The sequence below is a fragment of the Pteronotus mesoamericanus genome, unplaced genomic scaffold (assembly GCF_021234165.1).
Source record: "Pteronotus mesoamericanus isolate MK-2021 breed Mesoamerican mustached bat unplaced genomic scaffold, CSHL_Meso_final scaffold_85, whole genome shotgun sequence".
Classification (NCBI taxonomy): Eukaryota; Metazoa; Chordata; class Mammalia; order Chiroptera; family Mormoopidae; genus Pteronotus; species Pteronotus mesoamericanus.
In genome coordinates this window covers 79,338,022-79,407,655 of record NW_026555329.1, presented here as the reverse complement: position 1 = coordinate 79,407,655, position 69,634 = coordinate 79,338,022, and the positions used below count along the sequence as shown (strand labels likewise).

At 49.2% G+C, this 69,634-nt stretch overlaps 3 protein-coding genes and 3 non-coding genes across 7 annotated transcripts in view; 4 read left to right on the top strand and 2 right to left on the bottom strand.

The window, feature by feature from the left end:
* ZNF212 (zinc finger protein 212) overlaps window positions 1-3,589 on the top strand; it is a 12,451-nt gene extending 8,862 nt beyond the window's left edge. The window contains exons 4-5 of the mRNA XM_054564513.1: window positions 567-656; window positions 1,419-3,589. Of these exons, the coding sequence (XP_054420488.1) occupies window positions 567-656; window positions 1,419-2,287 (959 nt within the window). The 3' untranslated portion in view covers window positions 2,288-3,589. The remainder of the gene's footprint in view (window positions 1-566; window positions 657-1,418) is intronic.
* A 5,437-nt stretch (window positions 3,590-9,026) lies between these two features.
* ZNF783 (zinc finger protein 783) lies at window positions 9,027-21,304 on the top strand. Its single transcript, XM_054563963.1, has 8 exons — window positions 9,027-9,050; window positions 11,621-12,019; window positions 12,116-12,242; window positions 12,407-12,535; window positions 17,457-17,567; window positions 18,534-18,644; window positions 20,448-21,209; window positions 21,255-21,304. Exons 1-8 carry the CDS (start codon window positions 9,027-9,029, stop codon window positions 21,302-21,304), a joined length of 1,713 nt encoding a protein of 570 aa, XP_054419938.1.
* Window positions 21,305-26,579: 5,275 nt separating this feature from the next.
* On the top strand, window positions 26,580-26,651 carry TRNAC-GCA (transfer RNA cysteine (anticodon GCA)). Its single transcript has one exon. It is a non-coding gene; the product is annotated as a tRNA-Cys (tRNA).
* A 7,048-nt stretch (window positions 26,652-33,699) lies between these two features.
* On the bottom strand, window positions 33,700-33,771 carry TRNAC-GCA (transfer RNA cysteine (anticodon GCA)). Its single transcript has one exon. It is a non-coding gene; the product is annotated as a tRNA-Cys (tRNA).
* A 1,856-nt stretch (window positions 33,772-35,627) lies between these two features.
* On the bottom strand, window positions 35,628-35,699 carry TRNAC-GCA (transfer RNA cysteine (anticodon GCA)). The gene has a single exon. It is a non-coding gene; the product is annotated as a tRNA-Cys (tRNA).
* Window positions 35,700-39,429: 3,730 nt separating this feature from the next.
* Window positions 39,430-51,977, top strand: ZNF786 (zinc finger protein 786). Of its 2 annotated transcripts, none has more exons than XM_054564065.1 (4): window positions 39,430-39,471; window positions 44,846-44,972; window positions 48,277-48,429; window positions 49,683-51,977. In XM_054564065.1, exons 1-4 carry the CDS (start codon window positions 39,454-39,456, stop codon window positions 51,764-51,766), a joined length of 2,382 nt encoding a protein of 793 aa, XP_054420040.1. In that variant the 5' UTR covers window positions 39,430-39,453; the 3' UTR covers window positions 51,767-51,977. The 2 variants fall into 2 exon arrangements, with proteins under 2 accessions (XP_054420040.1, XP_054420041.1); XM_054564066.1 differs by having other exon boundaries at window positions 39,431-39,471; window positions 44,689-44,972.
* Window positions 51,978-69,634: the final 17,657 nt, after the last annotated feature.

Here is a 69,634-nt window from a genome sequence, read left to right as displayed (position 1 = left end):
TTTACATGCCCTTTGCTTCGTCAGTGAAGCCTTTTACCGCCGAGATCTGTGGGGGCGTGTCCGGAAGGCCAGTGGGGCAGAGTGGAGGCGGGAGGAGAGTGGCAGGCGGGTCCGAGAGGTCACCGCCACCCCGGCTGGGTCGCGTGCTCGGCCCGTGGCTGTTGCCTTGTCCGCCGCGGGCAGGAGCCAGGGCCTGCCGGGCTTGCAGGGCTTCGGCCCAGATGAAACCAGGCCCCGAAAAGGCGGTGGCGCGTGAGACCCCGTGCGTGTGAGGGCGCGACGGTGTTGGCGAGGTGAGTGGGGGGCTCCCCCACCCGGCGACCGGAGCCACAAGCAGCTGCCGCAGGAGGAGCACCGAGGGGGCCGTTAGCCGGGTGCGGCCGTCCGGCGGCCGTCGTTCTCTGATTGTCCCAAATGGCACGGGCAAAGGGACAAGAGTAGCACTTTGAACTTTACAGAGTTCTGATAGGGACTCCTTGACATTGGTCGCCTGGTTCGTCAGCAAATGACCTGTGCGCAATGAGATTTTACTCTCCTGGGCTCACATTGTGCCGTTTCCAACCCAGAGGTCCTTGGCCAGCCAGAAGGAGAAGCGGAGTTGGGTACAGAGATGCTGGGTGACCTGGAGGAGGAAGCCCTTGGCGGTGTGCACCCAGGTGAGTGGCTCCAGAATATTCTGCGCCCCTTCCCACTCCTTGCAGCCCATCAGGAGCTTTCCCTGAACTGCCAAACTGCCAAACACTGATTATCAGTAACCTCATGTGGCATTGGTTTACTCCAGGCTCTTTTCCAAATATCATTTGTTCGCCTATCATACGTGTCTTAACTCCTTACCACTATGTAGGACCCTTGGGATTCATGACCACATCTGAGTCCCTCGGGCCCCACAGAGGAGAGGACATCATGGGCCGGTCAGAACCCCTGGAGCGTTCCGAGGGGGGTCGGTCGGCCTCAGGGGCGAGGCTGGTGGGGGAAGAGGCAGGACAAGCATTTGTAAGCTGGATCACTTGGCGGGAATGTACAGGAAAAGCGGGGCTGGACATGTGAATTTTTAAGCTGTAGGTTTAGTTGGTTTTTTTTAATCATTATTACTTTAACACTTTTCTAAATTAGTATAATCTTTTGGTATATTTAGTCATTTTTCAGAGATTAGATACAAATTGTGGACAAGCTTGGACAACTCTCCTCTATAACGTTGTTTATAAGAATAATATATTCAGATTTCCGATCGACATGCCTCTACCTGAGTAGAGGTTTCATTTTTCGGGTTTTGGAAGCCAGCCATTCTCCAGATTGTTCTAATTCCCTCGATCCTTTGATTTGAGCCCTTCTGGAATTCACAGATGTTTATTTAGCTCTGAAGAAACCAAAGGCATTAGAATGTGATCTTTTTTTGTTGGCTCTCTCTGTTTTGACAGCCGAAGGGGTCATGATCAAGCAGGAGATGGAGTCCCCCCAGGGACAGGAGCGCCCGGAGGACCTCCCCGGCGAGTTCCCGGGCGTCGCGGAAGAGCAGGCCTTCCTGGGCCCGGTGCAGACCGAGCTCTGGAACGGCCAGGGCGCCTCTGTCCTCTTGGAATCAGATCCCCGGGACACTAACCTAGAGGAGCCCATGGACAGCGGCAGAGACCCCGGCAGTGACAGAAGCCTGGGCCTCCCCTCGAAGCAGAAATCTAATAGGCCGGTGGTGCTGGGTCAGGAATGCGGGCAGGGCCTGAAGCTGCAGAGGGACCCCCCCGGCCCCTTCGAATGTCCCGAGTGCGAGCTCAGCTTCCGCTGCGAGCAGCAGCTGGCCACCTACCTGCGGACCCACTCGGGGTGGGAGCCTCCCGCCGCCCCGGAGCCCGAGGAGAGCCTCAGGCCCAGGCCGCGGCTGAAGCCCCAGTCCAAGAAGACAAAGCAGCATCAGTGTGACATTTGCATGAGGAGCTTCAGCTGCAGGGTGAGCCTGGTGACCCACCAGCGCTGCCACCTGCAGGAGGGGCCCAGTGGTGGCCAGCGTGTCCAGGAGAGGTTCTCGCCCAACAGCCTGGTCGCCCTGCCAGGCCACATCCCCTGGAGGAAGAGCCGGAGCTCGCTCATCTGTGGTTACTGTGGCAAGAGCTTCAGCCACCCGTCGGATCTAGTGCGGCACCAGCGCATCCACACGGGCGAGCGGCCCTACACCTGCCCCGAGTGCGAGCGGAGCTTCGTGCAGAAGCAGCACCTGCTGCAGCACCAGAAGATCCACCAGCGCGAGCGCGGCGGGCTGGCCCTGGAGCCGGGGAGGCCCAACGGCCTGCTTTAAGGGTGCCAGCCCCTCGCCTGTCCGGGGGGGGCCGAGGGGGCTGGCATTGGTCTCCCGAAGAGACACTGTGCGGAGTCAGGGACTGACTTCTTCCTGAGGGGAGTCGCTTTGATTTGCCTAACCTTGGCCGAGCGGCAGGCCGAGCCCGGCCCCCAGAACTGCGCGGAGCGGGCCGGGCCAGGCCACCCTGCTGTCTACCCTGCTGCTGAGCTCGCCGTGTCTTCGGCACCTTCCCGTCCTGGGTTTTCGCATCCACGCCAATGCTCGTGGTCCAGGGCTGGTTCGAGGGCCTGGCCCAGCGTTTAAGGTCTTCCCCCGGGGTGGTGGGGGGGCCAGTCAGGCCAAAGGAGTAGCAGGTGTGCAGAAGAGCTCTGGGGAGCGTAACCCTCCGTTCCCTCTCCTTTCGTAGTCTCCTTAATAACATGTAGAAAAGTAATTTAAACGAACTCACCCTGCTCTGAAGAACCTTTTTGGAATTAGATTTTAGTTGACTTTAAAAAAAAATACAGCCCAACACTTGTTTTTTTAATTTCCAGCGCTGTAGAAGTTCCTAACGCAGGGCCTGGCCTGCCGTCTGGGAGGGAGGTGTGTCTGGGCTCGTTCGGCCCACCCACACTCAGGCCACGGTCAGGGTGCATCAGGGTGCAATGTGCGGGCCCCTCGTTGTGGGGAGTCTTAGCGCACTTGGGTGGGACTCACTGAATCAAAAGGACTGAGAGGGAGAGAGCAGTAGGGGTGGACCCCGAAGCTCCCCGCGGAGAGTGAAGCGTCTGGCAAGGGAGCCCGACGGAAGGAGCCGCAGCCTCCCAGGCGTTCGGAGTGCCTCTTTCGTCCGCACCCTGCTGGGATCTGCGGCCTCACAGGGTACACGGCTCCTTTGTTACTTAAGGTTGTTCAGCTTGTATCAGTGGTTATCTGAGTTTGTTCCTGTTAGACCGGTTGTTCCTTAGGGTTGTTCAGGTGACACACTTTCCAGTAATTGTCCTGGGACTGACAGTCCCGGACGTGGCGGAGGAGAGGCGCACAGCCGCGCGCCTGCCGGGAGTGCGCGGTGCCTGCCGCCGCGCTGTTGTTCGGGAGTGGGCTCCTGGCTCCTGTGTGAGTGCCCCCTTCGATGACTTGGCAGTTGCTTAGAATAAAACTTGCTACTGGCAAAGAAAAAGTGCTCATGTTGGATGTTTTTCTCCCATTGTCAAGAAGACACGTCTGGGATCAAGGAAGATGAGGCCTCTGACCTGGAGCAGCAACAGAGGCCTGGCTTAAACCTAGCGCAGAGGAGAAGAGGGCGTGTTTCGGGCCCTGTGCGTGGGGGTGGAGGGCTGCAGACCGGCCGGTGTCGGCCGTGGGCAGGTCGTAGGCACCGGGGAGTGCTGGTTAGCAGTTGGGAATATTGTATGTGTATGTGTAGGCACACGGGTTGATCTTAAACATACAGTGCTGGGTGGAAAATGTAAAAAATCTGCCTTGGCTGGTGTGGCTCAGTGGATTGAGTGCTGGCCTGCAAACTAAAGTGTCATGGGTTCAACCCCCAGTCAGGGCACACGCCTGGGTTGAGGACCAGGTCAGGTCCCCAGCAGGGAATTCAAACGACAACCACACATTGATGTTTCTCTTCCTCTCTTTCTCCCTTCTCTCTAAAAGTAAATAAATCTTTAAAAAAAATTGAGTGAAATCTATAATGATACCAATTATGTACACAAAACAACGGAGATGAAAAGTTACACATTAAAGACATTACAGTCACCCATGGAAGGAGTGGGATACGGGGATAAAAAGGAACAAATAAGATAAATAGATAAGCTTCGACTGGTGTGGCTCATCTGAGTGTTATCCTACGAAGAGAGAAGTCGCCAGTTCAATTCCCAGTTGGGGCATGTGCCCAGGTTTTGGTGCCCAGTCGGGGGTGCCAAAAGAGGCAACCAATGGATGTTTCTCACATCAATGTCTCCCTCTCTCCCCCGCCCTTCCCCTCTCTCTAAAAATAAAATCTTTTTTGAAGTTATTTATATTAAGAGAGGGAAAGAAACATCCATCAGCTGCCTCACACAGGCCCCCAACTGGGCACCTGGCCCACAACCCAGGCATCTGACCGGGAACTGTCCCAGCGACTTTTTGGTCTGTCACCTGGTGTTGCCCACAATGAAGTACCTGGTGTCCGGGTTGGATTCAAAGCCCTTGTTACCCACAGTGTGTGTGGTGTCTGACGCAGCAGCAACCCCTGGGAGCCTGGCAGAAATGCAGGCTCAGAGCCACTGAGTGGGAATCTGCATTCTAGCAACAGACCCGGGTGATTGCACACAAGGGCACTGTCCTGAATGATCCAAAAGGTCAGCCTCTGGCCTCTCCGCCATCCTCCCGGGAAGTCTGCTCAGCGAGGCGCCGAGAGGAAAACTGGAACCGGAACTGTCCGAGGGCCAAGGCTGATCGAGGTAGCAGAATCAAGTCAACACACGGAAGAATTAAATGCCGAACATTAGGGGCTCATCTGTCCTACCTTCTTCCTCCTGTTGGAACAGGTTAGGTCCTAATTGTCGCCCCCTGAACCACTCGGCCTCACTGGCCTCCTCCGTCGAGCCACACCCGTCTGGCTGCCACCAGAGCTTTGGCCCCGGAACCCCAGCCGGATGTGGGCTTTCCTGCGAGCCTCACGGTGCCTTCGACTGGCCCTGCTGGAGAGCAAGCTTTTTAGTGTGGAACTCGCGACTTTGACAACCTAACCTCTGAGTTCCTTCCCTCTCTGCTCTTGTCTCAACCTTGGTCTTGCGGTCGGTCGGGAGGCCGTGCTTCCCTGCCTCCACATTCAGCCCCTCCCAGAAACGTCGCCTCTGAGAACCAGGTCCTGTCTCTCTTTCACGGTTGAGTTTGTAACCTCCTGGGAAAGCTTTCCTCCTTTATTTTATTTTATTTTTGTAATTCAACAACTCTATATTGAGCCCCTATTCTCCAGGCACTGTTGTAAATGCTTAGTCAGCATGCAAAGCCCCGTGCCCTAGGGAGAAAACCCGTTTGTTCCCGCGCTGCACACTCACACAGCCCTTGCCTAGCCGGCCCCGTTTTCCACTCTGCCTTCCAGCTTGTTTGCTCAGAAATACGCGCCGCCTCTATGTGCAAAGCCTGCGGAGGGGCGCAAGGGGAAATCGGGGGCCGCTGTTGGGTTCACGGGCTTAGGGGACTCTAATGCAAGGGAGAACGTTGTATGTCCCAAGTGAGGCTAAAGGTCTAAGAAGTCAGAGAATAATGACGTGGTTGTGGGACATTGGGGAAGGCTTTACGGGAGCTGATTTCTGAGCTGGATCCCTAAGGATGGGAAGAGGATATTCTGAGTGGAGCAACATGGACAAGATGGGAGACATTATGGGCGTGAACAAATAAATGCCAATTCACTTCATTCGGCCAGAGGGTGGGGTGTGAGAGGGGGCATATTGGGGGTTGTGGCTGGAAAGAGAGGGTGAGATCAGGCGAAGGGGTTTGGATTTTACTGAGTTAATGACAGGGATCTGAGAGTTTTGAGCAAAAGGGTGGCCTGCTTCTAACTGTGATTTGGGAATGTTAACCTAATAAGAGTTATATCATACTTTTTTGTTGTTTTGAGAATGGAGGGACGGTAGAAGGTTTTTGAGTGAGACCAGCAAGAGCCAATAAAAACCCTGCCCCGTGCGGCCCCGTGGGTTGGGCGGCACCCTGTAGAGCGGAAAGGTCACCAGTTTGACTCCCGGTCTGGGGAGAGGCCCGGGTTGTGGGCTTGGTCCCTCGGTGGGGCGCATATGAGAGGCAACCGATGGATGTTTCTCTCACACATCGCTGTATCCCTCCCTCTCTTTCTCTCTCCCTATCCCTCCTCTAAAATAAATATTAAAAAGTAAAAACAAAACCCCCAAAACCCTGAGTGGGTACAGCTGCAGGAAGAAGAGCAGAAAAGAAAACAGCAGACGGGAGAGATGGACGAGATTGACAAGGCAGAGTCAACAGGGTGTGATGTTTTTGAAGGCAGGGAGCGTGTCTTCATTGCATCCAGACTCCCAACGCCAAGCACAGGGGCTTTGCATGTAAGTGCTCACCACACGGTTATCGAATAAACAGGTATGAGGGGAATTCACAGAACAGGGGTAGGTGTTGTCTGAACTGGGGCCGGCTTCTCGGAGGAAGGGAGCCCTGGCTGCCTTCGGGGCTCCCTCTGCTAATGCTTGCCCTCCTCAGCTTTACACACCTGGGCATGTCCGGCTGAAAAACGGATACTTTCTCTAACTGCACCCCTGCAATTTGGGGCAAGGTTAGGAAGTGTTACTTCAAGGTAGTAAGGAATGGACTCAGTATACAGCACTGTTTGTTGATAAATTCCCTGCTGAGGTAACGCATCCCAACAGACAATTTGCAAGTGAGCACTGGAGGCGCTGAGAGGTCCCTAGTGTGCGCTCTGAGAAGACAGATTCACCTGATGTGAACCGGAGAAGGAATTCATCGGCTGAGATGGCCCCCTGGTCCACCGAAGGCCCAACTTTTGTAACGAATAAGAGCCTAGTGGCCGTCTGCTGACAGGCTACTCGCAAATGCCACGTACCAGGGAGAGCCTCAGGCTGGACACTCAGTGTCCCGCACTGTCCCCTGCTTGTTTGCACTGGGTCAACCTCTGCAGGGAAACCTTGGCTTCATCTACTAATAGGCTGAGACCTGCTCTGTCCTATCGGAACTTCACAATTGCGATGTCTCGCACAAAAAGGGCCTAACTGAGAAGCTGGGCAGAATGTTCACTATGAAGAATGGCCTTCCCTTTGTCTTGGGTCGCTGCCCTAGTCTGTGTGTCTGGGGCTGCAGCTCCTTTTTGCACAAATAACCGCCTTTTATTCCTTATTACAGGCCAAAATTAATTTTGGTTTACACTAGGAGCTCATCAGGGGTCGGTCAGACCAATATGTTAAGGATTATAAAATACTGGTAAGTTGTGATCTTAGAAAATAAGAAATAACGCCCAATGCAGACAGGAGAGTTTGTGGACTTGTTGGACCAAGATTCTAAGGTGAATGGGTAATGCAGAAAAGGTGGAAAATAAAACTTACGCTGCATAGAGCACATTTCACGTTATATTCAGTGATTCACTCTGCTTTTCCACAATGAGGCGCTTTCCCAATGAGGAAAAATGGGTCCTAGATTGAGTGGTTGACTCAAAATGCCTCAGGGCCTGAATTAGCGGTGGATTTGCTCCTGCTGCAAGCCCATCATGGGCAGAGCTGCGAGGATCCCAGATGGCGGCTGCTGTGCAAGGGAAGACTGGATGTCGTCGGCGCAGGAAATGTTTAAACCTGTAGAGAATTTTTATGAGTTTATCTGAGCCAAACTGACGACAATTGTTGGGAAGTAAAGTCTCAATGGCTTGAGAAAATACTCCAGGGAATGGCAGTTTTGCACCTTATTTTATACATTATCATCAAAGGAGGAGGTGAAAGGGATTAGTAAAATCTATGAAGTGGGAGAAAGCTAAGTGGGGAAACCCCTGAGATTGGATACAAAGTCAAACAAATAGATGACTCCTTTTACATAGTTGGGTGTAGGGTAGTTGCCACAATAACAAGGACGGGCTGTGTGGTCTCGGCTATAGTGAGGGGTCCAGAAAAAAGGAAATTACCCAGACAGTTCAAAGGTATATCCTAGATGCAAAAAGACAATAGGCAGGCTCAGTTAAGGTCAAGGTTGACCTTCCTCAGGGGAGATAAGGCCTAGTCCATGACTGCCTTCCAGAACTCGCTTTTGGTTACAAAGTTTTCATTTCAGACCATCCTAAGCGGTTGGTTTAGCGTTCTGAGTCTGCTGGGCTCAGCCTGGTAGGGCTCAGCCTCCAGGCCTCCCTTGAGCTTGTCAGGTCTCGTTTGTGGCCCCTTTATTTTTGTCGACAGCGTGGCACAAGGACTTAGGGGACAAAGTGTGGCACAGACGACCTCTGGGGTTCTGTTGGGAGGCAGCCCCGGGGTAAGGGGAAAAGACTCAAGATTCACAAAGCAGTTCAGGGGAGAGAGGATGGGCTCTTTTCTCTCTCTTTTTTTTAATCGATTAAATTTTTCCTGGGGTCTTTCTATTTGTTCTGGAAAACTGAAGAAGGGGTTTTAAATCCTTCATCTGCCCACCGCCCCCCACACACATTATTTCCTGGGCATCAAGCCGTCACTTTGGGTCCAGCAAAGGTGTTAGAACTGTGGCTCTTCATGCCCTTGAGGCTCGCGGCGAGGACTGCGTTCTTCCCCGCCCACGGTGGGCCGAGGGGGACTCCCAAAGTGTGGAAAAGTCTGCGCGTTCCCTGCGTCAGCGCCCTGGCCCGGTTGCCCCGCGGCATGGGGCTCTGGGGCCCCACCGTCCCGCCATCTCGGAGGGCTCAGACGGCCCAGGCCACCGAGCTGCGTCCGCGCGCGGCCCGCGGCCCAGGTGGGGCTGGGCGGCCGGCTGCCCCCTCCGAGCGCCGGGTGGCCCCCGCGGCCGCCTCCGGGACGCAGGGACGCGAGGACGCAGGGCCGCAGGCCGCGCGCATGCGGTCCTTCGGGCTGCAGGGGGCGCTGTGCGCGGCCTTGGGCCGGGCCGCGAGCGCAGCTCTTGTTTAAAGGGCCGGTGGGGCACGTGGCTCGGACGCAGCTCGCGGCCGCGGGGCAGGGGCTCCGAGGCTGGGCGGCTCCGCTCCGCCTCCGCCGCCGCCCGCGCCGCGCCAAGCCTGACAGGCGGCCCGAGCGGAGCAGCCGAGAGAGGGACGCGGGCAGCCATGGCCGAGGCGGCGCCCGACCGGGTAAGCGCCCCGGCGCGCGGGCGCCCAGACGGGCCGGGTCGCCGCCGCGCGGAGCCGCTCGCCCCGCCGGGCCGCCCTCGTCGGCGTCCGCGCCGCTTTCGGCCGAGCGATCGGGCGGCCCAAACGCTAGGCCCGGCGGCCGGGCGCCGCGCGCGGCCCCGACGTCGGGGACCGGCCGGCGTTCCAGCCACGCTTCAGGTGACGGGCCGCGCGCTCTCCCTGGAGGCCCGGCGCCCCGAGGCGGGCGGGGAAGGTGGGAAAGGGGTCGAGGCCATGCCGGGGCTTTGGGATCGCACCCCCTGTACGGTGCCCAGTATTCTGCCTGTACCTAGGACGGTGCTATTGGGTGAATGCTTTTTACGAGAGGGATGGGAGGTGGGTTTTGGGGTGTTTTTTTTTAAGATGACTTTTGCACATTTTAGAACGTTGGCTGATAATGCTCGGTATGTACAAATCAGAGAAAGCGATCCTTTGGCTGTTTGGACACAGGAGGAAAACACTAGTAAATAGCTCTAGAAACGGGACCTCCTGTTCTCAGTGCATGCCAAAGAAGTTTCTGGAACCTTGATTTTTCCAGATGCCCCCAGCCCCTTCCTTGAGGCCTGAGCGCCAGAGGGACACGAGGTGGCAGTCCTGCAGGTTCATGGCCCGCCCGCTGGGGGGCGCCCCAGCACGGCCTTTCTCTAACTGTGCAGGCGGCGCCTTCGGCTCTCACCTGGCCGGGACCTCAGCGGTCTTTCCAGCCGTACCTGTCCACCCACTTCTTTCCCTCTGCCCACATGCATCGCCCGAGATTCCAAGAAAAGCTCCCAAACAGCACCAATTTGCCCTCAACTTTAGTTAGCCCGTGGGTATCGCTCTCGTTTATTATGACTGCTCCTATGCAGAATTTTTCTCCTGGAGAAGGAGGCAAGAACCATGTCCTTTTCTGCGTCCCCGGTGCACCTTAGCGCTGACAGGTGTTCCGTGACTGTCGATGACTCTGTTGTTGAGTCGTTTAGCCACTCATTCATTCGGTAGGTATTGACCGGGCGTCTGCTGTGAGTGAGGCGCCCTCCGAAGCTGAGGACGCAACCATGATGAGCAGCCGCACCTGCACGTGGATCATATGTCCTTGTGGGGACACCCTCCCCCGGGCAGACACAGCGTTGTTGCAGGTTGTTAGTGCTCCGAAGGAAGGGACAGTTTAGATGTGCGGGTTTGTGAAGGCCCTTGGGAGGCGCCGTCTGTGCTGGAGGCTTGTGTGGGAGGGAGCCAGGTGTGGGGACAGGGGCCCACCCATGCAGAGGTGGAGGGGAGCTGGGCGGGTCCGAGGGGCCCGAGGAGGCCAGGGCGGCGTGGAGAGCGGTCAGTGCCCGGAGGGGACTGGGCGGGGAGATGGGCTGCGGCCGCTGAGGGGCTCGGGCTTTATTCTAGGCCCACGGGGCAGCTGCGGGCGGCTTGTTGTAGGGGAGGAGCAGGAAGTGGGGAAGTCACCTGGGCGGAACTGCAGCAGCTCGGGGACAGGTGAGGAAGGGGCTTGGGCCAGGTGATGGCAGTGGAGGAGGAGAGAAGGGGATGGAGGGGCAAGATGTCAATTTGTCATTCCGACGAGGCTTTTAGCAAGATGAGCTGGGACCGAAGCCATTGCACACGCTCGGGGAGGGGGTCGGGGGGTCGCCAGGCGCCGGGGTGCACTGAGGCACTTCAGAAGTCGGCCCAGGCGCAGGGTGGAAGAGGCGAAACAGAGCGCCCTTCGTGCCGCACCCCTGAGCCAGAAGCGTCCCGTCCTCCTCATTCTCATCATGATCCGCTTAGCCGGGTCCCCACAGGGCTCACGTGTAGGGAGCAGCACAGGCTGGCCCAGGGGTGTCCAGCCCGCGGTCCGTGGGCCACATGCGGCCCAAGGTGGCTGTGACCGCGGCCCAACACAAAGTCGTAAATTCACTGGAAACATCATGAGATGTTTCTGTGACGATGTGGCGCAGTGTATTTAATGTGTGGCCCAAGACAACTGTCCTTTGTCCAGAGTGGCCCAGAGACACCAGAAGGGTGGACCCCCCTAACAGACATTGTGCCGAGTGCTTTTTGCCAGATTGTGTCGTGATCTGTCACAGCCACGTCCTTTGGATGCTGTCACCAGCTCCATTTTCTAGATGTGGAAGGGATGGCGAGAGATGTGTCAGAAGCCTCGCCCGCAGTTAGCCAGCCGGTGGGGGCGGAATCGCCAGTGGCAGCCAGGCTGGCTGCTCTCTGTGCCTCTTGCGAAGCCTATCCCTTCATTTTCAGGGGAGACTGAGACCCGAGTGGGGAGCCACCTCTCCGAGACCATATTACTTCTCCCTCTGGCCGTGGTTTTCCTTCTGTTTCCCACTTGCTAATACCTTGGTCCAGCCAGCGTCTCCTGTCCCTGAGGCTGGACTCGTAACTGAGGTCCCTGCACCGCCACCCCCGACACGGCCGCCTGACTGGCCCTCGGGCTCCCAGAAGGGCCTTGACCTGGGCAGGTGCCGTCCTGAGGGTTCCTGTGGAGGCAGACATTTTGCCTGTATGATCCTGATAACGTTTTCCCTTTCTCTTCTTGTGGACAGGCCCCCGAGAGGGACAAGCAGACCGGGGACAGGCCGTTGACACCCACTCCCTCGCCCCAGCCGGCTGCCGAGAAGAACTCGTACCTCTACTCCACGGAGATCACACTGTGGACGGTGGTGGCCGCTGTGCAGGCCGTGGAGAAGAAAGTGGATTCCTGTCTGGCCCGCCTGCTGGCTCTGGAGGGACGGACGGGGACGGCCGAGAAGAAGCTGGCCGACTGCGAGAAGACGACCTTGGAGTTCGGGAACCAGCTGGAGGGCAAGTGGGCCGTGCTGGGGACCCTGCTGCAGGAGTACGGGCTGCTGCAGAGGCGCCTGGAGAACATGGAGAACCTGCTGCGGAACCGGAACTTCTGGATCTTACGTCTGCCCCCGGGCAGCAAGGGGGAGGTCCCCAAGGTAACCCGGGCCCCTGGGGTGGGACGGCCCGGGACGGGGGTGGGGGGGGCCCTGCCTATAAGTGGGGGTGAGCATGCGTGACGCCTGTGGTTCCAGGTGCCCGTGACCTTTGATGACGTGGCCGTGTATTTCTCCGAGCTGGAGTGGGGCAAGCTGGACGAGTGGCAGAAGGAGCTGTACAAGCACGTGATGAGGGGCAACTACGAGATGCTGGTCTCCCTGGGTGAGGCCCCGCAGTGGCGCCCGGGCCTCTGTCTGCAGATTGGCCTCCGGCAGCCTGTGCCTTTGCCTCGGCCTCTGCTCCTCCGGAGCCTCGGTGTCCCTGTGGTGAACCGGGCGGCAGGAGTCCCACCCTGACGCAGCCCTCTCCCTCCCTTCTGCACACAGATTATGCCGTCTCCAAACCGGACATCCTCGCCCGCATGGAGAGGGGCGAGGAGCCTTGTCCTGAAGGCCTGTGGGGCCAGGACCAGGGGCAGGAGACAGCGGCAGCTCGCCCGGGGAGGCCGGGCACTGGTGAGTGGGAGCCAGACGGGCAGGGTGACCGGAGCCGCGCCCCTGTTCTCCTGGGCTTCCCAGGCGTGCTGTGAGGCCAGGGGGGTGCGCAGGCCCAGGACCCAAGGTGGGGCACGCCCTAGCCCAGGCCGGCTGGGCGTGGGTTGGGGGGTGCAGGCAGGGCTTTTGCCCTAGGAGCCCCCAGGTCTCTGCCTCTGTGCAGGGGGACAGTGGCACGTCCCTCGCCTGGTGGCTGCAAGGACCAAGTATGATGGCGGCCTTTGTAAAGCGGAGCGTTTTATAGCAGGTGGGGACTTCTCACTAACAGTACCACTAGTAGCAGCCGCCCTGTTGCCACGGCGCCCTGGTTCCCCTCCGCCCCCGCCCCGGTAACACGGGCTGCAAGGCCTGGAACGTGCCGACTGCCCTCTGAGGAAGGGCCTCCCGCAGGAGCCGGGCGGCTTCCTTCCCACAGTGGGTGTGTAGGGCTCTGGCTCCAAAGTTGGCTGCATGTCAGGAGCTTTTTTGAAAAATAAAATTTTAAAAAATAAATGAAAGTAGAACAGCACAGTGACCCTCCGGATGATCATCACCCAGACTCGACAGTGATCAGTTGGCCGCGTTCGCCCTGACTACTGCGGCTCAGTGGGTGGGGTGTCGTCCTGCAAACCAAAAGGTCACCGGGCTCTGTTCCCAGTCAGGGCACGAGCCTGGGTTGTAGGCCAGGTTCTTGACTGGGGGCGACCAATCGATGTTTCTCTCCCTCTCTTTCCCCCTCCCTTCCCCTTTCTCTCTCTAAAGAAAGAGCTGGCCACATTGGCTTTATCCATCCCTTTGTCTTCCCTAAACTTCTAACTAGCAAAATACTTCTGTCTCTGGCTTCTTTCACTTAGCAGCACGTCTTCAGGGTTCATCCATGTTGTCCTGTGTATCAGTACTTTCTTTTTTTCTTACCGGGGTCAAATACACATAAAATTGACCATCTTACACGATTTTAAGTACACAGTTCAGAGGCTCTAAGCACATTCGTACTGTCTGCAAGTATCGCCAACCATCCGTCTCCAGAACTCTCTTCATCTGGTGGAAATGAAGCTCTCTACCAGCAATTGCCAACCTTTGTCGTTGCATGACACACATAAACTAATTACTAAAAATCTGTGGCACACCAAAAAATATGTTTTTTTCCAATCTGACAGAAAAAAGGTATAATTTTGACTCAGTCACATCAAACAGCTATTGTTGTGTTGGCTGTTGTCTTTTTTTAATTTGACAATCTCAAGGAAAAGAGATGAGTGCCCCTGACTAAATAGTCAGGTGTTGCATGTTGTAAAAATAAAAACTCTTAGGACACACTTGTTGAAAATTGTTGCCCTACACCATTAAATAATAACCCCTCATTCTGCTCCTTGCCAAGCCCTGGCACCACCCACAGTTCTGTGATTTGGATTATGTGAGTACCTCGTATAAGTAGAATCATAGAGTATTTGTCTATTCGTGACTGGCTTGTTTTACTTAGCATGAAGTCCTCCAGGCTCATCCGTGTAATAGCCTGTGTCAGAATTTCCTTTCTTTTTAAGGTGCAGTAGCATCCTATTGCATGGATAGACCACACTTGGTTTATCCCTTCGTCTGTCAATGTGCACTTGGGTTACTACCTTGTCTCAGCCCTCGTAGACAGTGCTGCTGTGGGACGGGTGTACAAATACCTGTTCGATACTCAGCCTTCCATTCTTCTAGGTCTGTGCTCAGGAGTGGAGTTGCTGGATGATAAGGTGGTTCTAGTTTTTAATTTTTTGAGGAGCCACCAAACTGTTCTCCACAATGGCCATACCGTTTTATATTCCCACCAACAGTACACGAGTTTTCGCTACACTCCTGTCAATACTTGTTATTTTCTGTTGTTTAATAGTCGTCATCATAATGAGGGTGACGTAGTGTCTCCCTAGAGTTTTGATTTTGCATTTGCCTGATGGTTAGCGATGCTGAGAATCTTTTCATGTCTTTTTTTAAAGATCTCATTTACTCACTTTTTAGAAAGAGGGGTAGGGAGGGAGAAAAACATCAGTGGCTTGCCTCTTGCATGCTCCCACTGGGGAATCTGGCCCACAACCCAGGCATGTGCCCCGACCAGGAATCGAACTGGTGACTTTTTGGTTCGCAGGCCGGCACTCAGTCCACTGAGTTACACCAGCCAGGGCCTTTTCATGTCTTTATTGATCATTGTCATTGACTTAGTGAAATACTTTCTTTGGGGAAATGTCCATTCAAGTCCTTTGTCCATTTTTGAGTCAGCTCGTTTCTTTTGTTGTTCATTTTTAGGAATTCTCTATGTATTCTGTATTATTCCCTTATCAGATAGGTGATTTGCAAACATTTTCTCTTATTCTGTGGATTGTTTAACTATGTTGATAGTGTCTTTTGATGCACAAATTTTAACTTTCATGAAGTCCAGCTTGTCTATTGTTTCTTTCGTTGCCTGTACCTTTGCTGTCCTATCCAGGAAACCATTGCTAAGTCCAGTGTCATGGAGCTCTTGTTCTACATTTTCTTCTAAGAGTTTTATCTTTTAGGTTTTACATTTAGGCTTTGGTCTAGTGTGAGCTAATTTTTACAGGTGGTGTTAGATAAGGGTCCGACTCCACTCTTTTGCATGTGGATATCTAGTTTTCCAGCCATACCTGTTGAAAGACTGTCCTTTCCCCACTGACTGGTCCTGGCACGCTTCTCAAATATCATGTGACCAGATACGTGAGGGTTTATTTCTCAGTTCTCTATGCTACTTATTCTATTTATGCCAGTACCGCACTGTTTTGATTATTGTAGCTTTGTCGTAAGCCTTGACATTAGGAAGTCATCCAACTTTGTTCTTCTTTTTCAAGATTGTTTTGGATATGTGGGGTCCCTTGAGATTCAGTATGAATTTTAGGATGGATTTTTCTATTTCTGCAAAAAAAAAAAAAAAAAAAAAAAAAACCACTGGGATTTTGATAAGGAAATCTATAGAGATTACTGTGGGTTTTAGCAATATTAAGTCTTCCAACCCATGGTCATGGGATGTGTTTCCGCTTATTTATGTATTCACAGCAACACCCCCTGTACCCGCTGGTTTGATTTCCATGGTTTTAGCTACCTACAGTCAACCATGGCCTGAAAATATTAAATGGAAAATTTCAGAAGTAAACAATGCATAAGTTTTAAATTACGTGCCTTTCGGAGGAGGAGGAGGAAATCGCGCTCTGCCCTGCATCCCGCCCAGGATGGAAATCACCCCTTTGTCCAGTGTCTCCACACCGTCTTCTCTTTCCCACCCATGAGTCACTCAGTAGCCATCTTGGTTATCACAGCGGCTGTCGAGGTATCACAGCGCTGTGTTTAAAGAATCTTTATTTTAATAATGGCCCCAAAGCTGTTGACATAACTTTTATGTCAGTAAATTATTATAACTCTTCTATTTTATTGTTAGTTATTGTTGTTAATCCTTACCATGCCTAATTTATATGTTAAACTTTATCATAGGTATGCATACATAGGAAAAAACATAGAATATAGAGGACTTGGTACCATGTGTGGTTTCCAGCATCCACCAGAGGTTCTTGGACATTCTTCCGTGGGTTGGGGAATGATATAATTTCTTTCAGCAATATTTTGTAGTTTCTATTGTAAAAGTCTCTCAGCCCCTCGCTGAAGTTATTCCTACATATTTCTTTTTTTTTATATTATTGTAAATGGACTTACTTGTTTTAGTAATTTCCTCTTTAAATTGTTCATTGTTACTATATAGAAATGCCACTGATCTTTTTATATTTACTTTTCTTATCCTACTAATTTGCTGAATTCATTTATTCTAACAGTTCTTTTGTGGAATTTTTATGTATTTTCTACATATATGATCTTATCATCTGTGAACAGATCGTTTTCTTCCTTTCCAATTTGGGTGCCTTTTCTTTCTTTTTCTTGCCCAATTGCTCTGGCTAGAACTTCCATCACTTTGTTGAATAGAAGTGGTGAAAGGGGACATCCTTGCCTTGTTCCTGATCTTCAAGGAAAAGCTTTCAGTTTTTCACCATTAGATATGATGTTACTGTGAGTTTTTAATATATGGCTTTTATAATGTTGAGGTAGTTTTCATCTGTGCCTACTTTGTTGAGTGCTTTTAATCAGGTAAAGGTGTTTAATTTTGTCAGGTACTTCTTCTGCCTCAATTGAGATAACCTTGGGCTTTTCCCTTCATTCTGTTAATATGGTGCACTCCATGGATCTAGTTCCATATGTTGAACCATCCTTGCATTCCATGAACAAACTCCATTTGGTCAAGGTGTTTAATCCGTGTGATGTGCTGCTGATTTTGTTCTGATAGTATTTGTTGAGGACTTTTACATTGATCCCTAAGGGCCATTGGTCTGTCATTTTCTTGGAGTGTCTCTCTGGCTTTGGTAACAGTGTGGTTTTAATGGTACCTCTCTTATTATGAGTGTGGTTGTATATCTTTTTGTTTATGGGCCATTTTAACTTCTTATTCTGTGAAATATTTGTTCTGTTTTGCCTTAGGAAGCTTTTTAAAAATACACACTTCCTAGGCCCACCCAGTTCTACTGATGAGAGTCTTGGGATGCTCCCCAGGGGACCCTTATACACGTCCCTAGGGGAGGCCTTGGAACTGGGAGCTGTGGCGGCAATGTTCTGAGCCAGAAGCCCTGAAAAAGCCTGACCCTTGGCCCTGTTGTGTGACACATCTGGTGCTGTCAGATACGTCGAGTCCGGAATGTAGTCACGAGATGACCGGCAAAGCTCACTTAGTTACCATACCCTGTGTTTGACCTGCTGTCCCAGGTCCCAGTGACACCTGTCAGTCATCTCGCAGCGGCTGCCGGCTCCCTGGGGCCACTCTGTGTCGTCCTCGGGGTCACTGATTTGTGTATCCCCACCCTCCCTCCACACCCAGAGCACATTCCCAGCCCAGTTCGGTCTGACCCAGAGGGGCCCACAGAAGGGCAGCCCCCCGAGCACCAGGGAGACTCGGGGGCAAGAGGCACCCCGCCGGAAGCAAGCACGGGTGAGTGAGGGCTGCAGGCGGCCGCGTGGCCGGCATCCCAGCCACAGGACCGGGCCCATGGTATGGGGCGGGGGAGGGGACGGCGGGGACCAGCTGGGCTGAGCCGGACAGGCTTCCGGGAGGAGGGGCCCCTTAGACAGCGAGCAGGGGTGCAGGCTCCTCTGGAGCCAGGTGCGCCACACTGGGCTCTCTGGAGTGAGGGGCGGGGCACGCAAGGGCCGTCCTGGGCCTCCAGCAGTGGGCACATTCCTGGGGAGGCGTGTGTCCCCGCCCAGCAGGGGGCCGGCCCGTGTGCTCCGTGGTGAGGTCGTCTTCCTGAAGGAAGTCTCCAGAGGAGCTCTGCGGCATCAGTCGCCCTTCCCGGCGCCCTCTGTCTGCTCTGCTGGAAGGAAATGCCTGTCCGTCCTGCACAAAAGTGGAATGTCACTCAGAGGGCACTAGCTTGGTCTCCGGAGGATCAGTTGGAGCCTTGTTTTCTGTCTCTGGCCCGCGCCTTGCGGCCTTGCGGCCCCAGGCTGCCTCCCTGCTGCTGGCCTGACTTTTCAGACTCTGGGTCTTCCTCCCCGGTTGTTTCTCTGCGTCTCCCCCACTGAGTGTGGCCCTCTGAGCTTGAAGGTGACACCCTCCCTTCCCTGTGTCCCTCCGTCCCAGGCATTGTGTGCAGGGAGATAGGACCCTCCTGTGGACCCTGTTCTGTCACAGACCTGGCACTATGCCCCAGGTGCCACCCCAAATCCTCTGTTCTTTGAGGCCCATCAGAATGACAGTCCGATGCCAAGGGACCAGCTGATGGCACTGGGGGGCGTGGCCTTCACAGCTCTCGGCCCTGGAGCAGAGGCTGCAGTCTCTGAACAGAGCATAGCCCCGCTTCCCGGCGGGCGCTGGGGCGGGTCCCGGCCTGCTGGGAAATGTGTCGCCCTGCGGGGGCCCGGGTTGGAAAGGCCCTCACGGGAGTCTCTCCCACAGGGCCCCCCACCAGCAGCGACATTCCGTCGTCGGTGAAGCAGGAGGAGACGCCTTCACACGGGGAGCCCCCGGATCCCCCTCCCAGGGACACCCTGCCCGGCCCAGGGCCAGGTGAGCGGGGGGTGGGGGAGAAGCCCTGGGGCCGCAGCAGAGCCTCAGAGGAGCTCAGGGTCCTCTGGGGAGCGGGTTGAAGGGCAGCAGGGGGACCCGCTAGGGGTTTCCCCCTGAGGGGCCCCTTCCTCGCCACCCAGGCAGCGCTTCCCTGGGGCCCGGGGGACTCAGGTTCTCTGTGGTCCTGGTCTTCCCTCCCCGAGGTCCGGCCTGGCTGGAAGGCCACTGCTTGGAAGCTGGCTGCATGCCACCCGGTGTGTCGTCTGGTGACAGAAGAGCCTCCCGAGCACCGTGGGGTGGCCCTGGCTCGCAGCCACGAGTGCCTTACAGCTTGTGGTGGTTCCTGCGAGTTACAATTAATTCCCCCTTAGAATCTGCATTTTCTGTAAACCATACTGACACTGCCGTGAGCAAGAAAGAGAAAGCGGTTATTGCCCGTACTGGCCTTGGGGCAGGTTTTCTGTCCCCAGAAAAAGGGATCCCCCGGCCCCATCCCGGTGCCTGCTTCGGTGGGAAGCAGCGGTGAGATCTGGGCCCGCCGCCCGGTTATGGCCTAGTGGCCCCAAGCGGCAGATGGGCTCACGTGAACGGGGGTCTAGGGACCTCAGCCTCAGCAGGAATAGAGCCTGGGACCTTCGCTAATCCCTCAGCTCAGGAACGCCGCTGTAGCCCATTAAGTGCACTGCCGTTTTACCCCAAAGGTTAGATGATTCCTATAGATGCTCAATGCTTCTGGAGCGGTAGGACTAAATTAACACCAGTGGGTCATTTCTAATGGAAATAGAGTTGTGTCCGGAGAGAGTGATGAGGGTTACAGGTAAGCTGCAGGGGGCAGAGGCCCAAGGGGGTGCCCCTGGCTGCTGTCCTGGGGGCCCACCAGGGAAGGCTCCCCGGGCCCCAGCCTCCTGGCTTCTGGGTTAAGTTCAAGCCTCCACACGGATAGAGGTTTACCCTGGTCCTTGGAAGTTGCTTGTAAACAGCTGAAGATTTTCATTTTAACGTGCAGAGGGCAGGGTTCACGGTCAGCCTTTGAGCAGCCCTTGCGGTCCAGCAGCTGAGGCTACCAGGTGGCGGGGGACATCAGAGAAGGGAGGGGGGGCTGGCTGCAGAGCAGGCAGGAAGGGAGCAGCAGTCGAGGCTCTGGAAGGATGTGAGGTGTTTGGGGCTGGGCTGGGCAGCCAGGACCCACCTCCCAGCGTTAGGGACCCGGCCTTGCTGCTTCAGCCCCGCCCTTCCACCACTGTGTCATGGGAGCTCCTTTGCCTCCATCGTCCTGTCTCAGAGTCAAGTGTGACCCCCACTGAGACCCAGCCGGGAAGCCCAGTCCTCTCGCCCCGCCGGGTGTCACCGAGGTCACAGTACTGGGCAATGGGGGGCACTCAGTGTGGACTTGTTCCGGGGGTGAGTAGCTCTGTGTGTGGCCAACGCCCAGCACCTCAGGGCCCGAGGCCTCCCACCCAGCCTGAGGGCAGGCAGGGTGCGCAGGGCTCCTTGTTCGGAGAGCAGAGCTGAAGTCGTTGGAGCTCCTGGGGGCCCCACGTGGGCCACGTGTCTCGGGGTCCAGGGTCTCTGCCTGTCCCCGCCTCCCCTTCATCTCCCACCTGCTGCAGCCTTGCCTGCTCTCGTCCGGCACAGGCTGGATAACCCTAGGAGGCCGGTGCGCACTGCCCGGGGAAGGGTGCGGCGCAGGCCCAGTGGGGCGGTGCCCATGCCTGGAGGCTGGGGCCATGCCTGGAGGGTCCAGCCCAGGCAGGGCCAGCGGGTGGCGGCCCACAGGAAATGAGCAGAGGTCCCTTCCCACAGGCGGTGCTGCTGGTGTGGTCATCAAGACAGAAGCGCAGTCTGAGGACGAGATGATGCCGGAGCAGCTCTTCCTGGGGCAGCCCCCCGGCCAGATCCAGAGTTCGGTCCCCGAGGGGCCCAACAGCAGGACCGGAAGTCCCCGCCAGCTTCACGCCGAGGCAGTGACGAGGGTGCGGGCAGGGGACCCGCGGCCACGGCCGGCAGGGGCGGCAGGGGAGGCTCCCCGCGTCCTCCCTCGCCGCCGGCGGGAGCGGGCCTTCCCCTGCCCAGACTGCGGGCAGAGCTTCCGCTTGAAGATCAACCTGACCATCCACCAGCGGACCCACGTGGAGGGGGAGGCGCGGGAGGCCCGGGGCGGCGCATCCACTGGCTGGGGCGAGGCCCCCTCTACTCTGGAGCCAGGGGAGGTGGTGGTGCCGGGGCCTGTCATCCGCTGGCTCCCCGAGGAGCCCGAGGGCCACCGCTCCCTGGCTGGCCGGCCCTTCGCAGGGCGGAGGCCGGCGGCCAGCAAGGTGTACCACTGCAGCGAGTGCCTGCGCTTCTTCCAGCGGCGCAAGAGCCTGCTGCTGCACCAGCGCCTGCACACCGGCAACAGCCAGGGCTGGCCAGCCTGCCCCTACTGCGGCAAGGCCTTCCGCAGGCCCTCGGACCTCTTCCGCCACCAGCGCATCCACACGGGCGAGCGGCCCTACCAGTGCCCCCAGTGTGGCCGGGCCTTCAACCGGAACCACCACCTGGCCATCCACATGCAGACCCACGCCCGCAGCCAGGCTGGCCCGCACCTTCCTGCGGCCTCCGCCCGCCTAGGTGGCCCACCCAGGCCCCGGCCCCGGCCCAGCCGCCCCGAGGAGGGCTGACCGGGTGGGAGCCCCGGGCAGCAGCAGGGCCTGCTGCCCGCCTGCGGGGCCCTTCCCCTCGTGCCTGGTGCTGGTTCCTCATCCTCGGGTGGCGTTGGAGAGACTTTGTTTTCTTTTCATTCAAACGGGAAGCAGCAGCCTTTTTGGTGACAGTGTATGAGTGTGACAGTGGCCTCCATTTCCTGTGTCCTAAGTTTGTCACTCTTTGCTGCCTTTTCTACATTCCTGACTTATCAAGGATCCCTTAAGGCGTAGGGATGCCAGGTTTTGGTTGGGGGCTTTGCCGAGTTCCGTGGACTGGAACTGGGCCAGGACTGGGGGTCTCCCAGCAGGAACAGCGGAACGGGCCCCGGCTGCTGATTCTGCGCACAGAGGCCTGGGCTTGCAGCAACGTGAGAAACCGCCACGTGAACAGACAGCCTGAAGAACAGGCACTGGAGACTGGACTTTTTTTTTTCTTCATTATTTTGAAACCTTTTTTTTCTCCTTTTGGAGCTTTTCTGGTGCTTTTGTAAATGTGGGTGGTTGCAAAGGGGACCACAACTCCCAAGGGGCAGGATTATTCCGCCACCTGCTTGCTTGCGGGGACAGTCATGTGGCCGCTGAGACCAGCCTGGGCATCGATGGGGATGCCTCAGCTGCTGCCCGGGAAACCGGGTGTCCTCCCGGGTGTGTGCGCCTTGGCCCCGCGGAGGCCGCGTTCCTGGTCCTTCCTGCGATGGGCATTGATTGGCTTTGGTTATCAGTAGAGAAGGGGAACCCGAAGCTGAGAGTAGATGACATGCCCCACGTGCTTAGTGTTCGAGGGTGTGCATGCCCCATGCCCGTGTGCCACCACGAGGGGCATGCCTCAGGAAGCTTCTCCTCAGAGGAAGACCCTGGCTTCGGTGAGGCTGGTCAGCCGGCTGGATGGTTTGTCACATTGGAGGAGGGGCCTGTCTCCCAGAACTTGGGCCTCCAGCAGAGTTAGAGCCGGGATCTGGGTAAGTCTAACCACCCACAGCCTCGCGCTCCTTGTTCGTCCAAGCAGGTAGTGACCCCAGGGCTTCCCGCTTCACCTCGGGGCTGTCACGGTCACAACAGATTAAGAGGCAACCGGACAAACAGGAAGCCTGCTGCCCCCCTTTCAGGTTTGGGGCCGCACCGTCTTCCCTGTTGATGTGCAGCCCATTCCCTCCAAATCCGCCGGGAAGGACCTTGATTTTGTGGAGTAGGTGAAGGTCCCGTGGATACAGAGGGAGGGAGCTCTTCCATTGGGCCTCATAATACTTCAGTGAAACAAAGTCTTACCAAAGCAACGAGGGTCAAGCGGGCGGTTGAGGCGGCGGCAGCGGCAGCCGGCCTCGTGGGGAAGTCCCGCCGGCCGCCAGCGCCTTGGCCTCCTGGGTCGCACGGCTCTGGGCGCTGCCTGCAGAGCAGCCTCAGGGTGAGTGTGGAGCTGGGGGGCGGGGGGGCGGTTTCCCAGCTGATCGGATTGTCTGGCGGCACCGTGTGAAGTGGACGGCATGCAGGTGCTGGGGCCCGGCTGCGCCACTTGCTGTTCCTCGCCCCCACCTCTCACACCGTCCCAGAGTCATGAACACAGCTGGGGGCAAATGGTAACGCCACCATCGTCCCGGGGGCACGAGTGAGTGTACAAGTCTGTGATGGCGCAGCCAGGCTCTCCCGGGCTTGGGAAGGGGAGGTGCCCGCCTTCCCTGCCGGGGACCCAGCTTGTCTTCTCGGGCACCCCAGCCGGGGCCAGGCGCCCCACGCGCCAGGCTGGCTGTCGGCAGGTGCTCACACAGGATATGGTGGTGCAAGTGCAGCTGCCCTGATCTTCACCCTCGGCGACGAGGGCTGGTCTCGGTCTCCTCGGGGCGCCCCGGCCGAGCCTTGGGCCCGGCTGGGCCCCGGTCCCCTCGGCGCTCGCTCCGCGGAGCCAGACCGAGGATCCTGAGCCGAGCCCCGGCCCCGCCCCTTTCTCTTCCCATAGCCTTACGCCTGCCGGGCCCCTGGCGAGGCCTTCTGAGTTCTGACGCCCAGTAAGTGTTCACAGAAAGTTCTTGTCTCCGAAATGAGTCAAGAGAGCCTGCGAGGCACGGGAGCAGAGCAGACCTCGGGGACCTGGGAGGCAGGGGCCCGCTGGGGCCTTGCTCACTGCCCCCTCGGGGTCCTGGCTGCTTCGTTTGTAAAACAAAGAAAGGCAGGGTCCTGGTGCTGAAGTCCCTTAAGAACTGGTGGCGGTGGTTCCTTGCCCCAGGCGGGGCTCAATAAATACGTTGGACTCCACGCGTGTGTGCACCTGACCTGTTTCCTGCTCTCCGGCAGACGGCGGCCACGCGGGACAGCCTCCGGGTGGGCTGCGCACCCGGAGAGCACACGGGACGGGGGAGGGGGTTGCTCTAGAGGCCTCACTGACCGAACAGCAGCCTGGGGGTGCGCCGGGCCCGGCTTTCTCTCTCACTTCCTGTCTCCTGCTGGGCTGTGTTCCTGGGTGAAGTGCTTGGTGAAGCAATTAACTAAGCTCACATCGCTGTGCGTGGTGGAGCTGGGATTCAGATGCTTTACGCTCTGCTCATTTATGCTGGCAGTGCCGAGCTGGTTCATCTTCCATTGCCCTGGGTCTTGGTTCAAGATTTGCCCCCATGGGGCCCAGCATCTGCCGTCCTTGACTGTCTTGCAGGCAGGGTCTATGTGGGAGTCTGACCAGTGAGGCCTTTGGGCTCCTGGAAGAAGTTTCCCCTATTCCAGGGCCTCCCGATCTTCCTGTAGCTGGGAATAGCTCAGGGGGCCCCTCTCCCGGTGGCTGACTCCCCTCCTTGTGTCTGGTCACAGGAGTGGCACATAGGGAGGCTCACATCCAATCCGCAGAGACCTCCCTTGCTGCTGCCGTGGCCGCTATCAGACCCTGGGGAGGAGGGATATTATTCCCAGGCTGTTTGACCGACGGACTCAGCGGGAGGGACAGGGACAGCAGAGAAGCTGGCCGACTTCAAGAAAACCGCCTTGAATAGAATTGTGTGCCTGTAACTGACCTAATTTTATTAACCAATGTCACCCCAAGAAATTCAATAAAAAATAAGAAAAAAAAGGTGACAGCCTTGGAGTTCAGGAACCACATGGAGAGCAAGTGGGCCGTGCTGGGGACCCTGCTGCGGGAGTACGGGCTGCTGCGGAGGCGCCTGGAGAACCTGCTGCGGGACAGGAACTTCTAGGTCCTGCTGGGCTGTCCCCGGCGGCGCAGGGGGCCCCCAAAGTGTAGGGCCTGCGCGTCGATGGAGGGTCCTGCTTGCACTCAGCAGGGGCCTTGGACTCGGTGGAGGGAGGGCCCGTGGCTGCCAAAGCCTGGCCTCTTGGCTTCTGAAGCCAGAACCAGCTGGCTTGAAAGGGCTTGAGAAACGTCGGAAGAAAAGTGATGGCAAAAACGTCTGTGGCAGGTGGGGCGAGGTTGGTTGTGCCCATTGTTCTAGAACGACCTCTGAGGGGAAAGACTGGCTCGGTAGGGAAAGTCACAGAAGATGTGTGTGTACTTAGGAGGGGGGACGAGGGCTCACGAGCCCTGGCCTTGGACCCTCTTAGCCTCTGGTACCCACCTTTTAGGTGAAGCGAACGTGGTAGAGATGCCTTTGCATTGGCCCTGCATTGGCCCCTCTTCCAGAAGGGGTCCCCAGTGTGCTGCAGGGCGGGGGCGCTGAGGGAGGCCCATGCCGCAGTGTGGACGGCAACCACACCCACAGCTGGCTCCCCCGTTTAACCGAAATGGCTGTAATTCACGTTGGCGCAGGTAACCTCTACTTCCGGGCGCCCATTTCCCCATCTGTCAAATGATGTGGCTGGACTGTGGGCCCCTCCTGTCTTCCCTGGATTCTACTTCTTGCCCTGCGAGGGCCGCAGGATGGGAGCCCTCGGCCTGGCCTGGTCCCCCGCGGCATGTCACCGGACAGCGTGGAGCCAGACCACTTTATTTACTGGGTGCTTCCCTCGGGGCCTCTCCTGCCGGAATTCTAGGAAAGGTGTAGATGGGGTGTCCCTCCGTGAGTGAGTCAGTGAGTGAGGGCAGTGGGAGTCGGGGTGTCACAGGGCAGGCCGCCTGCTGCCCAGAGCTGGGCTGTGAAAGTCCACAAAGAGCAGCCAGGGGCACCACTCAAGAGGTATAAGGGCACAGCTCAGGGGTAGAGCATTTGACTGCAGGTCAAGAGGTCCCGGTTCAAATCTGGGTGCTCCCTTGCTAAACTCACTTTTAGTATGAAGTGGTAAATAAGGAGGCAAATAAATGATTGCTCTTGTCCCTGGCCCCCGTTGGCCCCTCGCTCCCCATACTGACTGTGCTATGTGCTAGGGCCCGCGTTGTGCCCTGGTGCTCCGTGGGCCTGTCCTGGCCAAACCTGTATTAGAATTAGACAACGGAAGAGTGGTCGTGAGCACTCACTGAAGTCACGGCTGGACATGCTGTGTGTCACAGGCCTTCCGCATGTGACGGCGGCTGAGCCCCACTCCTTGCGATAGCAGGAACCTGCACTTCCGAAGTGTTCCCTGGTGGGTGAGCACGCACCTTCTGTGTGACATCAGCCTGAAGCCTCACCAAGCACCCGACACGCCTGACCCACCTAGATCTTTGTTCCCATTCCTCCCTTGGCGCTAGAACCGCTCCAGCTTCTTCCAGCAAACCCCTCCTCGCCCACCTCCTCCAGGAAGTCCCTCCTGACTCCCCAGGGCGGGTGGCGCCTACTCCCTGCTCCCCGAGTGCTCGCCTTGGGCTTCTGCTGCTCTGTGGAAATGCTGTGGCTCACGGGTTTGTCCCCTATGGGACTAAGACCCTTGGAGGAGCAAGGGCAATGTTTTCAGTCTCTGGGTCCTCACCATGAATGACAGGGCCTGGTGCCTCACGTGCTCCTTGTTTGCTGCGTCATTGAAGGAAGGAATGAGTGGAACAATGAGTGCCCTCCTTGAGGCCTTGGAATACGGACGAGGCTCTCCCTGCACTGAGTGTGAGGGGCACTGAAGACCTGGAACTGACCGCGACTGTCCTGAGGAGTATGTGCTGGCTCAGGTAGAAACACTGGGAGAGACTCTGTAAAGACATGTTCCAGGTGTAAAGACTGGTGCCCAAGGAAGAGCAGGGCTGGAGGGGGGACCGGTGAAGGTGGGAGGAGGGGAGACAAGAGAGCGGACTGGAGTGAGTAGACTGGCCGCCTCCTGGGACATGCAGGAAATACACTGACATGTGGACACGTAGCTATCCTGGGCGTGGTGCCGTGGGTGAAAAGGTGCTAATGAAAGAGTACGTGTCAGTGGGGGTATAGCTCAGGGGTAGAGCATTTGACTGCAGATCAAGAGGTCCCCGGTTCAAATCCGGGTGCCCCCTCCTCTTTTGACCCCTTTAGTTACTGAAGCTGGTACTGAAATTTCTGCCTCTTCCTCCCACATTTGACTATTGTGATAAAAAAAAAAAAGGTTAGGATTTGGACCATCACCCAGGCAGCAGCTGCTGAGGTCACATTACAGTGAAGAGGCTGATGAAGTTAGCTCGGACCACCCAGCGCTCTTGCCCCTCATGGCTTGTGTGGGGACCTTCCTTTCTTTCCCTTAGTGTTTCATTTCTTCAACCTCGCTGTAATCTTCAGAAAGAAGGCTGTCTCTCTGTTCTTGCCGCTACCACTTGTGAAGGGTGGGTATACGTGTTCCTATGTCCCAGAGGCAACTGTAAGGATTTGAGAGCCATGTCAGAAGTAAAGACTCTCTCTTGTCTCTGGGGATTTCTCAAGGGAGCTGCCCTACCATGGACTTGACTCTCCCCTCTCCTTCCTCTCCTACCACTTTTTCTTTTTCACTCTAGGTCAGTATTTCCTTGGTGAAAATGCCTAGAAATAGGACCTACTTTATAGAATATTTTTTTTAATTCAAAGAAATATAGTGAAGACATATAAGGAATATAAAAAGTCCTGTAGAGGGATCCCCATGTTCCTTAATGAACAAGGTAACTTGAAACAATCTTTCCTATGAGGACAAATAAAAATGCTGGAAAAATATTAGACACATCTCATTAAAAGCATCAAAGGGCTAACTAGTTAGACAGGAAATACTAGGTGGAGGTTTGGGAAGGGTGGGAAACAGGAAGTTAATGCTCTACTCTAGACGCTGCTTTGTCTCTATGTGTGGTTCTCAGTCCAGAAGAGGCAGCTGACAGGCTAAGTGGAACTTCTGGACGCTGCTCAGGACTAGGATAGAAGTCAGGATTCGGGGACACCTAGAGTAGGGACACTGGTCAAACTATCTCTGGCTTTGAGCGAGCACCCTGTAGGATAAGGGTGAACAGAAAGAAAACAGCTGCTACAAGAACGTGTGACTGGTTTTGTGCCATTGGAATGGCCCAGAAAACTCAAGCCTTGTTATTGTATTGAAGTATCTTGACTGCTAGAGTCCCACAGATACCTGAGAAAAAGAAAAAGAAAAAAACAAATGATGATATTATCTCTACCCAGCCTCAAATTAATTCTGCAAATAAAGTTTTAAAAAATTAATTCTTGATTTAAGAGAGAGAAAAAGAGAGATACCAGTTTGTTGTTCCACCTATTGGTGCATTCATTGGTGGACTCTTGTATGTGCCCCGACCAGGGATCAATCCTGCAACCTTGCTTATTGGGATGATGCTCTAACCAAATGAGCCCCCCTGCCTGGGCTACAAATAAAGTTTTGAATCCAATGTTCAACACATAGTCAAGGTTAACTATGTACACAGGGAAGCAAAAAACCATCAGTGAAAATCAATAGGAATAACAGGCCACAGAACTAAACACGGAAGCTTTTCATATTAGAACTATCAGAAACACTGTAAAATACCAGGTTTTATTACACATAGAAGGGATGGGACTCAGTTCTTCTTGGCTGCCGCCTTCCTCATGGCTGCAAGGACACTATTCAGTTCCTCCCTCTTCTTGGCATGGATGTAGGTCCCCATCCTTTTCTTGGTGTATTTTGGGGCCTCCTGTCCTTAGAGACCTTAAGCAGCTCCACAGCACGCTATTTGGGGATGGGGGTGGGGGGGACAGGCAAAGCCACACACCGCTCTGATCACGTCCTCCAAAAACTTGGTGCACTTGGTGAGGAGCCCACAGCGGTGGCTATGCATCAGCTGACTCATGTTCTTGGTCGCCATGTGGCCCTTGCTGAGGCCCCGGCCATGGGGTAGCGCAGAGCCACGGCTGCTGCAGCTCAAGGGCTTGCTGCGTTCAGGGAGCCTACAGCCAGGCTTGACGATTTTAGTAGGAAATGGGAAAGCTTTAAAAGTAACTAAGAGGGTTTGAAGAAAGAGCAACATAGAACCTTTTCATCTAAAATTCAAAAACAAAAATTAAAAACAATGACTATATCTGTGTTCTACTCAGTTAATAGATTCAGCCAAAGAGAAAATCGGGAAATTGGAAAACTGGAAGAAATGTTCATGTTTCTATTATAAAACACGGAGAGAGACAAGTGTGGCAAATTATAGAGGATTATTATAGAGAATGACAATTATAGAGGATACAGTGCGAAGATCTACTGTCCATTTAAATGGAGTCCAGGGAGAGAAAACGAGGGAGAATGAAGTCCATGCAATTTCTGAGGAGATAATGGCTGGGGCTACTTCACAATGAATGAAAGACATCAATCCTTACATTCAAGGACTCCAATGAATCTCAAACATAGTAAACAAAGTTAAACCCATACCTTGAGTTATTGCAGGAAAACAGCATCATGAAAGGAAGGCATACTACTTTCCATGGAGTGCCGAAGAGATTGACAGCTGAGCTCTCCAGAGCAACAGTGACAGCCAGAAGGCAGTGGAACTGTGTGTACTGAAATACTGTGGCTGTGAACATAAAATCCTCTACCCAGGCAGAATGCCCTTCTTGAGTAAAAGTAGAATAAAGACAATTTCTGACAACCAAAAACTCAAAGACTTCGCCAACATCAGACATGCACTAAGGAAATTCTAATGGGTCTATTCTAAGAAGCAGGGAAATCATCTGGGTGGGGGAATAGAGATGTAGGAAGGAAGAAAGGGTCATAGAAATAGGAAATATCTGAATAAATATAAGGTATTCTAAGTGGCTTATATTACACTGGAAGAGGGTGAAATTATTTTGTAACCACAGATTTAGAGAAATAACTGTGCATATGGAGTTTCTAGCATAACCACTAAAATAGAAGAAATAGCATTTATATTTTTCAAACTGGCAGGGGGAAGTAGGGCACTATAAAAATTTCAATCAAACAAGGAAGGAGAGGAAGACAAATATGTGATAGAAATTGAAAGCACAAAATCAGGTGGTATGAAAAAAGGTAGTAGATTTCAATACAAATACATTAAAAGTAAGTAAATGTCACAGGTTAAAAGACAAAGATTGTCATACTAGATTAAAAAAACAACTATATTCTATTTACATCTAAAACTTAGGGATACAGGAAGATTGAAAATAAGGTTTGCAGATCATTAACAAAAAGGAAACAAGTGTATCTTACTATCAGACCAACTAGACTTCAAGACACAATCTATTACTAGATATTTTTTTAAAATCACTTAATAATAAGATACTGAATTTACCAGGAAGATAGGAGAATTCCTAATTTTTATGCATATAGTAATATAGTTTTAAAATATGTAAGGCAAAAGCTTGATAGAATAAGAGAAAAAATAAGGAATCTAGAATTAGAGTGGGAAATTTTTATATACTGTTCTCATTAACTAATCAAAAAACATTGTGAATAATTAAAATTATTCTGTTAGTTTCTGCCCCCATCTTTATTGAGGTATAATTTACAAAAATATAATGCACTTAAAGTGTACAATGTGAAATGATTACCACAATCAAATTAATTAGCATGCCCATTGCCTCACACAGTTACCTTTTTTTGTTTCTTCATGAGAATGCTTAAGGTCTACGCTCTTAGCAACTTTCAAGTATACAATATGGTATTATTAACTATAGTGACCGCGCTCTACATTACGTCCCTGAACCTTACTCAGGTTATAACTAAAAGTTGGTACCCTTTGGCCCACACCCTCCCATTTTACCCACCCCCAGCCCCTGACAACCACCAATCTACTCTTTGTTTCTAGGAGTTCGACTTTTTAAAAAACTTCTGTATAAAAGTAATACCATACACTATTAGCCATTTTTTGGGGGGTGGGGGCTGCCTTATCTCACTTAGCATAGTGCCCTCCAGGTTCACTCATTTGTAGATGGACACTAAATCAGCATTTAGAGGAGAACTTAGAGCTTTCAGTAGTACGTAAGAAAAAGAACAAAGGCCCTGGGTGGATAGCTCAGTTGGTTAGAGCATTGTCCTGAAACCCCAAGGTTTGGGGTTCGATTCCCCAGCCAGGGCACAACTAAGAGTCAACCAATGGCCCTGGCCGTTGGATGGTTGGCGCTCCACCCCATGCACTGAAAGGTTGTGGGTTATTCCCGGTCAGGGTGCATACCTAGGTTGCAGGTTCCATCTCTGGTTGGCATGCATTTGGGAGGCAAACAGTTGACGTTTTTCTCTCACACAGATGTTTCTTTTTTTCTCTTCCTCTCTCTATAAAAATCTATAAACATAACCCTCAGGTGAGGATTTAAAAGGCAATCATCCAATGAATGCCTAAATAAGTGGAACAAAAACCAGATGTTTCTCTCTCTCGCTCTCTTCCTCTTTCTCTCTAAAATCAATAAATTTAAAAAAATGAAAAAGAAAAGAAGAAAAATAAGAATCCATCTTGAAGTTAGAATAAAAGTGGATGAGAGAAGGAAATAAAAGAGCAGAAATTAACGAAATAGAAGACAAACACAACAGAGAGGATTAACAACACCAAAAGTTGGTTTCTGAAAACAAAAACAAGATAGATTAATCAGTCTCTGGTGAAACTGATAAGAAAAATAAGAGAGTAAAAAACAAAAATAACCAATATCAGGAATCAACAAGACTGTGGATTCTTTAGGCTTTATAATGATTATAGATCATTATGAAAAATAACACAAAAAAATTAAATCTACATGTACACACATGTACAAAGAACTTACCCTGTGGTGGGCACTCTTCTATGTACTTTCAAAATGTTATTTTATTTAATTCTCAGAACAGCTCCACAAACTAAGCACTATCCTTGCACTCATTCCCAGTATGAGGCCCACTTCATATACGGCAAAACTGAGGCTGAGGGCGTTAAACAACTACACCAAAGTGACTCCGGCAGGATCCAGAATTTTAACCCCCGCATTACGTCCTAAGCGTCCACAGACCTGACCACTATGCTATGCTGAAAACGAGCAAGAACCTTAAAACACCCTACAGCTTACCAAAGTGGACGCAAGAAAAATAGAAAGGCTGACTAGTCCCCTCAATTTTAAATAGTTACTTTATTAAATCATTTATTTGAAACTTTTTAACAAAAAAAATCAGATAAGATAATTTGGTGAGTTTTATTACATAGTTAAAGAAATAATAACTATTTTACATAAAAATCTCTCTAAGAATAGAAAAGATATACACATTCTACAGACCCTTTGCAAGGCCAAACTCTAACCTCGATACCAAAACCCAACAAGTACAGGATGAAAAATGCACAGGCCAATTTCACTCAAAAATTAAATAAATTATGATCTAACTGGATACACAAATATATAAAAATGATAGAACTTCATGACCAAGCTGGGTTTATATATGGAATGCAAAGTATGTTTAATTTTACAAAGAGCAATAAATGTGATTCATCATGCTAATAAAGTAAAAGAGATAATCATATGATTATCTCAATAGTTGCCAAAAAGTGAGGTTTGACAAAATTTTGTGATAAAAAAAGTTTTTTGCCAACTGGAAATGGGAATTTCCTTAATTTGATAAAGACCATTATAAGAAGTATAGTCCACAACATGCACTTAATGGTGAAATGTTGAAAGCTTTTCATTTGAAATCAGAATGGGACAAAGTAGCTACTGTCCACACCTTTTTTCAACATGTACTGGAGGTCCTAGTCAGTACAATATGGTAAGAAAAAGAAATTAAAATATATAAGGATTGGATAGAATAAAACAAAAACGTTTGAATTTTAAAAGAGGATATGATCCTGTCTGTAGGAAATTTAAACAATCAACAAATTAATTATTAGACTTAATGAGTGTCTAGCAAGACTGCTAGCATAGACCCTACCACCTTTACCTTAGCAAAACCGCAACCTTTATTTATTTATTTATTTTTCACATTATAAGAAAAAATTTATTTAGAAAGTTACAAAGGTAGCAGAGGTCAGCCAGCTGCGCTGCACAGGCTCAGAGAACAAGTCACAGAAGCAAAGGAAGGGCCCTCAGAGCCTAGGAGACAGATGCACAGGCTACATGCCTGAGGGAAGAGGAGGATGGGAGAGGCCGGGGTGGGCTCTCAAGAGGGTTGTGCCCACACCCCAGCCTTAAAATGATACAAAAATTTTTGCATGCAAATTTTAAAAAGATTTTATTTATCTTTAGACAGAGGGGAAGGGAGGAAGGAAGAAAGGGAGAGAAACATTGATGTGTAGTTGCCTCTTGCGCGTCCCCCACCGGGGACCTGGCCTGCAACCCATGATGTGCCCTGACTGGGAATTAAACCAGTGGCCTGGTTTGCAGGCCAGCGCTCAATCCACTGAGCCACGCCAGCTGGGGCTTTGCATGCAGATTTTAAGATCTAAGTTAATATCTTTATATTCCTCCAAAATTACATAAATACTTTAATTCTTATGACCACATTCCTTACATGTTATTGTTAACCAGTTCTTTAGTTCTATCTTTTAAAAAAACTTTAAAATTAGACATTAATATTGTGTTACATGGTCAATGATTTTTAGATTTACTTACGGATCTTACAATTTCCTTGTTCAACTTTCCTTCTTGTAACTTAGATGTCTCACCTGGGATCATTTTTCTTTTCTCGAAAGTATTTTTTAAAATTCTCTTTAGCGAGAGTCTGTTGGTGGTAAACTCTCAGCTTTTGTCTGTTCTGGAAGAACAGTTTAGCTGGGAATAGAATTCAGAGCTGTCTCTTATTTCCTCTCAACACATGGAACTTGTCACTGCGCCACCTTCTGGCTTCCTTTGCAACTGTTGAGAGGTCAACCAGCAGTCCAGCCACGGTTCCTTTGCAGGCGATCTCAGACTTCTCTCTGGCTACATGTGAAGGCCAAGTCCTTGGCCTCAGCCAGGAGGTCACATTGCCATTGGAGAGCAGGGGACCAGGTGAGGGGAGCGGGGGAAGCTCAGAGGAGCTGGACAAACACATCACCTGAGCGGAGCAGCCCTGCGCTGGGTGGGAAGGGCCCCCCTCTGCTTCTTCACCCTTTGCAGGGAGACTCAGAGAGTAGGTTGAGCAGGAGGAGAGAAAAGTGGAACTCCTCTGTGACCTCTGGAGACTAAAATGCTAGGGGGCACCCAGATTTGAACTGGGGACCTCTTGATCTGCAGTCAAATGCTCTACCCCTGAGCTATACCCCCTGCCACACCAGTGAGGCCCCATAAACACCCTTTCCCCGGGCAGCCACACCCAGAGCTCCTGCCCCAGATGGCCCTTGCGCGTGGCTTGGCTGAGCTGCCAGACCTGCTTTGCTGCTAACTCATCCCCCCACACTGGAAGGAGCGACAGGTCCCCTCCTTCCGCAGCTCCTCCCGCAGCTCCGCACTGGGAGACCCGGAGCAGGGCAGCAACCTGGGGAGCGCCCCTGACGGCCAGAAGGACCTACGGTCACTCCTATGTAGGGGTTTTTGTGCTGAACACCTGAAAACAGGCTCAAAGTCCCCATGGCCGGACCCAGCATGGAGCCCCTCACAGACAGGACACACACGACTGGATACAGGTCAGAGGTCTCTGCACAAGGCCACACGCGAGGGCGCAGCTGACCGCTCTCCCGTGCCCCAAATCTGCACACAGTCAACCCTTTCACTGCTGAGGGAGGTGGGGAAGTGTCTGAAAATGGCAGAAGAGATGACAGTCCCTAGGCTCCAGGTCCCCTTTTCCCTGCTCTGCTCGGTGATGCTGGGGCAGGGCCTCGGGAAACCGCGCTTCTCCTTTGCCGGGTGCTCCCTGGTCGATCTGCCCACAGGGCAGAGGGAGAGGGGCGGGTGGAGCAGGAAGGAGCACTGGTTCCTTCCCGCCTGCTTTGGATTCCAAAGTGTCCCCTGGTCGCTCTCCCAGCAGGACCGGTGACTGCCGCGTGCAGGGCGGTGCTCTCAGGGCCGGCTCCGTCCTGACTCTTCAGGGACAGCGGCCCCTCCTCAGACATCTGAGTCCCTGATCCCCCGAGATGCTCCCCACGCTTGTAGGATTTAACAAGTTCGCCCCCTTCTGTGTGCCCCGCAGGCCTGGAGGGGTGGCTGCTTCGGCGGGAACGACCTGTGTGACACTGAGCCTTCCCTTTCTGCCCTTTCAGTGCTCGTTCCTGGCTGTTGTGGGTTGAACTGTGTGCCCTCAAAAGATACGTTGGACTCCTAGCCCCCAGGGTGCAGGCATGTGTCCTTATTTGGAGAGGGCTGTCAAAGACGGAGCTGGTCCTGGCCGGGTAGCTCAGCTGGTCAGAGCATCGTCCTGATGCGCCAAGGTTGCGTGTTCAATCCCCAGTCAGGCACACACAAGAATCAGCCAGTGAATGCATCACTAGTGCGACAGCTAATTGGTATTTCTCTCTCTCTTTCTCTACTTTCTCTATCTAAAAATCCATAATAAAAAAACGTAGAATTTGTTACTATAAGATCACCATGGAGTAGCATGGGTGTCATAAGAAGAGAAGAGACTCGCAGGCAGAAGACGGCATGTGACAGCAGATGCAGAGGCCAGGTGATATATCTAAAGCCAACAAAGGCCAAGGGTCACCAGCAAACACCAGGAGCTGGACAGAGGCCAGGAAGGACCCCCTCCTCTAGCCCGTCTGACACCTTGGTTTCAGGCTCTGCCCTCCAGCACAGTGAGGCGATAAATCTCTGTTGTCTATGTCCCCCGCGCTGTGTTACTTTGTTTCAGCAGCTATAGGACATTCACAGGCTGGTTAGCAATCACTTCCATTGCATTCTGTTAAAGGAAATGGCTCAGCTTTTGTCTCTGGACTGGACTCTGGATGATACTGAAGTTGGTACCATTGGGGTGTCAGGAAACAGATCCTCCAAGGCGGCATTGGGGATGGATTTGGTCTTGTCCTTGGTATTCAAGGCTGTGCCCAGAGCCTGTCTGGACCCTGAGTCAGAAGGGATGGACGCAAAGACACCGTTTCATCTGCCGCCTCCTGTATGGGGACTAGAGTATGGTCTCCATGGGACTGACTGTGTCAGTTCAGCTCAAGGAGGAGGAAAAAGGTCCTCAAAGGGGGCACCCGGATTTGAACCGGGGACCTCTTGATCTGCAGTCAAATGCTCTACCCCTGAGCTATACCCCCTCTTATTAACAATGATGTATCATTAATAAACTTCTTTACACTTCCACTCACACACAGGCTGTTGATTCTGACTCAGCAGAGAGCTGTTAGTCCTGCTCAACTGTACTTGCAACTCTTACGCCATAATTATTCTTTTTCCAAAAAGGCACCATCTATTGTTAACACCAGCGGAAAGTCACTGAAGGTTCCATTTACGACAGCAAAGTCTGTACCTTGCTTGGGTGTCAGGCAGAAGATGAGGCCCAGAGGGAAGTTGGTGCTTCATGAACAAGGACTAGACTGTTGTTCTTCACCTGCCCATCAGTTGAGATTACTTTCAAGTTACCCGCGGCCTGGGGCCAAGATGACCTCCTCCACCTCCTTCCAGACCTTGGAGGCCTGGGGAGTATCTCTGGGGAATGTGGACTCAGATCTCTAAGGTGGTGCAATTGAACTTCAGTTATGGTTTCAGCTTTCCGTCCTGTGTACCCCTCCCTCGCTGCCCGCTCCTCCTTCCTGTCTGTCCATTAGCCATCCGCTCCAGTCCCGACGACATAAACTTTCTAAACTGTGTCTTTGGACTTCTGTTTCATGCCCAAATCCCTGTCTTTCTTGTGCTTTCCCCAAGTGGTCCAGAGGCTTGGGAGACCCAGGGCAGGTGCGTCAGCATCGATGGCCAAGGACTCTGTCTTAGTTGGATACAAAGGAAACCCACACCTAGCAACTACCATGACAAACTATCTTGCAGTCTCAGGGGCTCGGGAATCTGGGGGCGGCTTTGCCGGGCGGCTCAGGTTCAGCGGCTCGGGGGCTCGCAGCTGCGCTGTCCGCGGGGTCCCTCACCGGAAGGTTTGCCCCCTCGCCCGCTGTGGGAGAGGGGACTCCGTTGGGCGCGGCCGTTGGCAGGAGGCTTCCGTTCCTGGTCACAGGGGCCTCTCCACATTCAATCTCATTTAAAAACAGCCCCACAGACACACCCAGAGCGGTGTTTGGCCACAAACCCAAGCGCCACGTGGCCCGGTCAGGTTAACACACAAAACCAACCATCACCTGTGGTAAGCGTGCGTTTAGTTTGGTAAGAATTTGTCACACTGTTTCGCGGAGTGGCTGTGCCATTTTACATTCTGCCTGCCATATATGAGTGATGTTTTTTTCCAAAGGCTCATGAAGTAGTAAGAAAAGCAACCTCCTCGTTCCCGCTCATTGCTGTCCCGTTAAACTTTCTCGGTGAAGTTTTTCTCTCCTCCAAGTGACTTTAATGACCGTTCTAGGTAGCAGAAAGCCCGGGGGCTGCGGCCTGCCTTCAGCAATCAAAATGCCCCGTCCCACGCACTAATCAGGACTCCGAAATTGACTTCAGCTTCTGTCCTCCCCGAGAAGTGGGAGCGCCGGGACGTGGTCCTTCGTCTCCCTGTCCCCGCCGGGCGTCCGAGGCTGGCAGGGAGGCGGGGAGAAGGGCGGGAAGCAGGAGAGGAAGGAGACGCGGAGGCTCTCACTGGGCGGGTGCCGTGGTGACACAGGCTCCTTCTCTCCTGGCTCGCGAGTGTGTGGGATCACTCGTGGGGCGTTTCCCAGGACGTCCGAGGCCTGCGCTGGGACAGCCGACCCTCGCGTGGCCTGGCCGCGCATCTTCCTCCTGGCTTTCCGGGATCTGTGTCACAGACTCTCTCTGTGTGGGTCCCCGACCCCGTCCTCTTGCGGAGAGTGTGCCCTCGCTCCAAAATGGCTCTCTCCGCGTGGCCCAGGGAACCCGCGTGTGCCTTTTATTGCCACCCGCTCTGGTAACACCTGCTGATTCCCACGAGTGGCCTGGCCCCTCTCCGCCTGCAGGGCCGGCCACGCCTCACTGCAGACCCCAGGCGCAGGCCGCGGGACCGAGCCCCGCAGCGCACTCCGCGAAGCCCCTTCCCGAGGCTCAGTGTCGGGGGAGAGCGCCCCAACTCTTCCTCTCCAGAGGAGGGGTCCTCACAGCGCAGCGCGGACAGGAAAGGGTGTCTCCGCAGTCCGCGCCGACCTCCAGCACCCTGGCACCCAGACCTGGCGGCGGGTGCGTAGTCTGATGATCAGACGTGACTTTGAGGCTTGCGTAGGGCGCTCTGTCTCGCTCCTGCCTTTGGTGCCTGTACCTGTTTTATCTTGGACCCTCTACCTTTAACTGCTTTATTTTACTGCACTATAGGAGTGCAAAAGCTGTATTTCTCTATCCCACTATTAATGGACATACTAGAATGTCTCCTGTTTTATTTTGCAAACGATGCTGCAACAAACATCCGTGTGCACGTCTCCTGATGCACGTGTGCCGCAGTTTCTCCGGGGCTCCTCCCGGACATGAGATTCCTGGATCTTGTGCACACTCTCAGTGTTGCTATTACAGTGTCATGTGATTCTTGTACTTTATGATTTATACTGCCAAAATTTTCTCCATAACGAGTGTACCGATTGTACTCGCATTGTGAGCAGATGAAAGTATCTTTTCTTCTCACAAACTCTTGATCTAGTTAAATCTCAATGTTTCCTATGTTTTAGGAGGGGAATGAAGATGGTGCCTCTGTATTGTTTTAATTAATTTTCATTTCCCTGGTTTCTAGCAAAGTTGAGCTCTTTTCATGGACTTATGGGTAATAAAATAACCTCTTGTGTTATTTCAATTGCAGTAAAAAACATGTAACATTTACCATTTTAAGTGGACAGTTTAGGAGTGTTAAGTGTATTCAAATTGTTGTGCAACAGATCACAATAATTTTTTCATCTTTCTTATATTGTAGTACAAATCCATTCTCCATCATATGTTTCTCAACCCAGAGTCTCTTGTTTACGGAATTTTTTGTCTGATTATCATTTAAATTTTGTTACCAAATTTATCTCAAGTAATGATTCAGGGCTTGCATTTAAGAAATCCTTCCCTGGGTCATATTAAACTGAATGTTTGTGTACCCCTCCCAATCCATTTGTTGAAACTACATTAAAATATCTATTGATACAGAAAAAGCTTTCGAAAAATGAAACATCCACTCACAATAAAAACTCTCATCAGACTAGGAAAGGAAAGGAACTCCCTCAATCTGAGAAGAGGTATACACAAAAACAGACAGCTAGTATCAGCTTGATCTGTGCCCCAGGTACCGGATGTGCCCTCACCGATGAGGGCTGGGGCTTTGATGAGCACCCAACCTCCTCGCAGGGACAATTCTGAAAGATGCTCTGCACATTCTTGAGTCCCCAGCAGGGTGGGCCTCCAACTGCCCACAGGGGACCTGCATGTTAACGTTCCTTGTCTTACCAACCTGGCTTGATTCCTGGGGTCACCTCGTAGATGACTGAGGCAGCTTTGGGAGGAACCAAACCCCCGCACTGTCTGTATGTCTCCGTCTCAGTGAAATGTCCCCGTCCCTGTCCCCTCTACATCCATTTCCAGTTGACTCTACATTGCCACCTCTTGGTTTCTATCCTCCTCCAACTCTCAATTCTCTGTCTCTGTCTGCCACCCTTGAGCCCCCAAGAGAGTGCGAAGATCCATCTCCTACAGGCGGCGTCTACCCTGGCAGCCAGACTCGGGCTCCGGGGCGGGTACTCGCAACTCCGACGGCGTTCGCTCCTCCCGGCCACAGGGAGCGCTGTGGGGGTGGGGCGTTGGCCGGGCGCGGATCCCAGCGTGCACCGCGCCAGGGCGGGGTTGCGCGGCGGGGCGGAGCGGGAGGTGGGAGTCGGTGGGCGGTGGCGGCGGGGGCGGTTCTGTGGCTCAGCCGTGGGGGGCCGGGCCGAACTGCGAAAGGCAATGGCTGCACCGGCTCCGGTAAGAGGGGTCCCTCGCGCGGGCGCCCAGGTGCAGAGCGGGTGCTCGGTCTCCGTTTGGCTGGCCGGCGGCGGGCAGGTGGGGCGCCGTCTGGGGTCGCGCCAGACTCCAGCTGTGGGGTCCGTTCCTGGACGGAGCCGGCGACCGCCGCTCGTGGCGCTGGTCCGTGGGTAACCACCTGAACGAAGCCGAGCGTGGAAGGGGCAGACCCAGGCGCGGGCCGGGGGCTCCCGGGCGCGCGGGGGGCGGACAAGGAAAAGGACGGAAGGCGGTCTGGGGACGGCGACATGTATTCCAGTTCAGCCAGCTTTCGTTGTCGAATCCAGAACAGATGTTTTAAAAGATTTAAGGTTCTGCGTGGGTGAAGCGATGTTTGGCAGCGGCTTAAATGTCAGAATTCAGCCGCTAACGTGTTAAAGTTTGTGTTGAGTATAAGAAGGAAGGAGGAGGATGAGAACGCTGGAAGAAGTAGAAGAGGACATAAAAAGTGGAACACATTATTTCATTAGTGTTTTAGTGTTTTGTTGAAGCCGAGGTTTAGAAGGAGTGGGTCATTATTTTTATTGTTTTCCTATGTAAACTTCGTGTTGAGCGTTTTTGCTGATTCCTAAACGAATTTATGGTCATTAATTTAAAAATAACCGTTAATCTCAAAAGACGTAATTGCTTGGGTTAAATGTAGAACATATAATGCGGTACATTAATAGAGGAAATGATAGATAAAAGGGAGCTAATCCGCTTTTTCCATTTGGGGGGAAACACACAGGTAATCACTGCTGCATATCATTAAAAAATTACATTTTATGTAAATTAAAAATACAAACAAAAAAGTGAAACTTCAGCCTTTCGGAAGAAAATGTAGCATATCTTTGTAACCTCAATGTAGAAAAGGATTTCATAAAACACAGAAAGCAAAATAACCGAAGAAAAAATGGATCTATTTACATAAAAATAAAAACTTTATGTCTAGTCTAAGACAGCATAAATAAAATGAAAAGATTTAGTCACACTAGGAGAAAGCATTTGCAGCCTAAGGTAGTTAACACTCAATGTTCAAATTATATAAAGAAACCCGAGAATCGAACGGACAGGTGACCTAGTAAAAATACAGGCAAAGGATATGCACAGGCAGTTCACAGAGCTGAAAACAGCGAGTGGGCAGTGGTTAAAAGAATGGGTAAAAACTGTGACATTCAGACAACAGAACTCCATACAAAACACAATAAATCTGTTCTCTATCAAAATGGACAGATTTCAGAATACTGAATGGAAAATGCAAGTTGCAGTATAATAAAGGATTTTTGTATAAAGACAAAACAATAGTTTATATTATAGATATGTATGCATATTAAAAATTAAAAACATGACCTGAGAAGTTAGCACAGTCATCCTACTGTCTGCTTCTCAGAAGGGAGGAGACCAGGGCTGAGTGTAAGAACAAGATTGAAGGGGAGGCCAAGAGGACTTGAGCTTCATCTGTTTTAATAACAGGGAATTTGATGAAAAAATATTAAATTTACCAAACCCATGGTAAATACAAGGATATTTGTTATAATGTTCTGTGATTTTTCTGGATCTTTTAAGCTTTTGGAAATTGAAGTCAATAAACAATGAAGGCTTTTTGAACATTTTTGAAAAACATTTATTTAAAAGTAGGGAATTGCCCTGTCCGGCATGGCTCAGTGGATTGAGTGCTGCTGACCTGTGGACCGAGAAGTTGCTGGTTTGACGTTCCCAGTCAGGGCACGTGCCTGGGTTGCGAGCTGAGCTGTTTCTCTCACACATCACGTTTCTCTCCCTGTCCTTCTCCCTCCCTTCCCCTTTCTCTAAAAATAAATAAATAAATAAATAAAATCTTTTTTTTTTTTAAGTAAGGAATTTACAGAGAAGAGGAGAGTAAGTATATTTAACACAGAGATAAACACACGAATTTGGTTCTGCTATACTACTTCACATGCATTTCTAAAAATCACAGTGCCAGGCAAAAATCATGCAATAAAAACCATAGCTTATGGGAGAAATGGTGTTAGGCACACAACACTCGAAAAGTTTGTCGGTGTAGGCCCTGCCTGGGTGCCCGACCTGGCTGGAGCGTCCCCAGTTTGGTTCCCAGTCAGGGTGCGTGCGACAATCCACCACTGAATGCATGAATGGGTGGAGTATGAATTGATGTTTTTCTCTCTCAAATCAGTTTTTTAAAAACTGTCGGCTGCATGTTAAAAAGAAAAGATAGGAGCTTTGGCCAGGTAGCTCAGTTTGTTAGAGCGTTGCCCCATTGTGGGTTTGCTCCCCAGTCAGGACACATATAAGAATCAGCCAATTAATGCATAAATAAGTGGAACAACAAAACCATGTTTCTCTCTCCTCCTTTCCCCTCTCTAAAATCAATTTGAATTTAAAAAAAAAACAAACAAAAATTGCTCTTGTTGGTGTGGCTTAGTGGATTGAGTGCGGGCTTGCAAATGAAAGGGTTGCTGGTTTGATTGCCAGTCAGGGCATGTGGCTGGGTTGCAGCCAGGTCCCCAGTAGGGGGAGCGTGAGGAGCAACCACACACTGATGTTCCCCTCCCTCCTTCCCCCTCGCTCTAAAAATAAATAAGTGTGTATTTTTTAACCCCCCAAAATAAAAGAGGAACCTAATAAAAACAGTTTTATGCATGTTAAATGACTAATAAATAGTTTCCTTTAAAACTATCTGAAATTTGCTTGTGGAAGTGGGTGGAAGAGGCGGTGGGGCTTGTGAGTTGTGGTCAAGTAGTGGAAGGAAGATTATCTGAAATCAGATGGAAAGTTGTAACACCAGGTGTGGAAAGGTAGGGCTGGTCACACAGGGTCATGTAGGTACTTGAAGGGTATTCATGTGTGCATTTTGGGTATTGCTACTCAGTCTATTCTCACAGTAGCAACTAAAACTCTTAAAAATTGCTAGTGATGAACCGATCAAGAATTATATAATATCTGTATTAAGAGAACTGTAAGTTTTATTAAAGCACATTAAATATCTAGATAAGTGAAAGATACAGCATGTTTCTGGGTGGGAAAATTCCATAGTTTAGAGATCCAGTTCTCCCAAAATTAATCCATGTGCTCAGTGTATTCTTATCAAGGTCCCAATAGAATTTATGTAAGTTTGACAAACTTTTTTCTATTTATGTAGAAGGGAAAATGGACAAGATAAGTCACTTTTTACATTTCCTATAAAAAATTATGGAGGTGGTAGTAGATGGCCACGCCCCTTTTAATAACAAAATATTCTATAAAACTGTGAGAAATAGTGCAATATTGGAACAAGAATAGGCAGATTCACCAGTGGAACAAAAATGTACCCAAGTATAAATGGAAAACTAGTTTGTGAAAAAACAATCCCAAATCAATGGTAAAAGAACAGACTATAAAATAAATTTTGTGTGTTGAATATCATTTGGAAAAAGAATTATGTCCCTTTTTGTTATGATACGCAGAAATAAGTTTCATGTGGGAAAAGTCTCATTTTGATAAAGCTATAAAAACATTATGTAGAATTCAGGAGAATATCATTTACAATCCTAGAACAGACCTGGCTTCCAAATCTGGATACTAAATGTTGATGTTACAAAAGAGGTACTAACAAGTACAGTAATATTTTTTTTTAAAAAACCATACTTTAAGAAAAGATGCAAAACTTATCTTTATTTGAGAATTATTATTGCATCATACCAAAAACTCAATACTATTAGGATTGATAAACAAATATGCTACATTAATTAGGTACGAAGTAAGTTAACAAAAATCACTGCTTTTTCAGTCTAGTAATAATGATTTGAGGTGACAGATGTGTCCCCTTTGCAGTTGTTGGAAGAATCACAGAAAACCAATAATAAAGTTAATAAAGAGTCAGAACATTTATGAAGAAAATTCTTAAGTTTATTAAAGAGTTTCAAGCAAGACCAAATAAAGGGAGTGGTAGAACATGGTACTAGATGAGACCAATCTTTCCTAAATACGTATATAAATTTAATACAACTCAAACAATCCCAGTATGCTTTTTTAAGAAATTATTTTGGAGTTGATAAGGAAGAATAAATATTCTAGAAAGTCACAACAGTAGGTTGGGAAAGAAAAGGGAATGGAGGAGGATGTGCGCCTCCAGAATTACAGTGTTGCATAGGTACTGGAACAGGTACATACAGGTGGTTTAACAGAACCTGTAGGTTCACGTATATGAAAATCTAATACAATTGACCCTTGAACAACATGGGTTTAAACTGCACGGGTCCACTTTTACTTGGATTTTTTTTTTCAATAAATATACCATTGACTGTCCATATCCCTGGGTTTTGCGTCTGTGGATCCAATTAACTACAGTGAAAAACGGCATTTTTGATCTTCACGTGGGAATCTGCAAGTGCAGGGGGCCAACTTAGGCCTTGTTCTGTACCATTTTATATAAGAGTCTTGAGTATTTGTGAATTTTGGTATCCATGGGGGGTCTTGGAACCAAGTCCCCGTGGATACTGAGGGATGACTGAAGTTTTGGTGAAGTAAAAAGTTACGCACAGTTTTTGCGCTGCTTGGGAGCTGGTACGCCTGACTGTAACCCCTGGGTATTTTGAGGGTCAGCTGTATATGCAAAGGCTGAAGGTTGGTATTTCAATCTGTGGAGAAAGATTGGTGTATTTGATAGTGCTTTGTGATTGGCACTCCGTATGTATGTAAATAAAGATGCCAATCGTATCTATAGAAGTAAATTGCAATTCTAAATGTTAAAAAAATTAATAGAATATTTGTATAAACTTTTGGTGTGGGAAACACTTAAAATGAAAGAAACCTGGAAACAGTATGGAAAAGATGTAGATTTTTAAAGGAAAATCAAAATAGAAGATAAAGTCAAATTACAGTTGATACACTAGGAGAAAACGTTTGCTAGTCAAAGACTTACTAACTCTCATAGAAGAGTAGGAGAGGCCACTAGACCACTGAACAAAGGAGATGGACAGACATGCATGAAGATATGTGGACCCCCCCAAAAAAAATAGTATGAGAAGAATGCTAAGCCTCACAGATTAATACATATTAAAACAGTGAAATACAATTTTTTTACCCATCACATTGGCAAAAAAAATAGTAAGTCTTAAGGACATTCTGTGCTGGTAGAGATATTAATGACACATTTCACCTTATTAGCAAGGGTGAAAGTGCTGGAATCTTTTTGGAATGTGGAAGGGGTTGTATTCACAGCAGAGCCACATACCTGGAGCAGAGGAGGAGCCGCTCCTCAGGGAAAAGCAGCCAAACAGGCAAAAGCAGTGTTCGCTCCCCAAGTCTTTTCAATGATGAGAAGGAGCTGGAGTCATTTCGAAGCAATCCTGACCGTGTGTCATGTACATAATTTCAGGTGCCTCTGACTTTTGAGGATATTGCCATCTACTTCTCGGAGCAAGAATGGCAGAATCTAGAGGCCTGGCAGAAGGAGCTTTACAAGCATGTGATGAGAACCAATTACGAGATTCTGGCTTCTCTAGGTAAGAAGATTTCAACTTGGTGGGTAAGTCTGGAACTGGGTACTGGAAAAGGGCTCGATCACTTGATGTTCCTATTTGTCACTTAGCCAGAATTCTCAGACATTAACTCAGCAAGGCACTTGCACCCCATATCCTCCTGTTAATAGTTTAGTCGGCGCCGCTACCGCTCACTCGGGTAGACATTGTTACGTGAGGGTGTTTGGGACAGCATGGAAGGAGCGGTCAGGGGCGACTAAACAAGTCTTTCAGGGCATTTAGTCACTACGCACGCTCAGGTTCTGGGATTGTCCACACAGGCACAGGCCTGGTCATAGCCAAAAAGTACCTGGATACTTGGCCTTGGGTGTTCGAGTCTGTCAGCTTTTCTGGTGGTGTCCCTGTGCCTCTGAAAAGCTGACGTTCCGTGCCTGGCGGCGAGGCAGGCTGTCCACTGAGGTGTTGGGCAGCAGCTGTCGCTGCATGGTTGTGGGGATGGGTGTTCTTTTTAGTGTTGCTGCTCACAGGGTCTTTATATTTCTTTTTATTATCAATTCTTTTTTAATCAGGCCTTTCAGAAAAGCATCAAATGATAAAATTTTCTTGCTTCATGCTTACCCCCTCACTCAATTCCCCAAAGGCAAACACTTTTAACCATTTCTATTCTACTTCTTACTGTGGTTTCCTTCAGTCTATGTAACTGCCATGCCTACACCTGTTTCTCAATTTACCACGTTTACACAGCATTAGTGAACTCGTTACCATGAAAAATGAGGCATGTTCTCACTTATGCTATCATTCTTCTGTATCCTTTTCCCCTTTCTCCCCAGATTTTGGTAGTTTTTTTCATGCCTTTATAACTTAAATAATGAACTCTAGATTATGGGCCTTCAACTTTACACCGCTTGCCTCCTTTAGCGCATGAAGATAAGGTAGGCAGTTCTCCTATACTTCTTCCACCTCTCCTGCCAGCTCCTGACAGCCATACCATTTCCTTTACATTGTAAGGTTTCAAATGCTTATGTTTTGTTTCATTACTATAATTTTTCCAGGCTCTATCTATAGAGTGTTTCTGAAACATATAAACTAAGATGTTGCATTAATGTATTTTTATTATTACTAAAGAACCAGTTATTGAGTCTGTAGAGAAATAAATATAATCTTATGTGATTAACCATGTGCCACCTGAAGAGAATATTCTAAGCATCAAACTCAAGTGGATGTGAAGTGATGTGTCCTTGGGTTGTGGTCTGCACTTCCTTAATGGCTTTCCATGTTGGGCATCTTTTTTGTTTTTTTACCTTTGGAGAAATGTCTATTAAAATATTTTGCCCATTTTTACATTGGACCATTTGTCTTTTTATTGTTGAATTATAATTGTTCTCTATTTGTTTGCATACTGGGCCTTTATCAGATACATGATTTGCAACTATTTTCTCCATTCTGTGGGTTTTCTTTTCACTTTTTCCTGGTGTCCTTCGAAGCACAAAAATGTTCAATATTAATGAAGTCTAGTTTCTTTTTCCTTTTGTTGCTTGAGTTTTTAGTGCCGTATCTAAGAAACCGTTGCCTAATCCAAAGTCACAGAGATTCACTCCTATGTTTTCTTCTAGGGGTTTTAGAATTTAAGCTCTTACATTTAGGTCTTTGACCTGGTTTGAGTCTGTTTTCCTATATGGTATGAGGTAGGAATCCACTTTGGCCTATGACTGTCCCATTGTCCCAGCACCATTCTTTGAAACGACAATTTTTTTCCCCTATTGAATTCTCTTAGCACCCTTTTAGAAAATCAATTGGCCATAAATGTCCATTTATTTCTGGATTCTGAGTTCTATATTTTATCAATCAGCAGGCCTATCTTTATGTCACTACCATGCTATTTTGATTCCTGTTGCTGTTAGGATCAGTTTATTAATTTCTACCCTCACCATTCACCCCCTTCCCCATTCCCACCAGAAAAAAAAACCATATTGGATTTGGGGAATAGTGTCATCTTAATGCTAAATTTTCCAATTTATGAACATGGAATATACTTTAATTTATTGGGACTTTAAATTTTTGTCAATATTTTACAGTTTTTATTATACAGGTCTTGCATTATTAAATTTATTTCTAAGTGTTTTACTCTTTTTGTTGATATGTAAATGAAGATTGTTTTGTTTATTTTGGGGGAAATACTTTTATTTTTTAAAATGTTCCACCCGAGGATGTATTTATTGATTGCAGAGAAAGAGGAAGGGTGGGGTGGGGGAGAGAGAGATCTGTGTGAGAAACATGGATTTCAGTTACCTCCTGTATGCACCCCAGCTGGGATGGGATCCACAACCTAGGTGTGTGTCCTGACAGGGAATCAAACCGCAGCCTTTTGGTGCAGGGGATGATGCTCCAGGCAGCTGACCCACCCAGCCAAGGAAAAATATGTTTATTTTAAAAGCTGCTAGAAGTTCGACCCAGATGAAGATTGATAACAGGTGTATGGGTTTAAATAAAAGATAGTGATTTCTTTTTTCATGAGAGCAGGCTTAGAATTCTGTGGGTGTTGCAGTCAGATTCCCAAGGGCTGACGAGGAGTCTGGAGCGTGTGCGATGAATCCCCACCTGTGCTGTGCCCGTCTGACTCCTGATCCCCGCGGCATTGCCCAGCTTCCTCTTCCTCTGGTCTGGACCATCCACTCATCGTCTTTAGCCATCTATGAAGCACACTTTGGGTTGTATTAAATACATATATTATTGAAAGAAAGTTTTACTTGAAAATACAGAGAGTAAACATTTCTTACAGGGTAATGAGGACATGTAATTAGAGACTCTTGAACTGTTTTAATTCATTCATCTCATTCACGGTAACCCCTTCTGTACTAGCAGAACTCAGCCATGTTGTAGGTTGTCATCAGCACTGTCACTAGAAGTAATTCTGAGAGTATTCTTGCTGGAGTCACCTACTTTGAAATTCCTAGGACAGCCATTCCAGTTCTTATTATTGTTTATACCCTTCCTCCCATGGATCTCCAGTTTTCTCAGCGGCTCTCCCACCATTCTTAAAGGACACTACTAGTGAGCTTTGTAAAATCCATGACCAACTACAGCATTGCTAGATAGATGAGAGCAAAGCAAAATTAAATTAACACAGTTCATCTAACAGGTCCAGATATCTTATCTCATGTTATGTGTGGGAAATTTTGCTCTTCTTTGTGTAAATCTGTAATTTTTTTTTTTGACACCTCTTCTCATGCATTGTCCTGAGTTAATTTTAAGAGATTTGAAAACAACTCAGTATGCTTTAAATGTCACACTCAAAGAAACCGAGCTCCTGTTTGGCTTCTCTGTACAGATGGCGGACTTCCCAAACCAGAGCTGATATCCTGGATTGAAGAGGGGACAGAGCTCTTCAGGGAGTTAAGAGAACCACAGAAATCAGGAAACATAATTCACAACTGTGCTGATTTGCATTTTGATCCAGTTATTGAGGGACAGGAGTTTTGGAGTAAGTATAAAGAAATCAGGGTCCTGTCCTTAAGATGTCACATTAAGGTTTCTCAGTTCTAATTCTCTGATCTTGTTGTCATCTTTGGCTGGGCTGAGGCTTGCTCTCTGGTGTATTCTAGAAAAAGGCAGTTAGCATAGTAGTTAGGGATGTGGGCTCTGGAGCCTGAGTCCGGATCTTGCCTTTTCTGGTGACCTTGGACAAGTTATTCAACCCCTTGGGATTTCATCCTCTAACCTATAAATGGCAGCTAATAAAAGTACCCATGTTATAGTCCAGTGTTACAATGCTGCCCAACACAGAGTGAGAGCTCAGCAAGTGTGGGCCAGTCTTAGGAGTGGGTGGGGGGAAAACTGCTCCCTTCCCTCTGGAGACTGTCAGCTCTGTTTGAACCGCTAAGTCTTAGCTCTCCCCTCATTTCTTGTCCTGATGCAGAGTCTGAGACTCTCAGATTCCTCAGAATTAGCATTAGGTATGGAATGAGAGAGTCAGTGGGGACATTGTTCAAAGAAATCTGGTCAGTAGTTTGTTTAGCTTTTAGCAGCCGCCATCTGGAGAGTAAAAGTTTTTCTCCACAGATTATTTCGTTTATTGCATTCATTTCATCTGTTACTCTTTCAAGAAAACTTTTTTAAAAGATCAGAAAGAGTAGTGTGAAGAGGATCAGAGACAAGGCTTTGCTGCCTGGCCTAGGGACAGTGCGTGCATTAGGCAGAGCCTTGGGTCAATCAAGGCCTGTCAGTAACACCCCTGTTGCCCCTCCTTGACTCCAGGAGTGTCTGCACATCAAAATGGGGAAAGCCTGATGTTCCTGAAGTCATGACAGTGGTGAATGCTTACAGAGCAGGCGCAGCACGCCAGGCCTGTGCCGAGCGCTCTGCACACATTAGCCCTGCAGTTCTCGCGGCCATCTTATCGTCCCCGTTTCTACAGACGGAGGACCTGAAGCCCAGAGAGATTAGCTTGACAGAAGCTGCAGTGGACACACGGCATTTGCCCCTGCATTTGTGACCTGTGTTTTCCTCTTGTCAGTATCATTCTAAGAAAACAAGTTCAGTGTAGTTTCAGCAGACTCTTGCCAAATCCCGGGTCATGAAAGAGAGCCAACTGAAGTGTAGCCCGAGTGCAGCTCAGTGGAAACTCGGTTCGCAGGCCACCACAGTTCACTGTTATGGGTCACTTTAGTGGCGACATAAGGCATTTAGTCATGCCGTAGACATGAATTTTGACTGAATTTTCGGTTTTAATTTCAGGAAGCCAGCAAGCTGTGAATTCAGGAGAATCTGAACACCGTTTCCAGGTAGATTCTCCTGAGAGCCCGTGCTCCTCTGAACCCTTACTGGGAAAAAGTGAAGATGTTTCCTTCAGGCCTGACCAAGGCATCGCCCTCGTGGAGCCGGACAGACGCGGTCCGCCAGCTCTACGCCCAGCAGTCCGCCGTTCCCGGGAGCTTCCGCACAGAGAAAGAATCCCGGACCGCAGCGCTCGGGGTTCCCTGGGCTCCCAGGGAGCGCCCTCCGGGGAGGGCGCCCAGCCCCCTCGCCCTGCCTGCAGGGAAAGCTGTTGGAAGGACCCCTTGGAGAAGCACCACAGGAGCCACTCGAAGGACCAGCCGTGTGGGGCCTGGGAGAAACTCGGCAAAGAAGCCGAGCCCCAGCACCAGCGGAGTACCCCTGCGGCACAGAGGCACTTCCGCTGCCACGAATGTGGGAGGAGCTTCCGCCTGAAGCGGGATCTGCTTAGACATCTGACCGCGCACGCAGGGCAGAGCCCGTTGCAGTGTCCTGACTGGAACGTGTGCCTCCCTCACAAGCGGGCCATTCTCAGCCACCACCTCCCGTGCCAGGGGCAGAGGCCTTCCCAGCGCCCCAGATGTGACATGAGCTTCCCCCCGAACAACAGCGTGCAGGCTCCCCAGGGCCAGCGCAGCAGGGTGAGGCCTGGCTTGTGCAGAAACAGCGCCGGGCCCTTGGAGCCCAGCAGCGAGCACTCTGGGGAGAGGCCGGGCCCCTGTCCAGCTCGGGAGGCCCGCTGCCACCTGACGGGGGGCATGGAGGTCGTCCTCCAGCGCCGCCCCGCCAGGGAGAGGCCATTCTGTTGCATGGAATGTGACCAGTGCTGCTCCACCAGGGCCAAGCTCGCCAGCCACGTCAGGCTGCACGCAGGAGACGAGCCCTTCCCGTGCCTGGAGTGTGACAGGAGCTTCCGCCGGGGCGGCCCGCTGAGGGCCCACCAGCAAGGGCACGGTGGGCGGCGGCCCTTCTCCTGCAGGAAATGTGGCAAGGCGTTCGGCAAGCAGTGCAAGCTCACCGAGCACGCGCGGCTGCACAGCGGGGAGAAGCCCTTTTGGTGTGGCGAGTGTGGCCGGAGCTTCCGCCAGCGGGGGCAGCTGCTGAGGCACCAGCGTCTGCACACGGACGAGAAGCCCTTCCAGTGCCCTGAGTGCGAGCGGAGCTTCCGTCTGAAGAGCATGCTGCGAGCCCACCGGCTGCGGCATGGCGGGGAGCGGCCGTTCTCCTGCGGTGAGTGCGGACGCGGCTTCACCCACCAGTGCAAGCTCCGCGAGCACCTGCGCGTGCACAGTGGGGAGAGGCCCTTCCGGTGCCCCGAGTGCGGCAAGAGCTTCCGCCTCAAGGGCATCCTGAAGGCCCACCAGCGCACCCACAGCGCCGAGCGGCCGTTCTCGTGTGTGGAGTGCGGCAAGGGCTTCACCAGGCAGTCCAAGCTCACCGAGCACCTGCGCGTGCACAGCGGGGAGAGGCCCTTCCAGTGCGCCGACTGCGACAGGAGCTTCCGCCTCAAGGGCCAGCTGCTGAGTCATCAGCGCCTGCACACAGGCGAGAGGCCTTTCCAGTGCCCCGAGTGCGACAAGAGCTACCGCGTGAAGGCTGACATGAAGGCCCACCAGCTGCTGCATGGCGGGCAGATGCCCTTCTCCTGTGAGTGTGGCAAAGGCTTTGCGAAGCAGTCAAAACTCGTCGAGCACATCAGGACGCACACGGGGGAGAAGCCCTTCCAGTGTCCCAAGTGTGACAAGAGTTTCCGCTTGAAGGCACAGCTGCTCAGCCACCAAGGCCTGCACACAGGGGAGAGGCCTTTCCACTGCCCCGACTGTGACAAAAGCTTCCGGGAAAAGGGACACATGCTTAGGCACCAGCGCATACATAGGCCAGAAAGGCCATTTGCCTGTGGCGACTGCGGCAAGGGCTTCATTTATAAGTCTAAACTTGCTGAACACGCCCGCGTGCACGCAAAATCCTGTCGCGCTCCGAGTGGGCCTGACATTCAGAAACGGCTCAGCCAGCTGTTTGCGATGATCGAGGCCGACTGGAGCTGAGTCGGAGCCACGGGGGCCCAAGCGGCCGGCGGGTGCATAGCGCCTGGGGAGTGCGTCAGCAAGAGCCAAACCCACCGCTTCAGGAGATTTAGGGACCAGCCATTTTTTGAGCAAGAATGTAATGTACGTTAGAAATATGAGAAACCATAAAGGGTTTTCTTTGTTAAATCACTACGATTATATTTCCTGCCCATAGAGACATTTGTTCTTCCGGCCGTCTTAAACTGTAACCCGCCCCACCCCCCCGCCCCGTCCAGCCCCCCACAAATGCTTAGTCAGCTTTGAAATCCCAGCTTGAATTTCAACAGGAAATCCCTCCAGCACCTTTTTTTGTAGTATGATCCTAAACCGGGGATTTAAATCCAGTGAATTTTGTTGCAGGCCTAATAGATGTTAGATTTGGTTTAGATTGATATTTGGAAACATAATAATAAAATGAGCTCTCCAAATCATAGTATATGTGAGTGCTGAAGTTCACGGCAGGTTCCATGATGACCATGCATAGCTTCCCCCAAGGAAAAGCTGGTAATTTCTGCAAAATTTTGGCTAATCTGAGTTGAAGAAACGTAAAACTGAAGGTACCAAGATGTATGGGACTAGAATTTAGATAAAAGTTCAGGAAAGGAGGTGTTGATTTGGGAGTTCAGAACAGAGACGCTCTTTGAAGCGGAACAAATGAATGAGATTCCTGTTCATGGACAGAGTGACTGAGCAGATGACTAAAATCCAAGTTCAGATAAAATAACCGGCAGCAACAGCTTAGTGGGGAGAGTTTTCAAGCAAATGCTATAGTAAACACAACACAAGCAGAAATCAAGGAAAATGCCGTACTTGGTATATTAGGTGACGGTTCCATGAGCACAGAATGTTTGTGCTTCAGGGAGGGGATTGTATTTCACACCAAGGATTCCTGACTTTCAAAGGGTTCATGCTTCATGTCACGGAATGGCTGACCGGAAAGTCTGAGGGATGACAGAAAGTGAGAAACTGCCCGTAAACTCTAACGGACATTTATGAAACTGTATCATAGGCAATTTTCTGTGGAACACTAGCTTCAAAGATTATATATATATATATATAAATTACCTGGCCAACTAGTTTTAAATAAAGTTGAACAACTTTCTCAGACCCCCACACACAGTCCATATGACTCTCCAACAGGAAGACATAATGTGAAGTTATTTTGGATATACTTGATTTTGTGACCCTTTTCTTTCTTTTTTCCTAAACATATACTGTGATCTGTGGCTCTTCTACAGAACTCATTTTGGGAAACATTATTAAAGAAGAGTCCTGGCTCCAGCAAAGTAACCCTTAGTCTGTGAAGAAGAATGAGAATCCTGGGAAATGAGGTTTTGGGTTTTGGAGAACAAAGAAAACAGATCTTTAAGTCACATTGAACTTTAATAGTTTTAGAGTACCCTCTTTGCCTCAAGTGATGGGATACTAACAAGGGTGATTGGTAATATTGAGAGATTGTATCACTTAGGCAGGTTTATGGTCACACAGAGACACATTGATGTCAGTTGTTTTTGCAGGGTAGCCAACCTCAGAAAGGGTGAAGAGAGATTCAACAATGTAGCAAAGAAGGGGCGTGACCTGGTCCAGAGGTACACCGGTCTGGGGACGCTGGAGGAAGACACTGACTGAACCAGGTAGTGGTTTTGAGGGAGACTGAAAGCCAGGGACTCTAGGCTGGTGTTCTCTTAGACTGTATGTTATAAATGAAGGATCTCAGAGGTAGTAAAAGATCCAGAGTATTTGAATTTTGTTAAAAACTGGAAGTGTTTTGGAGGAAGTTGAAAAAAAGGATAAGACCCAACTAAACCCAAGTGCCCCAGGTTGCTCACACTAAAAATGAAAAAGATACCAATACCAGAGTGGTGTTTAAAGAACAAAGGGACTTTGGGAAACAAGGTGGCATAAGCACAGGTTCATGAAACTTCCCTTCCTATCCTGCCCCAATTCCTAAAAGGAAAAATCAATGCTGAGATATCCCGGTGCAATCCCAGACCTTCAAGAATAAGAAAGGATGCATACACCGCCCCCCCCCCCCTCCTCTGCCAAGCATCCCATCTACAAAGGAATAGTAAATCTGACTGGCCCAACAATGAAGATTCTATTAAAGGGACAGCTTGAAAGAAAAAAAATCCCATTAAAATCATTATGGAATGTGTTGTATTATTGAGTACCTAAAACACTGAAGAAAATCAGCTAAGTAACCATTACAAGTAAAAGAAAAAGAAAAGATCCTATTCACAAAGACTAGTCACTGTCTCACTTCAAGATAGGACCAAAGCACAAGCTCACATTTGTCTCTTCTGCTTCTCAACATTCCATTAAAATTACAGTAAAAGGGTTTTTAAAGATTTTATTTATTTTTAGAGAGGGGTAGGGAGGGAGAAGGGGAGGTGGGAGAGAGGGAGAGAAACATCAATGGGAGATCAGTTGCCTCTCACAGGCCCCCAGCTGGGAACCTGGCCTGTGACCCAGGCATGTGCCCTGACCGGGAATCAAACCAGTGACCTTCGGGTTCACAGGCCAGCACTCAATTCACTGAGCCACACCAGCCAGGGCAAGGGATTTTTTTAAGGCTGTATATCCACAACAATGAAGAAAATTCAGATGAGACCATCATCAGATCAGAAATTTCAAGAGGTTTCAGCAAGTCATTGGAAGAAGGTTATCTAATGAAGTGGAGCAGAATTGCCACACCAGGACCAGACAAAGGGGACTGATGAAGAGGATATTGATTTTCCTAGCAGCATTCAACCTGGGGAACCAGGCAGGAGAGAGGCCTGGAACCAGGGCAATTAATTACCTAAGACCCCCACTCCATCCACTCCCATTGCCCCCACAAGCATAGGGAGAATGTCAGCTAGGTATTTACCTTAAAAGGAGGAAAAGGAAATGAACAGCCTCTGGAAATCAGTAAAACAGTTGGTGTATTATCGGAGATAAAAGCCCTCCTCATTCTAGCACTTAGAAGACTCCTAACAACCAATCACCCTAAAGTAAACTCACACAAGATACACACTTACACACAAAGAACCTAATCAGTTAGTCTGCTGTTGCATTCTTAGTATGGAGGGGCAAGGATTGTCAGACATTTGGGAAAAAACTTACATGAAAGAGAAAAACCAAAACAAGCAAAGGGAAAAATTGTATAACAGACAAATCATATATAATTCAGAACATCAAAACTAAGAACTCTAATAATATTCAGAAAAATTGGGGAAAGCACTGTTATTATAAAACAAGAACATAATGTTATGAAAAAGGAAGCTTCTGGAAACAAAAGCAAGTTCTAGGAAGATAAAAGTAATTGCCAAAAAAACAACAAAAAACCCATCTCATACTGGGATTAAAGAAATTTCCCAGAAAATAGAAACCAGGATTGTTAGATCCTGGTAGAAGAAAGGAAATGGAAGAAAATGAATTGTACAAATACTAGCCTTTTGCCCATTTTTCTATAGAATTTGTGATCCTTTTATTTCAGTTTGTAAAAAGCTTGTCTATATCTTAATTATATGTGCACATATGGTGTAAACATTGAGGGAAGAGTGGGAAAAAGAAGTCAAGCAAATCAAGGGGAAAGAGTACACCAAAAAAATCCCCTGAGAAATTTAGAATTATAGGGAGCAGAAGGATTTTTTTTCCCCACTCTAATGTTATACGTGAGGAGACCAAAGCCACAGTAGTGTCTCTTCTGCAGCCGCATACTCAGTGGCTGGGCTGGGACTCTGGGGAGGTCTCCTGACTCCAGGACAGCAGATTCCACTGTGCTGAATCGCAAATCCAGGAAATGCATGTTCTGTGAATAAAAAATACCAGGTGCTTAAAAGCAGCACTGCTACCTAAGCTGAAGGGCAAAAACTACTACAAAGGAAAAAGAACAAAGAAAACCACAGTGTTCTGTGTAAAAATCACACAGGCCTAGGGAGACAATTAGCATCTTGAAGATACCAAGATTCATCATAAAAGGGGTTCTTTTTTATTTATTTATTTTTTATATTTTTAAAATCCACCTGAGGATATGTTTTTAGAGAAGGGAAGGGGGAGAGGGCGGGGGGGAAACATGAACGTGAGAGAGAAACATCAATCGGTTGCCTCCCATACATGCCCTGACCAGGGATCAAACTCCCAACCCAAGGTTTTGCCCTGACTGGGAATAGAGACCACAACATTTTGGTGTACGGGATGATGCTCCAACCAACGATGCTCCAGCACCCAGCCAGGGCAAAAGGATTCTTTTTAAAAAGGGAGCAGAGAAATCGGCAGTAGCTGGAAAGGTTTTTGTGCTGTCAATACTATAGCATGTTTGCATGTTATTGGGAGAGGATCCTGCAAAAGGAGGAAACTGATGATGTAATAAATAGGAAAGATAGGAGGAATGACCTTTGATGGGCAAGGGACACTTTCCTACAGTAACTGGAGCACCGGAGGAGGGAATAAGATGGCCACTCCCACTATCCCTGGCTTAGCTGCAGGAGAATGGGGAGTTCACATCTGATGGCTTCCATTGTCTCCATGTTACATGAGGCGAGGTCATTAGCGAAGATACTGGGTTGGCCAAAAGGTCTGTATGGTTCTTTCTGTAAAATGAAAGACCCAATTTGATCGCTATCGACTTCAACTGGTCTACCCAACCTGGGAGCATCATCCCGCAAGAAATCTCCAGCATGCAACTTTGCAAGCCACTTTTGACACATTCACTCAGTCACAGCACCTTCTCCGTACACAACACAAATCTTTTTTTTTTTTTTTTGCATTTCAGTTGTGTTTTTACTTTCTTGAAATAAAGTATAATATGCCAGAAATGTTGCATATTTTCTTCCAACTTCAATATTAAAATGGCTACACAAAAATTCATGAACTTTGGTAAGGTTTTAAAAAAAATGCATACTGATATGACAGCTGTCACAATACAAACTAACAAAATTGTTTTTGAATGAAGCTTAGCTGAAGACAGCTAAGCACAACTATAGCCATCATGTGGGGAAAAATGAGCTTTTGGGCAAATGCAATAAAATAGGGGAAATTTGAGGAGAAAAGTGAAAATATGAAAGTCACCTGAATCCTTTCAAAATCCATCCCCAGTACCATCTAGTGTGACGTCCTGCACAGGGCAGACTCAGTAAGTCGTCTTGTGTCTCTGGATATCCAGGAATCTATGGGTGAAAAACTTGAACAGAAGTTTTAACAGCAAATGTCCAAAATTTATGCTGACAGAGGGGGGATGGCTTAAGAGGAAATGCTTTTCTGAGGTCTCATCACCATAAAGGTGATAAGCAAAAAATACACACAGAAGTTTACTTGGATGAGGTAAGAACGTCACAGTGGAAGACTTTCAAGAGAAACTAGGATATGCTTAAATTAAAAGTCGGTGACGAGTCATGTAAGGTATTCCTTGAATGAGTCCTTTTCTTTGCTTCATGTTTCCTTAGCATTTTTGAGAAAATGCTAAGTTTCAGGTTGGGCCTAAGCTTGCTATAAACTGGATAGTATTGGTTTAAGTCAGTCCCTTTCTCCCTGCTTCCCACCTTTATCACAAAATTTGGGCACTGGAACCAGTATGGGCTCTGGGGAGACAAGAGCACAGAGAATGAGGATATTTCAATTTACTCTTTTTCTTTATTAACAAATTCTTTTTAATCCTCACCCGAGATACATATTCATTGATTTTAGAGAGAGAGATGGGGAGGCGGGGAGAGAGAGAGAGAGAGATTGATCGGCTGCCTCCTGTAGGTGCCTGGATCCAGGATCCAACCCGCAACCTAGGCATGTGCCCTAGCCAGGAATAGAAACAATCAATGCCCCAGCCAACCAGACCACCTGGCCAGGGCTCAGTGAACTCTTAAATAGTTTGCACACTACTTCTTTAACTTTTAAGCACTACTGTGAGCGTGTCCTAGCTGAGTCATCTATGGCAGTGTGGTGCTGACTATTCAGGGCAGTAGAATGTGCCACCTCAAATTATGCCACTTTGGATAAGGACGATTCTGACCAGAAGGCAACTGAAAGGAAGCAGATACAACAAAAGCTGCCTGCTCTCCCTTTGTTTGCCTAAAAGAAGTAGTAGATTTCTGCAGGCGGGCCTGTGAAACCAGACGTTGGTCTCTACCACTGCCTGTCTACAGAGGAGGAAAATGAGTCTCCAGAGACAACTTTAGACCCCATCCGCCTGCTACCAGCACCAGAGGATTCTAAATAGCTGTCGCACAGGAGCCCCAAACCAGAGAGCTGCTTAAGTGTTCGTGATAGTCCTAAAAATATCACCTGGTGGATAGCAGATGTGGACGTGCTGTTTCTCTCTCATATTACAGGAAAACGCACTGATGGCGGGGGTGGGGTTGGGGGGGGGGCGCCTTGGTGCAAGAGAGACCGCGCCCCCTCCATTATCAGAGGTCCCAGACAAAGGCAGCATGGGTCTGGGTTGCACAAACCTACGCGTGGCCCAGAGCTGCCTTACCTCAGTGTGTACGTGCAGCAAGATGCAGTCACAGGGCAAGCAGCCGCTCCCAAAAGAAGATAAGAAAGGAATTACAATCCATTCCCCAAACAGTACACATTCCTTCTGGCCAGGGGCCCCCTGGCAAGCCCTCGTCCTGAGTGGTGGGAGAAACCATGTATTGACTGCACAGTAAAAAAATTTTACTAACCTTTCCCCATCATTAGTTTGCCTCCTTTATTGCCCACCTCCACCCCTCCCAAGTTCTTCACAGATGCTAGGGGAGTTGCTTTGAACCCAACGTAGCCTAAATATTGCCTGAAACAGTATAAACCCACCATCGTGAGTGAGTGGGTGGCGGGAGCTGGTGGGAGAAGTGAACTGGCTATGCAATCTCATGTTGAAAAAGGACAGTTTGGAGTAGCAAAAATTGAGACAGAAAAAGACAATGGTACACATGATTCAGTTCCATTACAGGCTGATCAATTTTAGATCCAACCTTGTGTAACCACAAAAGAAAGGAGTCAGAGCCCTGGGAAGTCTGCGTTAATTCCAGTTCTTACAGCCCGGAGAGCCCAGGGACATCTGGACGCTCTTCAAAAATGAAGTGCTACCGGACGACAGGGGAGGCTGTTGGCTCCTCCTGCCGGCAGGCGGCGCTGTAGAAGCCGAATCCACGCACGGGGAAGGCAGTAGGGAAGGAAACGTTCCCAGGATGCCCTGCGTGTCCCCAGGGCAACGGTCGCTGCAGGTCGGGGTTAACTGGCTCAGGCTCGGCCTCTAGATCCGCAGCTGGGACTGGCGGGAGTGCGGAGGCTTCCTTGGGACACAGGGCTGGGCAGGAGCGGGACGGCTCGGGCTGCACAGACTTTGTGGGTGCCATCAGGTGGTAGTGGTGGCGTCTAGACCGGGCAGACGGAGCGGTCCGCGGACGTCGGAGGGCAAAACCGGCCTGAGCTGTTCAGGGCGGGAGGAGGCGCCGTCCTGGCTGCTCGAACTGGCTGTGAGATCTGCAGCCCTGGCCCAGCCGACGCGGCTGGCGGGGAAATCCGTGCGCCCACCCAGGACGCCGAGTTGCTTGAAGCAAACTGAAGCAAACTTGCTTTTTTATTTTTATCTATCCAGCCTGTGGCCACCAGAGGGCGCCCTGCGAACACTTGTTGAATCAATCGATGGCTTGAGAGTCCTACATAGAGCCACCGATATCACTGTAAGCCCACGGCTTTCTCAGTGTTCCCTTTCCTGAAACCCAGCTTGTGTGTTGGGAATACTGTTGGTGATAAACAGAATGGAAAAAACAGAGGACGTTATGTCTGAGAAAAGGACAGGCGTCCCATAGGGGGGCATATGATAGTACAATACTAAATTGCAGTGGTAGGGACTGCGACTTTTAACAACAGTTCTGTAGAAAATGGTAACGATGGTTGCAACTCCCAATTAAAGTCTTGAAGACCCCCAGGGGTGACAGGAACTCAGTTTCATGATACTTAGCCTAAATTGAAACGGTGTTTCCCAAAAAACATGACAACTTGTTATTGCCTTTTTCTCTAATGCAAAGAATAAATAAATAAATGGTATTCAGGATAGAACCCTTAGAAATGGTCATCTACCGCCCTCATTTTATGGATGAGTAGTGAGTGACAGACAGGCTGGAGTGACTTGCCAGGTCATGTTGCTAGCGACTGAGAATACAGCGTAGGTTTCTGGAGTTCCAGTTCTGTGTTCTCTCTCCTTCTCTTGAACAAATATTGGGCCTTCTTTCCTTTAACAGATATTAGTAGTATTCACAGAATTGCTTCTCTTGGGTTATGGCTGCCTAATTAAGCCATAATTTCCGTGACACATTTTTCAGGTTACTGGGGCCTTTCCTCCCATTTGTCACCTTCCTCTAGGGAAAGTGATTATTTTGATTTTGGGTGTAAAAGATTTTGAAGAAGTTAATTTCTTCTAAGTTCTGTCTTTTCTTTTGGACATTTCTAATGTATTCTTGAGGCAAATAGTTGTCAGTGTAAATTTCATTTTATTGGTGTGAAAAGCAGTACCAGCTGCAGGGAATTCTGCAGATGTAAGTTTCTGTATTTCTTTTTTTTATAAATACATGAGTGTTTTTAAGATATCACACAGAAAACAGTAAAGCCAGTTCTATGCAGACTTTGTCAGACAGAAAGCACTATATAACGTTTACACGACTGTGTCCCACGAGCTTGCAGTGCTGACATGTCTGTCCTGTGATATGTGCTCAAATGTTCATTTAATGAAACTATTGATTTTAGGTCATTTCTCCAGTTAGAAATTAGTATTTGCCAAGGTTCCAATGACTGACTGCTTTATGTTTTCTCCCAATATGCCTATAAAACAAGGGCATATTTATTCAGTGTTCCACCTCTTCCTGGTTATTGATCTGCTTTGTTTGCAGCTTATGTTAACTTTTAGAAAGAAGACCAGCAACATGATCACACTCTTCCTGGTATTATGTCACCAAAGCTTGCCTGTTTTACCTATTGAAAAGTCTGGTTTCTTAAGATCCATTTCAGACCTCCTGATCTAACATGAACAGAGGCAGAAGTCTTTTTTTTTTTTTTTAATATTTCATTTACTTATTTATAGAGAGAGGGAGAAAAGTATCAATGTGTGGTTGCCTCTCAAGTGCTCCCTACTGGAGACTTGACCCACAACCCAGGCATGGGTCCTGAGTGGGAATCAAACCAGCAACCCTTTCATTCACAGGCTGGCACTCAACCCACTGAGCCACACCAGCCAGGGCTAAAGGCAGAAGACTTAACCACTCTTGGTGAGGACAGGTGTGAAGCCATTCTGAGACAAAAGGAAACGTATTCATGGGCCCACAGGGGATGCCCTTTAATCATGTGGCTGGCCACCTCCTTCAGAGCACAAGAGTAGGAGAACTGATGAGGTTAGAAAGAACCGTACAAAAGCCCTGGCCTGTTAGCTCAGTTGTTTAGAGCATCATCCCGATACCTCATGGTTCTGGGTTTAATCCCCGGCCAGGGCGCATGCAGGAATCAACCAATGACTGCATCAGTAAGTGGAACAACTCAGTGTTCCTTTCTCTAAAATCAATAATAAAAGAACATTACACATATGTTGTGAGGAATATCTATGAAACTGATCTCTCTAATGTTTATTGAAAATTTGAGAGTAATTCCTGAAATCAAAGACTGCACAAATAGGTCTGCAGGTCTTCCGTTTGCTGGTTGGCTGGCCTTTCCGAGACAGTAATTTCCTTATCAGCAGGATCCCCTGCCTGACCCATCCAGGGACCTTTTAAAGTTTTGTTTGTTTGTTTGTTTGTTTGTTTAAAATCTTTTTTCTGGCCTGGCTGGTGTGGCTCAGTGGATTGAGCACTCCCTGCAAGCCAAAGGGTCACTGATATGATTCCCAGTCAGGGCACACGCCAGGCTTGTAGGCCAGGTCCCCAGTAGGAGGCACAAGAGAGGCATTCACACATGGATGCTTCTCTCCCTCTCTTCCACTCTGTCTAAAAAGAAATCAATAAAATATTAAATTTTTTTTTTCTTTTATTGGTTCTCTAGAGAAGAGAAGGGAGGAGGGAGAGAAACATTGATGTGAGAGGTAAACATCAATTGGTTGCCTCTTGCACATGCCCTACCCGGCAACTGAATCTGCAACCCAGGCAAGTGCTCTGACCAAGAATCAAGCCAGCGGCCTTTTGGTTTGCAGAGCAGTGCCCAAAGGAGCCACACCAGCCAGAGCCACAAATATTTATTTTTAAGTCTTTTTGCAGTTGAAGATGCAGCCGTGATTCAGTGAGTCATTCACAGAGTAGGTAATAACATGTTAAACATAGTGCAACTGTCCAGAAAATTATCCTCTTCCACCATCCCTTGAGAGTTTTCATGCAGGGAGAAAACTACCTATAATTTTACTGCTTGAAAAGCATGTCGTAATTCCTTATTCTATTTGAGTACATGGGGGAAAGCACCCTCTGCCCTGCTGGATATCAGTGAAAATGGAGGCAGCCCTAAGAACTGGAACTGGAACCAAGAACCAGGGAACCTGTGTCCTGTTACCATTCCCAGAGCTGCCTGTACTTACCGCCCCCAGACTCTACAGGTAAGTGAAGCAGTAACATTTCCTTATTAAGATGTGTTGGAGTTGAGTTTTCTCTCGCAAAATCAAGAATCCTAAAAGACGTGGAAATTGTTAACAGAATGGGGGTTGCACGTAAATGGATCCTAAAGTATAAACTTGGCTGCATAGAGAAAGTAGGACGGAGGGAAGCGAAGCAATGACTGTCCTGGTCTTAGAAATTGACAGTCTTTGTTAGGCGGTAACTGCCACCTGTTTCATCCTGGGACTCACACCATGAAGCACTAGTACTTAGCACTGGGGACTTGGTAGGGAGGGAAAAAAAAGCGCAGGTGTTGCCGCACGCTGGCTTCAGCCCTCAGGAAGTTTCTAGAAAAAAAAGAGACAGCCTTGGGCTGTCAGGACCTTGGTACTTTTCAAGAACACAAGGCAGTTATTTTGTAGAATGCCCCCTCACCCCCGTTTGCATGTGTCGGATGTGATTCATGATCCGGTCTAGGCTACTTGTCTTCATGGGGAGGGCCAAAAGGTGACGCTGCGTTCTCACTGCACCTAACTGGGCAGCGCGTGGTTTCCGGTGGTTCCATTCCTGATGATGTTCACACGATCACTTAATTAAGGTCATGTCCGCCAGACTTTGCCACTCTGAAGTTGCTTTTGTCCCACTCTGAAGTTGCTTTTGTCCCTCTTTGTCATTAACAAGTGTTGTGTGATTTTGTCATGTAAATATCTTATTCCTCATCAAATTTTATGTTTGTTTAATATCAGTGAGGATTCATCATTTCCTATGTTATCCAGTGGATTATAATCTTTGTCTATCAATATTTATTCTGATGCTATAGTTGTCCCAAATTTGGACAGTGGGAATCCTCCTAGACAGGCTTCCATGTTGTTTTGACAACTGTCAACGTTCTTGAGCAACTTCCTTGCTTTTTCTGGCACAAGTTGTTCCAGGCTTTTCTTCTGTGTCCCCTGTCCCAGTGCTGGAGTCAGTTGTTTCTCCAAGGAGCCCCGGTTCCTTTGAACAGAAAGTGGGTTGGAAACCGAGGTCTGGGACTAGGTGTGCTCCCCGATGTCTGTGAGTCACTACCCCCAGGCCCTCTCAGTGGGCAGAGTGAGGACATCTCTATGTGTCACACGCACACACGTGCACTTTTACATTTCCAGTGTTTTCTACATTAACAACTGGGGGAAAACGGGCAAATGAAACCTAAAGGAAACAAAAGAAAGGAAATGGAGATTAGTGCTGAAATAAATTTAATAGAAAATAGAAAATCAGTGAAACTAAGAGCTCATTCTTTGAGAAGACCAACAACATTTAAACCAGGAAACTAATCATAAAAAAGAGAAAAGACAAAAATCATCAATATCAACAATATGATGGGGGACCTCACTACAAATTCCAGTTATTTGAAGTACAATGGGAGAATATTATGAACTTAATGGCAACAAATTTGACAACTTATGTGAAATAGGCAACCTCCCACTACCAAAGCTCACTCAAGAAGAAATAGATAACCTGTATAGCCCTATATCTATTAAAGATTTAATTTATAGTTCTTTCCCACAAATAAAACTTCAGTAGAGAATTTGAAACACTTAAGAAAAAAATCAGTCCTGGCTGGTGTGGCTCAGTTGGTTGGAGTATGAGGTCCTGTACACCAAAAGTTTCCTGGTTCAATTCCCAGTCAGGGCACATACTTAGGTTTTGGGGTTCATACCCCAGTGGGGGTGTGTATGGGATGTGGCTGATATTTCTCTCTCCCTGCCCCCTTCCTCTCACCCCCCCCAAAAAAAATCAATAAATATATCCTTGGGTGAGGATTAAAAAAGAAAGAAATTCTATATAAATTCTTCTAGAAAATTACAAAAGAGAGAATTGTGTTTAACTCATTCTACGAGGCCAACATTATTGTGATATCAAAACCAGAGAAAAATGTAACAAAAGAACAAATTTAAAGCCCACTATTCCTTATACATAGATATACAAACTCTTACTAAATTCTGATCCAATGATATATACAAATGATAATACATCATGACCAAGTATAGTTTGTCTCAGGAATGCAAGGTTGGTTTAATTTTAAAAATCATTCAATATAATAGTTTATATCAGCAGACTGAAAAAGAAAACCCATATGATCCATTCCTGATTTAAAAAAAAACTTTCAGAAAGATAACAATTAGAAGGGTCCTTCCTCAACCTCACAGAGAACATCTACAAAAAACCTGTAGCTGACATATATAATGAGAAAGACTGAATTATTTCCGTTAGATCAGAAACCCATCCTACTTCTCTTTAAACTTGTACTGGAGGTTTGGGCCAGTCAATCAGGAAAACAAAAAAAATGAATGGCATCCATAATGAAAAAGAAGTTGTCCTGACTGGTGTGACTTGGTGGGTTGGGCATTGTCCCACAAACTGAGAGGTCACCAGTTCAATTCATGGGCAGGGCACAGGCCTGGGTTGTGGGCGAGGTCCCCTGTTTGGGGCATGCAAGAGGCAACCAACTGATGCTTCTCTTACACATTAATGTTTCTCTCCTCTTTCTCCCTCCCTTCCCCTCTCTCTAAAGATAAAAAATTAAAAGAAAAAAACAACTGTCCTTATTTGCAGATGACATGATTTATGTAGGTGATCCAATGAAATCTACAACAAAGATACCAAAACTATTGTGAGCTTAGCAAGGTTTCAGGATAAAAAGTCAATATACAAAAACCAATTGTACTTCCATATATTTGCAAAGAACAATAGGACTTTGAAATTTTAAAAATGAACTTGAAAATAGCATAAAATAGCCCTAGCAAATGTGGCTCAGTGGTTTAAACGCCAGCCTGTGGAGCAAAGGGTCGCTGGTTTGATCCCCAGTACAGGGCACATTTCTGGATTGTAGGCCAGGTCCCCAGTAGGGGGCATGCAAGATGCAACCATACATTGATGATTCTCTCCCTCTCTTTCTCCCTCCCTTCTCCTCTCTAAAAATAAATAAATTTTAAACATCTTTTTTAAAAATAGCATACATTAAAAAAAATAGCATAGAATATTATGAAATATATGCAAGATTGGACCTGAAAACTACTTGGCACCTAGTAAGTACTCAATAAATATTGAATGAGGAAATAAAGTGGTAGGTCTAAACTCAAGGCTGTGCAGTCTGTCAAGAAAGCTTCTACTCCTATCCTTTCTCAACAAATAACTTTTATTATATAAAAATATTGTCTTTGAGTTAAGGTTTACTATTTAATTTCCATAAATACAATAATGTTGGTCTTTTGATAATAGCTACCAAAATGCCTGCAACCTTCTAGCACTTGTTGGCAATGAAACTTGAGTACTAAGAGAATAGTATTAGTTTAAACCTTAAAACATCTTCAGAATCCCTTCACCTTATAAAAATGAGGAATGGAGGCCGTGGCCAAGGCCATTGCCTTAACGAAGGGGTATGTGCCAGTTCCCTCTTTCTGCAAACTTGGAAAGAATGTCTTGTCTCAACTTCCTGCAAAAATTTCAATGGTTGGCCACACCTTTGTTTGTGACCATTTTACTATTTTGAATCATATCAAAAACAGGCTATTAGTACCCAAAGTTACTGGAAGATGCAATAAAAGTTGCAGCAGCTGAAATATCTTTACATTCTAAACTGTAATGACAGAGTCTGAGTAGAATGTCTTAGCTCTGCATAGAATGGAATAGGGAATTAGTTCTGAGTGTAGACCTGGGATTGATTTTCATTCCCTAATCTTCAGGAGTCAGGGTAGACCCTTCCAAGTGTCACCGAATAATGAACCCATTGAGGGAGGGGCCCAGATGCTGTTACCGAAACAACGCCCCCCCTTTCCCGGGGTCCCTCAGTTTTAGGTCCTTTGCCTGCTGCCCTAGAAATTATGGTGCTCAATGAATGACAGTTTGGCGAAAAGGCAAGAAACTTATTTATTCAAAAGTTATACACGTTTTGAATAATGGCTAAATGTCGTTGTTAAAAATCTCAAAATCCCTTTAAAATACCCACCACCACACCCAGTCCTGCCTCCCCCGCCTCCCTTGCCCAGTCAGGCCAGTCAGGGGCACCGCCCTTCAGAAGAAAAAGAACAGAAGCCCGGGGCTCAGCTAGGCAGGCCTCTCGCGGTTCCCAGCACCATCCGCTGCGTCGCCGCGATCTCCAGTTCTTAGTCCAAAACCCTCTGGCACCTTCTCAGGGCCCACTAGCAAGAGTCCTTTCTCCTCTTTCCTTCCCACATGGTCTTCACACTGTTCCCCAGAGTCTGTGTCCCGTTCTCTCTCTCACAGGCCCTGTCTCCCCCTCCCAGTTACACCCTGCTTCCCAAGCCGCGTGGTCAAAAAGCCTCACGCATGGCTGCTGTGCCTGGGTTTTAAACCCCTGCGCAAATCCTCCCCCACAACCCCATCACCGACTCCTTCAGCAGACGCTGTAAGGGGCGGGGAGGTGGGGGGAGCTGCTTCCCAGTGCCCTCCTGGGTTAAACTTATGCAAACCTTCCTGGTTAGCCTTGTTGATATGCAAAATAACCATCTTTACATATGAAGTGTGAAGGTATCCTCCTGTTATTGACATGCAAGATAACTCTCAATGGCCCTGCTCCCTGCTTCCCATTCCCCACGGCAGCCCACCTTGGGGGCCAGGTGAGACATCCTATATTTTTCTTGGACACCCCAATTTCTGGACCGCGTTACAGATCCCCTTTGAGGGGGCCCTGGCTGTGCCTTGTTACAAAAGAAGAGCTAAGTTCCCTCAGAAGACAATGTAACAGTAGGGGAAAACCATTCTCATGTGATATTAAGTTAAAAACGTAGGCTAGGCCTTTGGCGGGTAGCTCAGTTGATTAGAGTGTGGTCCCCATAAACCAATGTTGCTGGTTTAATCTCTGATCAGGGCACATATTGTACAAGAGTGCATTGAATAAGTGGAACAACAAATTGATGTTTCTATGTCTTCTTTCTATAAGTTAATTTTTTTTAATTGTAGGATATAAAACGGCATGTAGATTGTCATTTTTACTACAATAGTGTTTTCCTGAAGAGGCAGAGATTTCTGAAACTGGATTCCTTTATTTCTGAAAGTTTCAGCTTTGCCCCTTTCAACTAAAAGGGGCCTCTATCAGAACCACGGGGCGGTTGGCAGGACCATCCCCGAGTTCCCCAGCACATACAGGAAGTTGTTTCATCCCCAGATAAGACTGATCACCAACCTCATGCACCAGGTGGGCACTGCCTGGACCGTTTAGTTCTCTGACCATATATTTTTGCCTTGATGGCTGGCGCAAGTATCAGGATTGGCACATTGTCACTGAGCCCCCTGGAGACTATCCAGATGGAAAGGATTATTTCCCCATTGGCCACCCCTCTGGAGAGTGCTGTGTGGCAGAAGAGGGAAGCACATGTTCAACCTGACCTATAAACATAACCTAACCAGGACGGAGTCCCCTACTCTGCCCTTCACTAGCATGTCAACATGGGCACATTATTTCACGTTCTCGAGCTTGTGTTTCCTGACCTGTAACAATACAACAGTCCCTACTACTTATTTGTCCCCCACTGGTGCCAGACATCGTATTAATAAGAATAATTACGGCCCTGGCTGGGTGGTTCAGTTGGGTGGAGTGTCATACCGATATGCCAATATTTCGAGTTTCATTCCTGGTCTGGGCACATTCAAGTATCAACCAATGAATGCAATGCTGGGTGGAAGAGTAGATCATTGTTTCTTCCTCTCTCTCTCCCTCTTTCTCAAATCAATCAATAAAAAATAATAATATTATGACTTCAAAAAAAAAGAACCCTCATCATGTTAAATGGCAACCCTGGGGACAAGCCCGCAGCCGTTCTATGACTTAACAGCCAGCCTCTCTATCCCCATAACCAGTCGGAGGTCTCGGAGACAGCCGCGAAAGTATTCTCTCCCTCCCTTCTGATGCTCAGCACAGTGTGGTCTTCCAGCCTGTTTGTATCCACAATCAAACCAGATGAGATTTAGGGATAAAGAAGGAACAAAGAACTTTACAACTTGAAAAAGTGTTTTGCTGTTGAACTTCTATTGCTACATTTTAAATGCTTTGAAAAGGGCATATTACTTTAATTTCACAAGTGATACAATATTGATTTCATAGACAGGTTTCCTCCCATACCTTGCATCAGCAAGTGTCTTAGCGAAATTGGTTGTTTGTCCCATATCTGGGTAAATAGTGCTCTCATTCCTCTCAGTTTAGCAAGGGTTGATAGGAAACTACCATAAATGAATGACAAAAAAAAAAAAAAAAAAAAAAAAAAAAATCTGGCTGGACTCTATCTTCTTGTTCTTTAAAATGATATTAAAAGTTCCATATTCTGCATTCAGAGTATTCTAAGAAATCACTTAGTGTACATTCTGGCGCTGTTATATTCTGGCTTAAATGTCTTTTCTGCCCTCCAAAAAGTGAAGAGAAACCATAGGATTCACAGCAGCTCAATTAGAACATACTAAATTAAAAATTTCTAATTGCCAAAGCCTGTGAGAGACCGGCTTTCTTCTTCAATAATCTGCATACTCAGAAAGATGCGCCTGCCCTCTTCAGGGGTTTCCCCCCGTTATTCTTCTGTAACTCTGCAGGCGTACTAATCTTCAGGTGTTAAAATTTCAAGCCCTAATGGATACCACAGGCTCGACATTCAAAAATTATTATCTTAACCTAGTTTTCTTCTCTAAAGTTGTCAAGAGGGAAAAACCTCAAAGGTTATATTTAGACTTTCGTAAACCATTAGGCTTGTCTATCTGGTATTTCAATTTTGCAGAAAATCGCGAAAAAAATAAATAACATGAGGCAAAGTGTAGACACGCATCTGATGGCATATTCATAGATGAAACCACGGAGAAGCTTCCCCAAATCCCAGTTCTGGATTCCCTTTACTGCATGCTCATCCATCCCCTCTCCAAGCCCAATATGCGTTGTAACCCAGGAAAGAAATGCAAGCTCTTATTTGCTCAAGGAGAAAAAAAACAAGCAGCCCACGAGTGGAGCATCTCATTCTCTTCTTGCCATCAACAGGCTGGCTCGTATCCCTCTGCCAAATTGATACCAGCCTCTAGGGATCCCAGCGGACCAAGCGTAAAACCCCTATCTCCACCGCTCTTCTGAGGACACGTGTTCTTCCTGCCAAGCTCAGCGGCCAACCCCGAGCTCCGCCCCGCCCCGCCCCGCCCCGCCCCATATTTTCTAGGCCCCGCCCACCTCGCCGCCGGCCAATCGCGTCAATGACCCCGCCTATCCGGCTCCGGCCTGCCGCCTTTGTTCTCCCTCGCTCTCTCTTTCAGCCTGTGCGCTCCCGGCAAACCGAGTGGCAGCTGCTGATTG

Bases quoted from the DNA above. Each gene is read 5' to 3' on its own strand.
- ZNF786 (XM_054564065.1), top strand. The intron at 44,973-48,276 runs GTAAGAAGATTT...TTCTCTGTACAG, and splicing joins CGAGATTCTGGCTTCTCTAG to ATGGCGGACTTCCCAAACCA. The intron at 48,430-49,682 runs GTAAGTATAAAG...TTTTAATTTCAG, and splicing joins TGAGGGACAGGAGTTTTGGA to GAAGCCAGCAAGCTGTGAAT.
- ZNF783 (XM_054563963.1), top strand. From the start codon at position 9,027: ATGGCCGAGGCGGCGCCCGACCGG. The intron at 9,051-11,620 runs GTAAGCGCCCCG...TCTTGTGGACAG, and splicing joins CCGAGGCGGCGCCCGACCGG to GCCCCCGAGAGGGACAAGCA. The intron at 12,536-17,456 runs GTGAGTGGGAGC...CTCCACACCCAG, and splicing joins CCCGGGGAGGCCGGGCACTG to AGCACATTCCCAGCCCAGTT.